The sequence below is a fragment of the Cucumis melo genome, chromosome 2, assembly GCF_025177605.1.
Source record: "Cucumis melo cultivar AY chromosome 2, USDA_Cmelo_AY_1.0, whole genome shotgun sequence".
Classification (NCBI taxonomy): Eukaryota; Viridiplantae; Streptophyta; class Magnoliopsida; order Cucurbitales; family Cucurbitaceae; genus Cucumis; species Cucumis melo.
Genome location: NC_066858.1, coordinates 19719625 through 19785027, shown reverse-complemented (window position 1 = coordinate 19785027; position 65403 = coordinate 19719625). Strand labels below are relative to the sequence as shown.

General features: G+C 33.2%; 2 protein-coding genes and 1 long non-coding RNA gene across 4 annotated transcripts; all 3 read left to right on the top strand.

Moving 5' to 3' along the window:
* The first annotated feature begins 12904 nt into the window (after positions 1 to 12904).
* On the top strand, positions 12905 to 14431 carry LOC127147529 (uncharacterized). Of its 2 annotated transcripts, none has more exons than XR_007818519.1 (4): positions 12905 to 13122; positions 13229 to 13492; positions 13742 to 13791; positions 14196 to 14431. It is a non-coding gene; the product is annotated as an uncharacterized LOC127147529 (long non-coding RNA). The 2 variants fall into 2 exon arrangements; XR_007818520.1 differs by having other exon boundaries at positions 13222 to 13492.
* Positions 14432 to 27659: 13228 nt separating this feature from the next.
* On the top strand, positions 27660 to 28519 carry LOC103503068 (protein MNN4-like). Its single transcript, XM_008467242.1, has 2 exons — positions 27660 to 27743; positions 28139 to 28519. The coding sequence occupies exons 1-2, from the start codon at positions 27660 to 27662 to the stop codon at positions 28517 to 28519; spliced, it is 465 nt and encodes a 154-aa protein (XP_008465464.1).
* A 5944-nt stretch (positions 28520 to 34463) lies between these two features.
* Positions 34464 to 37987, top strand: LOC103503126 (uncharacterized). The gene is made up of 5 exons (XM_008467283.1): positions 34464 to 36955; positions 37054 to 37159; positions 37249 to 37436; positions 37569 to 37873; positions 37983 to 37987. The coding sequence occupies exons 1-5, from the start codon at positions 34464 to 34466 to the stop codon at positions 37985 to 37987; spliced, it is 3096 nt and encodes a 1031-aa protein (XP_008465505.1).
* The last annotated feature ends 27416 nt before the right edge of the window (positions 37988 to 65403 follow it).

Below are 65403 nucleotides of genomic sequence, written 5' to 3'. Positions count from 1 at the left end.
TGATATTTTTTCATCAATTTTTGGCTTAGGTTATTCTTTATTACATATTTTTTTAAACGAAAAAAATAATGTTCTACTAAATTTTGTAGATTTTGCTTATTAGATGGTAAGACGTCTACTATTGTTCATTGATGGATGGATCCTTGTCATATCTATCATTTATTATAGTTAGTAATATATACCTAATATCCTCATTGACTGGAATTGTAATCTTCTTTTTCATTTATTGTTGTATTTAAGTTTAGGCTCCCTTGTAATTTTCAAGACATTGAGTTAATATAAAAAGCAGGTTAACATTTTCTTCTCAAAACCATCCTCTATATATTTCAAACCTGATATCAATGCTACCATGGTTGACACCAATATCCTGACCAAAGAAACCCATAGACCTGAAGATTTGAAGATGGTAACTCCATCGTGGGTGATGCCTGTGGGGCTTCCATATCAGTAAGAAGCCAACGAAGCCATAGTAATTTCGAAGTGGCATTAGCTAGAGCATGATATTTAGACTTTGTACTGAAACGGGAAACAACAGATTGTTTCTTGCTATACCAGGAGATAAGAGCATCACCTAGATAGAAATAATAACCAGTGGTAGACCTTCTATCAATAGGATCACCCGTCCAATCAGCATCAGAGAATCCAAAGAGAACTAGGGAGGACCGGGAGGAGAACTGTAGACCATGACCCAAATTGCCTTTAATATAGTGAAGAATATAAAGAACGACAGTGAAGTGAATAGTACGAGGAGCAGCCATGAATTGACTAACAATGTGAATTGCATACACAATATCTAGACGGGTCACAATTAAGTAAATCAGGCTGGCAACAAGTTGCCGATACAAAGTGGGATCGTCAAGAGGGACACCATCAAAAGGAGTGAGTCGCACATTTGGATCCAAAGGTGTTAGAATGTGGTCTCAGTACAAGATCGACTGAGGAGGTCAAAAGCTTATTTTGCTTGAGATAAATAGTAGCCACTAGACGATGATGAGATCTCAAAACCAAAAAAGTAGCTGAGTGTTCCTAAGTCTTTCATCTCAAAATGGCTACCCAGGTAACATTGCAAATCAGATATGACTTGCGGATCATCATCTGTAATAATCATGGCATCAACATATAAAAGGAGAACAATACCATTGAGATGTTTGATGAGTAAATAAGGTAGAATCGTGAGAGCTGGACGGAACCCAAGTTGGGTAGTAGTGGAACTGAACGTTGCAAACCAAGCTCGAGGAGCCTGTTTGAGAATGTAGAGAGCACGACGAAGGAGACATACTTTATGAGGTGGCCGAGTAGTACTAGGAGGTGGTTTCATATCGACTTCTTCAGATAGGGTTCCATTGAGGAACGCATTTTAAACATGCATTTGAAGAAGGGGCCACTATTTTGCAGCTACGATGGTTAAAAGACTGCAGATAGATGTCATTCGAGCTAATGAAACAAATGTTTCTACATAATCAATGCCATATTTGTAAACTCAAAATTCTCTTTGGATTCTTTGCTATTGTCATATAAAATAAGAAGTTAAATTTGAGTTGTTAAATAAGAAAATGACAAAGCTTTTGGTTCAAGTTGTGTTACTCAATTTGGAATTAAGAAAAAAAGAAATAGAAGCAAAGAAAAAAAACAAAGGTGGAATATGTATATATATGTTTTTTAAAAATGGAATAAAGGAAAGAAAGAGAAAAAGTGGAAGAGAAGAGAAGTTCATTTAGTTTTTCTTTCTCATTCTTCTTCTCCACCGCTAAACACTTCTTCCCCATTTTCTCATCTCCTAGGGTCCTTAAACTTCAGAGAGATGTTGAGGTAGAATCTGAGAAAGAAAAAGAAGAGGAAAGGGCTGTGAATTAAGGTGAAAGAGATGAAGAAAATCATGAAGGGATAGACAACCATGGCAAAAGCTTGATGTTCACAGACATCTTCTAATTTTTGCATTAGTTTGAACTCCTTCAAAAGAATTAAAAGGTGAGGAATAGTTGAATGTCATTGTTTGTGTGTCACCAAAAGTTCGTATAAAGATATCAGACTATATAAGGTTTTGATGCTTTGTTTTGTTTTGTTTGACAGATAAATAGGAAATAAGTCGAGTTTACACACCAAGGAACTAGCCTAAGGCTGTGAGTGACAAAACAGATTTCAAAACAGATTTCTAAAATGTTATCTATGATTATATTTCTATGAATAGTACATGATTTCTATGAATCGTTTCAAGTATAAGTTTAAGCTTAAGTTTTATGATGAAATTTATATATGAGCACATTATTATTGACTTTCTGAAAAGTAGCTGAAACCATATCATTTTAAGCAAGTATTATTTTTAGATTTTCAGTTTTTTACGAACAATCTGAGTAAGCTTGAGCTTTACGAAAGATAAAGATAGCATACATGTTTTAATGATTTTTTAATGTTTCTATTAACTACATGACTGAGATGTTAAGTCCGAGGCTATATGGTACCCTGTGGGCATAGGTTAGCTTCCGTTGTTAACGTTGAGCGTACTCCGTAACAACAATGTTGTCGTGAATGTTGGATGGGTCCCACTACGACAAAGACGATGGGAGTGCTGGGCGAGCTTCATTACATTGTAGAGCTTATAAACGTTGGTTGTACTAGGCGTGTCTTACACAATGTAGATTTGTCATGTTAGTTAAAATTTTTTGATATACTTGATATGCCTTGATTATTTGAGAAAGCTATTCTTATTAGTATACATTTATATTTACAGCTTGATTAAAGAGATTTATATGCATAAAGTTTTTACGTGCTCTTATCTTTAAATTTATAGTTTTAAATTGAGTCACTCACTAAGCTTTATAGCTTACTCTTCCAAAATGTTTTACCAATTTTCAGGTACAGATCAAGCTCTCAGTGCCTGATAGATAGCCTTAGTTTGCTAAAGCTCCTATATCGATTGTCAGTACGTGGTTGGAGTTGTACATAGAGTCTGTTTTGTTATGTTGTATATGTCTGTAAGATATAGATACTCTACAGTTTGTGTAAGCTCTAAGTGTTGCAGTTATATAAACCTTTGTTGGTTATGTTTTTGGTTAAGGTGTCTCCATCAGGTTTTCTTGCTAAATTAGTTATTTCAAGGCTACACTTCATGTATCTCTATGATTGGTCTAGGTTTCGCTGTATTGTGTTGCATGTAAAGTAGTTTATAGACAAGATTAGCATGTTTATCAGGTTCAAGAGTTTAGTAGAGTCGATAGATATTGTTAGAGGAGAGCAATGTCAGTTGACTTCACGTCGTCTTTTGGGCTAAGCTAGTAGGTAGTTAGGGAGGGGGTGTGACAATATTCTTGAGAATAACCTTAGGCAACAAGTTGTGCTTTAAATTGTTCAATAGTGCCATTAGAGTATGTTTTTATTTTAAAAATCCAATGACAGTCAATAGGTTTCTTTCTAGGAGGTAAGTCAACATAGTCCCAAGTATGAGTCTTCTTTAAGGTTTGAAGTTCTTCATTCATTGCTTGTTGCCACAAGGGGTTAGTACTGGCTTCCTTATACGAGGAAAGTTCAATTAAAGACATAATAGTGGAAAACAATGGTAATCTTTGAGATGTGAAGAAGTTTCTCTTACCTGGTGGATCACCGAACATGTGTAGGTTCAGGTTCCTCACAAGGGGCACATGTAAGATCCGGGAGCGCAAAGATAGTGTAAGACTGAGTGAGCTCAGATGTGAGTGGAGGACAAGGTGTAGTGTCGGGTGGTGAATCAGAAGTGGGGAATAAATTAGTAAACGGATCAGTGAAGAATGGGTAAGGACGAGATAGAGAGGCCTGAAATGAAGAAAGACTATAAAACATACGATGTTCCCAAAAGGTGACATGGCGAGAAATACGTAATCGTTGAGAGATGGGATCCCAACAATAAAAACATTTATGTTCAGTGCCATAACCCAAGAAACAACATAGACGAGCACGAGGTTTAAGTTAGGTATGTTCATGAGGATGTAATAACACAAAGCATGCACAACCAAATACTTTGAGATTAGAGTAAGAAGTGGGAGTATCGTATAGTCGTTCAAAGGGACAAACATTGTGTACGACTTGAGAAGGAAGGCAGTTGATGACATAAATAGAGGTGAAGGTAGCCTCTCTCCAAAAATTTTCAGAACAGGAAGCAGAGAGGAGTTGAGCAAGAACAGAGTTTAGAATGTGACAATGTTTGTGTTCTGCTCGTCTATTTTGCTGGGAGGTGTGAGGACATGAGCATTGAATCAAGGCGCCTTGTTGGGCAATGAAAGAAAGAAAGCGAGAGTCCTTATATTCCATTGCACTATCGGTGCGAAGAATTTTGATTGTGCTAGAGAATTGTGTGTGAACCATATTTGCAAAATCAACATAGATTTGATACAAGGAGGAACAATTTTTAAGAAAATAAATCTAAGTAAAACGAGAATAGTCATCAATAAATAAGACAAAATATCGATAACCATTAACATTAGTACATGGAGTAGGACCCCAAATATCAGAGTGAATTAGACCAAAAGATTTATCACATAAAGAAGCAGAATTAATAAAGGACAAAGCAGGTTGTTTCACAAGTTTGTAAATTAAAAAATTAAAAGGACTAAACTTAGAAACATTATTAAAAATACCAGTAGAAGCTAAACTACGAAGTTTAAAAGAGAATGCATGACCTAGGCGAAGATGCCACTGATATATAATGTTATCAGTGACAGGAGCAGAGATGACTGGAAACATAGGAGAGTGCTAGAGAGATGTGAGCTCAAATAATTGTCCCACCTTCCGTCCCGTACCAATCACTTGTCCCGTCTGAGGATTCTGAACCTGATAACCATGAGAAGAAAAGACAATGGTTAGTCCTAGATTACATAATTGGCCAACAGAGACTAGGTTGAATGTGAGATTTGGGACATGATAGGTGTTGGAAAGATTTATGGTGGATGTATTAACAGTGCCAATGTGAGAAGTAGACATGTGATTACCATTAGAAGAGAAAATTAGAGGAAGTGATTGAACATGAATAGGGAGGATAACAGTGAAATGTCAGTAGTCATATGATTACAACAAGTCGAGTCAAGGAGCCAAAAGGTACCTGGGGTGACAGCAAGGGCAGTAGAGTTGGAAGAGATTATCTATTTCAGTAAGTCATGAAGATCAGTTAACTAAAAGCTTAGAGTTGCAGTGATATTAGATGGTGTGGCAGCAACAACAACTGATGAAAAACTAGCTTTAGGAGAAAACTTGAGTTTATGTGAGTGACTAGGAGGACGAGGTGGGCAAGTTGGATAGTTATCCATGATGTGACCTTGTTTGTGACAATACCTGCAATCAATGGTAGGAAAGTTAGCAAACTTATGACCATGAAGTTTACAATTTTTTGTAGAAAGTGGTCTCATGAGCAGGTTGTGGATGCGTAGTTGCAGGACTGATGTTAGAGAACAAAGAGGAGACAATACCAAGTATTTTCTCCTTAAATAAAATTTCCTAAACAACAATGTCGAGAGAAGGCAGGGGGTTACAATGTAACAGAGCAGCACGATTGATTCATACTCTGGTCGAAGATCCATTAAGACTTTTATGAGGCGAATATGGTCAGGACTGATTTTTGCCTAATCTAACTGAGTCTAAATGGGCTAAAGAGTGGTGAGATATTTGTTCATAAATTGTCCCACCTTTTGATTTAGGCTAACAAGTCTAGAATGTAATTGATAATAATGAGCAAGCCCTATAGATTAAAAAAGTGTAGACAGAAAATCCTAAAGTTCTTTTGCAGTATCAAATGCATCAAATTGAGTATGAGTAGCTGGAATAGAAGTGTTACCCAATCAAGTGATGATTTGATGACTTTTGCTATCCCAGTCCTCAAGTCATTCAATGTACTTAACATCCTTTACATCTTCACCATTATTCTAAATGTTGTTTTTACCGTGATTTTCATTGGAGGAGTGGGTTTGACAGATTTGGTGATATCTTCCCTAACTATTCGCCATAACTTTTGAACGATCAAAAAACTTCTCATCTGATAGGCCTAGGTAATGTAGTTCATGCCATTAAGAATAGTGCTAATAAGACTTGCTATTTCATTTTTCTCCATCCTAAAAATAATAGAAATTAGTCCAAACAAGTCAGATACATATTAAACTTTATATTCAAATCTGTAAGCAAAAGGTTCACAACATAAAGATCACAATTCAGAAATCAGAAATTAAAGAAAATGAAAACCAGAGCACAAATCCAGATTTGATAGCAAGTGATCGCAAAAACCAAAGCAATCATAGGTGAAATAACCAACGCAAAGCAAATTGGACGGAATCGGAGCTGTGTAAAGCAAATCAGATAGATTAAACTGAGATAACCTAGGTAAGATAAAACAGAGCAAATCGAGACCGGAATCAAAACAAAATCAGACTGATATGCTGAACGAATATGAGCACTGTTGGATATGGACTTCGATCTGAGTTTCGTGGGATCGAAATTGAACATGTAAGCTGCGGAAGGTGGATCAGAACTTCATCAAAATTAGAACGGAACCAGAACAAACGTCAGATCTGAAACAGGTGGATCGAAACTTTATCGTCGTTGAATCAAAACGGAATGGCGAAGCGCGACTTTCTTCTTCATCAATACAGCGTGCATAACGGATCTGCAGATCTGAGCACGTCGACGACGGAGTTGGAGGCAGTGGATGGCAAAGCTGAGGGCGGTGGCTAGGTCAAAATATTGTCTCTGATATCATACTATTTGTTATTGAATATCAGTGTATTTGCTTAATCACATTTATAATATACAGACATAATTATAGACAAAGTGAATACAAAATAGGAAATGATATTTGTTGGAATAAATGGTTATTGTTCGTGTTTCTTCATGAACGGATGTATCATGAATGGATGCATCACTTCATGAAAACCGATAACTATTTGTGTTTCTTCATGAATAGATGCATCATGAGTGGATGCATCGTTTCATGAAAAGTGTTATAGAAAAAAGGACACGACTTTTTGAATGGCCACGAATAAGTCTATAAATAGGTCATTTTCTATTTGGTTGAAGAAGAGGAAAATTTTCATTATCATGTCTCTTCCAAAAACTATTTTTTTTCCATTATCCACAATCTTCACGTTCGATAGATCTACAAAGTTTTGTTCGTTGATCTTCTAGACGGGGTGTTACGCTTAGAAGAAAGGTAATCTGTTCTATCTTGGGAGACAATTACTCTAAAAACTCAAGCACTAGGATGAGTAAATTTGTCTTAAGAAGACAACGTGAATTCATTGGGCTCAGATCTATATACATATATGTTTTCCTGTTTTGTTGTATTGATAATTTTTCATAACAATATTTGTGTTAAATACAATAATATACTTTATAATTGAATACCCTAATTACGGTAATACTTTCCATAGAAAAATGTAATCTCTAGCAGTGGTTTAGCGTTTGCTCTTCGTTGCTATCAAGTGAGATCTGAAACTTGGAACTTGTCATGTTGGTAATCCTTCTTTTACCAATTTTCTAAATTAGAACACATCCGTCAAGTTGAATAGAGGGAACTTCCTCTTTTGGAAGAACATTATACTTCCTATTTTGAGAAGTCACAAGTTGGAAAGACACATCACTAGAAAAACCTCTGTCCCAGATCATTCCATCTTCATCCCACCTTGTGAGGATGAACCCAAAGGTCTTCTATTACCAGATCTAGAATACGAAATGTGGCTGAACGTAGATCAACTTCCAATCGGATGGCTTTTACAACTCCATGACCCTCGAAGTAGCAGCACAAGTAATGAAATTTGATGAAGCTAAACCGTCGTGGGATGCTATTTAGGAATACTTTGGTATTCAATCTCGTTCTTAAGTGGATTGCAACAGGAAAATGACGCAATAAACAAAGAAATGAAGCATAAAGATGGAAGATTCTTTTGCTGGGATGAAAAAGTATTATGACAGTCTCTTAATAGTCAGCTCTCCCATGGATTTTCGAAGTTTTAATTTCTCCTGTTTATGTTGATCTTGATGAAGAATATAATGTTTAATCTGTGTAATTCGAGGAGAATATCTCACCTAGAACAAGATCCAATATGAACTGAATTTATATAAACAAAGGCAACAGAAATTGCAAGAAATAAAAGAAAATCTAACCCTTCATCAAACCTTTGTCAACTATGTTGCTACTAACAAGAAGAGGAACTCAACAACCAAAATACCTAAGGAAATCTGTAGGGTTTGACCTTTTTTTACGTTTACTCTCACCCTATTTCATCACTTATTCACTAAATCCACCACCATCACACGAGCTCAATGCAACGAAAATCACTTTAAATAGAGCTAAAACGAACCAGAACAAATCGAGGGACATTTTTGGTAAATATTCAAAGCTCAGATTCCACCCAGCACCTCAATGCCGAAGAATGGCACTTGATAATAGTGGCTTGAAATGGATTAAGCACCGTGGCACCTAGACCAAGTGTCCTGGCACTCAAAAGTTCGAAAATCCTTCATGTGCGTGCCTTTTGCCCATCCAACCGTCATTTTGGCTTATTTAACCCCTTTTCTTCATTGTAAACCCAACCTTTGCACTTCATTTGGGTTGTTTCCTATCTTGCTTTTAAATAAAGAGTTCTTGCTTGATTAGCATGAATTAAGCCTTAAATTTAAATGTGCTAAGCACAAAGTTAAAACATGATTGTTTGATGATTTTAGATTGCTTTTTTAGCATAAAGCATCCTATTGAATTGTCTTTGATTGTCAATTAGAAATTTCTCGAAGCAATCTTTCTTTATATAGAGATATTTTCAGTTTAGGAAGTCTCAACGTGATTCCCTTGTTCTTTATTCAACTTTAATCGAGCATGTGAAAATCGCTGAGATTCTTGAAACACCCAATTCTCATCTTTTACTATTCGAAAGAACCTATATTTTTTAGTTATGCTAGAATAAATCTTGAAAAACTACGAAAACATTTTATTATTTTCTTTACTGTTCTTGTCTTGTCGCCAAAATCCACCCATATGATACAATTACTTGGTTCTTGAAATATTTTAACATTTTTTGATCTCTTGATATTTATGCACTATTCACAAAATCCCTTGGGATTTGTCCGCTTCTTACTCTATTATACTAATCTTTGGTAATAATTATTTTCTGTAGTAAATTGTGTACTATCTTTGAAGAGTTTTTAAGTTGTGGAATCATCTTTTACCCAATTTAATCCTGAGATATTGCATGATATTCTTTTTGGTACAACAAATTCATTAGTGCAGTATAGCCAATTCCTGTATCCTTAATTGATATTTAATCCATGGAAAAAATCCTTTCAAAATCACACACTACATCATTCCAACAATAATTCCAATTGAGAAGGAAATTCAAATAGAGGAAGAGGAAGAAATAGGTATTCACCCTATCCACCACCCAACAAACCTACCTATCAAATTGTGGGAAGTATGGGCATGTTGCTGATGTTTGTAACACAAGATATAAAAAAAAAATGAAGAAAAACATCGGTCCTACGGCTCTTATGGCCTATCTTGAGACTATTGAGGATCCTTTTTAGTACCTAGACAGTGGAGCCACTAACCATGTGACTACTGATGTCACACCCCCTCTTAGACCACCTGCTCTAAGTATAGGAAGTGGCGTGAAGCCAACAAATCTTGTCCCTAGCTACTCGACGACACTTGCTGACCCTAACCTTCAATACCATTACTTAAAAACAACATGCAAAAGTCAATAACACAACTCTAAAGAAAGAAACAATAAACAAGTCGAGTGCATCTCATTTATTAACAAATGTTGAGACAAGTCTTACTTAGACTCTTAACCCAAGCAAACTGACATATACGTTACTAACACACGTTTAACCTTCTTTTACATTGACATATTTACTAACATAGACTTTACAAACCTAATCACTAGATTCGCAAACGCAAACAACAAAACTAGCACAACAAACTATGGATAGTAAGTCAAGCTTGAAAAACACGATCTCTTCCTGGAAAGTGGAAAACACTTTGGAAAGGATGAGTTAAAAGCCCAGTGAGTGATGGTTTTGTAAAACATGCTTTTGAAATAGTTATGCTCAAAGTTTAGCTTTTTAACGTAAGCAAACCATTATATAAATAACATGTATGCAAAAAAGTTTGAACTTCATAAATTATTATTTTCAATAAATAATTCTCTATTTTATAAAACGATTATATGTTTATTCTATAAAACTTTATACTACCGTGATTAACATAGTCATGATATTATCATGCCTGAACTTGATCAAAATAGTAGAGAAAAATCGATACTATCTTGCCTAAACGCGATCAAGATAACAGAGTAAAATCAATAATATCCTGCCACGCGCATTGCTTGCCCCTTAGACCTCAACCTTCTTATCTTACTTTGTGCGCAGCAACACCCTTGTGCTTGACCAAACTTGTTCAATTCTCAAAAACTGAGTTTCCGTCCAGAATCATACTTCCCACTTTGGAGGTTAATAGCTAAAAATCTACAACTAAAATGAGAAAATCTAGTGATTTCTTTTCTACAAAGTTGCTCAGAATTGTCTTAAATATCTTACCTTCAAATTTCAGCTTCAGATTTCAAGTAATGCTTTCTGTAGCCCTCAATGTAAACCCGACATTTTCTTTAGATATTTTTGTTTTAAAAAAGAATATTAAAGGAATAAAAGAAAAATGGAAATTAAGTATATAATTTTTTTATATAGTGAATGGTTTTTATAAAAAGAAAAGAAAAAGAGAAATGAAAGGATATAAAAGAAGAAAAAGAATAGAGAAAAGAGATTCTATTTTTCTTTTTCTTCTTCTTCTTCCCTCAACCGGCAAACTTCTCTCATTCTATTCTTCACCATTTTTTTCACTTACCAAATTTCAGAGGGGTTTCAAAGGGTAGAAGGCTGAGAAAGGAAGAAGAAGAAGTTCAAAAGATGTATGTTGAAGAAGACAAGGAGTTTGCAAGACAAACTTCTCTATAGTTTGTTAAGCACATCTTTGGTTTTTTATTGATTTCGAGCTATACAAAAAGAATCAAGAGGTGAGGTTTAAATTTTCTGAAAGCAAATTCATTTTCAAACAAATTTTATGAAAGAAGGCTTGAGCAAATTCTGATGTCCATTGGATGAATTTTGATAGAGAAGATATGGCAAGTTGTTTTCACGCGAAATCAGAAGATCTCTGGTTGTTTTAGTATTTCAGGGTATACTAGTGGAGTTAGGATATCTAGTTGGTATGGTTGGAAAGCTTATTCAATTTACTACAAATTTTATGAAGAAGGCATGAACCAAAAACAACTGAAAAAAAGTAAAATTGTAAGGACAAGTTAAAGGGGTCGTGGTGTACGTGATTGTTGGAGTGGTTCTGTTTCGAGGGATATCTGAGATTATACACAGGGAATCAGATTTACATATCTTGAGGTAAGTTATAGAGGACCACAAAATAAAGATTTTGACATAAAGAACTCTCATTGTGGTTAAGTATTGGAAGAGTTATGATCATTTGAATTTCATGCTGCGAATCTGGAAAATTTTGAGAAATGTGTGGAATATGGTTTTATTTCTTAAAGTTAGACTTCCTAAGCATCATCTTTATTAGTGAGCCATGTCAAGCATTGCATTTGAAGTTTATAATATTTAGGTTTCTAATACTCAGTTTTGGTTCTTTGACAGGCTAAGAGGAAATAGATCAGGTTTACACATCAGAGAACTAGTCTAAGACTGTGAGTGACAAAAACAAGTTTTGAAAATGATTTTTTTTTTTAAAAAAACCTTTTCTTATAACTAAATGTTTAACGTGCTTGACTATGAGTTTATATATAATAAATGATTTCTATGTTTAGCTTTTGAGTATGAGTTTATATATGATAAATGATTTCTATGTTTAGCTTTTGAGTATGAGTTTCAAGCTTAGATTTTATAACGGAAATCACATGATAGCACATAATTAATGAGTTCTGAAAAGCATTTGAAATGACATTTGTTTAAGCAAAACATAGTTTAAGCAAGAATTATTTAAAGATTTTCGATTTTTCCACAAACAAGCTGAGTAAGTTTGAGTTTATGCAAGGTTAAGATAAGCATACATGTTTTAATGTTTTCAGATGCTTTATGATATTTCCATTGACTACATGATCAGGATCTTGAGCATACCGTGTGCACACAAGTTACGTTCTGTTGTTGACGTTGAGTGTACTCTGTGACAATGATGCTGTCGTGAGTGTTGGGCGAGCCCCACTACGACAAAGATGACGAAAGTGCTGGACGGATCCTACTACATCGTAGGACTAATAAACGTTGGTTGTACTAGGCGTGCCCTACACAACGTAATGAAGTCATGTTAGTTAAATAGTTTATAAATTGGAATCTTGCTAGATTTTATAGATATACGTATTGAATGTTTGAAGGAGCTGTTTTATGAAAATATTTACAGTTAACGCTTTGTCTGTTAGATTTATAAGTTTTCAAAGATTATCATGACTTTTGAATTACAATTTTAAAGTATTGTCACCCCCTGGGCTTTATAGCTTACTCTTCCTTAATGTTTTACCAACTTTCCATGTAGAGATCGAGATCTCGGTGCTTGATAGACTGCTTTAATCTACTGAAGTTTCGATATCGATTGCCAATACGTGGTTAGAGTTGTGCATAGAGTCTGTTGTGTTATGATGTATATATCTTTGTATGATATAGATACTCTACAGTTTGTGTAAACCCAATATTTTCTTGGTCTATTTTATTTTATTTTTTTATGTGAAATGAATAAAGAAAATGGAAATGAAGTATATATATATATACATATTATATATATTTAATATTTTTATTAAGTAAAATAAAGAGAAAAGAAAAGAAAGGATAAAAGGAAGAAAAAAGAAGAAGAAAATTTTCATTTTACTTTTCTTCTTCTCTTCCCTCCACTGCCAAGGTTTTCTCCATCCATTTCCATCACTTTCTTCATCATTTCTGTACCAAATTCCAGAGAAATTTTAAAGGGAAGAAGGCTGAGAAAGGAAAAAGAAGAATTTCAAGAAGTTTTGTTGAAGAAAGACAAGGGAATTGCAAGCAAAGCTTCATTCTTGGCATAAATTGATTCACACAGCACACCTCTAATGTTCTGTTTATTCCGAGCTACACAAAAAGAACTAAGAGGTGAGGTTTACATTTACAGAAAGATAATTCATTTTCAAACAAATTTTAAGAAGAAAGTCTTAGCAAATTCGGATGTTCATTGGGTGATTTTTGATGAAGAAAACAGGGCAGCTGGTTTTCACGCGATTTCAGAAAGTCTGGTTTTTCTTCTTTTGCCGAGAGTACCGGTGGAGTTAGGATCTCTATTTGGTATGATTGGAAAGCTTATTCAATTTACTACAACTTTCATGAAGCGTGAACCAAAAAGGACAAAAATAAGTTAAATTGTAGGAACAAGTTAGTTGGGTCGTGTGCACGTGATTATTGAAGTTGTTCTGTTTCGAGGGTTATCTGAGTTTATTCATAGGGAATCAGATTTATATGTCTTGAGGTACGTTTTATAGAACCTCAAAATAAATATTTTGATATAAAGAAATCTCATTTTGGTTAAGTATTGGAAGAGTTATGAGCATTTGAATTTCGTGTTACGAATGTGGAAAATTTCGAGAAGTGTGTTGAGTATGGTTTATTGTTTTTAAGATGGACTTCTTAAGCATTATCCTTAGTGATCCATGTTAAATATAAAATTTGAAGATCGTAATATTTAGGTTTCTAATACTCGGTTCTGGTTGTTTAACAGGCCAAGAGGAAATAGCTCAGATTTACACATCAGGAAACTAGTCCAAGACTGTGAGTGAACCAAAACTAGTTTTTAAAAATATTTTCTTCCTCCTAAATATTTACTATGATCTACATGTTTATTTATAAAGCATTGAAAACCATCTGAAGTCCATGATTATTTTCAAGTATGAGTTTCGAGACTAGAATTCTTACTGAATGTTTATGCTAGCACGAGATTATTGAATATCTAAAATTTATTTGAACCACTGTATTTCAAACAAAGTATGAGTTACCAAGTTTTGTTTTAAGAACTACAACTTTTCACGAATAATCTAAGTAAGTTTAAGCTTTATGAAAGAAAAGGATAGCAGACATGTTTTAATGTTTTCATACGATTTTTCTGATGTTTCTACTAACTACATGACTGAGGTGTTGAGTCCGAGGCTATATGATAACGTGTGCACACTGATTAGATTTCGTTGTTGACGTTGAGTGTACTTCATTACAAAGATGCTGTCGTGAGTGCTGGGTGGGTCCCACTACGACAAAGACGATGGGAGTGCTGGACGGGCCCCACTACATCATAGAGCTTGTAAATGTTGTTGTACTGAGTGTAGGGACACAACGTAGATTTGTCATGTTAGTTAAAATATTTTGATACACTTGATAGACCTTGCTAGATTTCAATGACGTATATACTGAGTATTTAAGGAAGCTATTCTTACGATTATACGTCTATGTTTATGACTTGTATTAACATATTCATAAGTGTAAGCTTTCACGTTCTCTTACTTTTAAATTTCTAGTTTTAAACTGAGTCACTCACTAAGCTTTATAGCTTACCCTTCCAAAATGTTTTACACACTTTCCAGGTAGAGATCGAGTTCCTGATGCCTGACAGACTGCCTTAGTTTGCTGAAGTTTGATATCGATTGCCAATACGTGGTTAGAGTTGTGCATAGAGTCTGTTGTATTATAATGTATATATCTTTGTATGATATAGATACTCCACAGTTTGTGTAAGCTTTAGGAGCTGCAGTTGTATAAACCTTTGTTGGTCATATTTTGGTTAAGGTGTCTCTAGGTTTTAAGGTGTCTCTAGGTTTACTTGTGAAATTAGTTATCTCCGAGATGCATTTCATGCATGTATATGATTAATCTAGGATTCGCTGCGTTGTGTGCATGTATAATAGTTTATATACGAGATTGGCAAGTTCATCATATTAAAGTTTTAAGAAGAGTCGACAAATACAGGTAAAGAAAAGTGTTTTCCGTCGGCTTCACGCCATCTTTCGGTCTAAGCTAGCAGGTAGTTCAGGAGGGGGTGTGATAGTTTGTTAAGGTTTAGAAGTTGCGGTTATGTAATGTTGGTTATGTTTTGGTTAAGGCGTCTTCAGGTTTACTTCCAAAATCAGTTATTTTCGGGCTACACTTCATGTATGTATATGATTAATCTAGGTTCCGCTGTGTTGTGTTGCATGTATAATAGTTTATATACTAGATTAGCAAGTTTATCATGTTAAAGAATTCAGCAGAGTTAACAGATATCGGTAGAGAAAAGCATTTTCGGTCGGCTTCACACCGTCTTTCGATCTAACCTAGCAAGTAGTCTGGGAGGGGTTGTGACACTCAAGAACTCAACATTGCTTAAATTTGCCTGAGAAATGACCTTTGGACGTGCTTTGTGAAGGGATGAAAACCCTATACAGCGGAAAATTACAAAAACCCAATTTTAATTGGAACCTTAAAATTACCAATACATTGGCAAAAAAATTACAAAACTATTTTTATGGTTAAGCATGGTTTGAAGAAAGATACAGAGAAGAAAACTTACACTCGTTGACGACTCTGAATCTACCAATCACCAATTTGGGCACCACCACTTGGAGACTTCCTATTCTCTGATTGAGATGGTGAGATGGTTTGTGGGAACCAAAAATGGAAGAAGATAATTTTTCTCTACGGAGAGAATTTTTTTTTTAGAGAGAATAGAGAGTCTTCTTCTTCGCAGAACTCACCCATTTGATTGTTACGCAAAGTATTCCCACTTCTTCAGACGAAAGAAGTGTGAAGTTGGAGATAATAAATGGGAACGTGGGAAAACCACTCACGTTCCCTATTAACTGAATAATAATTATTAAATTAATATATATATTAAACTAATTAATTAATTTAATTAAATAATTAATTAATTTAATTTAATAATTAATTAATTTAATTTAATAATTAATTAAATCATATTTAATTAATATTTTCATTTAAATCATATTTAAATGAATATCTCTCGCATAACCTATAGTTTTAATTTAATTAATTTAATTAAATCAAATTAAACTAAACTATTAATTAATTCTCCAATTAATTAATTTCTCAATTAAATATCTTATATTTAATTTAATCTATAATTTGAATCATATTCAAATATAAATTTCTCTCATAACCTATAGTTTTAATATGTATCATATATACATTAAATTTTAACTTGTAGTTTTAATATGAATCTAATTCAAATTAAACTAATATTTGAACTTATTCAAATATTTTATTCTCTCGTAATTTAATTTTGAATCATATCCAAAATTAAATTTATATAATAAAGTCTAATAAACTTTATATTATAATGTATCAATATACATTATATTAATTCCAAAAGTAAATTTGAACATTTCAAATTACAACCAATATAAATAAATCTCATTACTCTTTATGAGCTAGGAAGGGGACCTAATGGACCTACAGATCAGAAGCTACAACGATATGAGATTAATTAGCTAAACTCATTAACTACATTAATCAATATTCGTTAACTGTGTGTACACTCCACTAAAGACTCACAGCTGAACTCTTCTCACTGTAGATATATTTCTGTGTCCACGGATATAGACCAATACCAGTAAGTTAGTCCTTCACAAATGTTTGTAACACCAGTTGGGTCAAATTACCGTTTTACCCCTAGGTTACCTCTAGTCCTTAAATACCAGTGCTCCTCTAATGAACAACCTGTTTATGGTCCAACCACTAAACATAAACCTCTCTCATGCCATAAAGAGGGTAGGGCCCTTTGTTCAAGTTCCAGAGACACCATTTAAGGGAACACTTATCTACTTACCCTAAAGGTGGGAAGGAGTGAATTCCATCTTGTGTGATTATGTTCCCAACTCCCCTCTCGGTCTTGTCCCTAAAATGATAAGCATATTGAGTCGGTAATTTGGCCACTCTCACCCGTACAAATCAAAGGACAATCCCTCGCAAACAGGAGTTCATAATACACTCAGAATTAAGACTAAGTCACCTAGGTCATCCTAATGAAATAGAAATCCAACTAGTTAACGGAGTTACATCTAGTGATTATTATTTCGTGGTCCAGTCTTATGCAAACTCATTGCATAAGATACCCTCACTCGCATGTCGCATACATGAACACATTGGATCAATGTGTTTGTATCCAATACAAAGTGAGTCGTATCCATAGTGTTAACAGGATAAGGTACCCAACCTTAACCCTATACTATAGACCCTTTAAGCTGATCTTGAACATTGATCCCCATATGTCTCTACATATTGTTCAAGACTCATCAAACAGCTTAGGATGTTAGTTTATTGGATTTAGGTTATTAAGACAAAACTAATAAGATAATAAATAACACTTATTGAAATTATAATAATAAAACACTTTATTAATGACAGTCAATTGATTATATTTACTATCTACGAGTTTTAGGACATAAAACCCAATACTTTGTCCATAAATTGAACTCCTTTCACAACTCTTTTTAGTTCGTTAGCCCTACCCTAGAAACTAGACTTATTTTGAGAGATTTTGCAATTAAAATTACTCAAATGGCACTAGTGGTTTGGAATAACTTCTCCTCCAAAGTTCACTGAATGCAAAGACGCTGGTGAAAATGGGTTCAGTGGTCTATTCTGATCTCGCCGGGTACCATGTGGAAAGTACTCGATTGATCAGATTAAGTAGTATGGCGCTGCTATGATATGGGCGTAGGGAGATGGGAGAAGGGATATTGTTCACCCTATGTCTTAGATGAGAAAACTCAGATCATGTAGGATAGGTGGATCTTGGGAGGATTCACTGGCACTGAATGAATTATGTTTCCTGTTGACTTACCAAGTCGCGCAAAAGGCCAAGAACTTTCCGAGCCATATAGTCAGAAATCTATTTCCACTCTATCTATAGCTAGAGCTTGTCCGTCCGTCCCATCCAAGGAATAGGGCTGCTCGCCTTTGTTTTCTTGATGTGGGTTGAGTGCATTGCTTTCAGGAGATGATTGCCGATCCTTTAAGTAGAAAGTATGAAGCCTTTCTACAACCCATATAGCGGTTCAAAGGATTTGCTCAAGACTTATCCCTTATAAGGAGTGCAACGAAAGAAATCCACTAAATAAAAGCGACTAATCGATGTTCTTGGCTGGATCGGATCTCAGATTATCAGAGGGGAGCTGAGTTAGAGAGGGAAGACCCAGAAAAAGAGGGGAATGAGAAAGAAAGTCGCCAGGTATCTATGATATAGGCTTTCTCGGATAGGTTCTCATATCATATCTCAACTGTCAAGCCTATTATTTATTCAGTTTCATTCTCCGTTGAGGAAGAGTCTGAGGAAGAGACGACCACCGGTCGAGTTTCTAGAATCAGAGTTAACATCTCGTCGGATCGTCAACAAGAAGATTCAAATAAAGGAGGAAGGGTGAGAATCCCGATAGTAGGAATCATAAACTGGAGGTCCTCAATGAACAAGGTTCAAAGAAAGCTTGTTCAAAGATCCTTGCATGACTTCCAATCATAACCTCCTACTTGCATGAATAACCTCTTGACACCTCCTACTTGTCACTTTACACCTTATCCTTGATTGATTAACCTCTTAACTGTCACAACCTCTCCCTGAGCTCTTTTCCTGAACCTCTAACCTAGCTCCAAAAGAGGGTGTGAGGGCTCACAAGTATTTCCATACTTTGACAACACTCACTAACCAACCAACCAACTTATTTAACTTAACTAGTAGTCCCGACAATAGATGCGTGTTTCTGAGAACCAATAAGAAAAACTAAATGTTTTTGTTAACAACTTGGACTACTAGCTAAACTTCTATGATACATCAGAAAAAATACGAGCATATTAATAATCTTCTCACTAGATTGACTCACAACTTGTAACTTAAACTATAACATGGACATTTTTTCCCTGGAACCTACTTACTAATCCAAGACTAACACTCATTATACCTTAACAACTCTTGTCATACTAATTGTCCTGGCAGTGGTAAGCTCAACACTGGGAACATACAATCCATACTTGAAAAGTGAGAAATCATTTGAAACAATAAGTCGAAAGACATAGTAGGTGACAATTTTTATATAACATGCTTTCTAAAACAGTTATGCATAAATCCTTCGCTCATAGAAACATTCAAGCAGTTGGAAATCATTTCATAAACATGAAACATGAACTTTAAAACATTCGAAAGAACATATAATAAACTTTACTTGATCATTAATGCATAGCCTATTCTTAACATTAGACTTGGGTGTCAATACACCTCATTGTCAAAAGACAAACTTCTCTCAACATAAGAACAATTTTCATTGTATCCTTCTCATAGGCACAACGAAGTGTACCTTTCCTAGTGTTTAAGCATATGTTCGTCAGCTTTCACATCAGTGGCGAAAAAACCAATATGTGCTCAAAAGGCTATAGAGAGTACAGAAAACATACAGATATAGATTCATAAAAACATGCTTAAAAAAAACTTAGCTTGAAACACATGCTTGATTAAAAAGTCTCTTCTAATCTCTTAGTCATAAACATGCTTTTAATATAACATACATTTTGTAAATCAAGCTAAAATTCATGCTTTGCTAGGCCTTTGAGAAATTAGTTAGATAATATAATTTCATATTTCTAAAACATGCTTGACTTTCAAACACTTGAATGCTTTGTAAATCTCACTATAAATCGATAAAGCTTAAATACATATCTCAAAGCATGCTTGAAATATCACTAATAAAACATATTTAGAAACTATTTTAGAAGTTCTTTTTGTCACTCACAAGCTATTTCCTGTGCAATTTCAAATCCAACTTAGAAATCTTAAGAATTTAGGTAAAACATATTGATGCAAGTCACTCACAAACTTGTGATTCAATCCTTGGCAAGAAAATCCTTCAAACTCTTTTTGTCTTGTAAAATTCATATTTAAGCCTAAATTAATCCTTTAACCATAGAAAATGTTCAAACTTTATTAAACAATTCCAAAAACACCAAAACAACTCCCAAATAGTGTCATGACATTGCTACCCACATGGCATGGGCATAGCAACAAGTGTACGAGCACAAAGCATCAGGATGCCTGGCTGTGTGCTTGCCTCGCACGACTCGCATGTCGCGCACCTGACCGTGTTGCTTCGCGTGTGTTCATCTTCGCATAGATCGTCTCACCTTGCGCACGGCTTGAGTGCATATCCATGCTGCTAAACAGTGTTTTGGCTGTGCCACTTGCCTACAATTTGACTGAAATAACATCTTTACCTAAATGATGCACCTTGACAAGCCCTTCACACCTCGATGCTTGACCACTCTCAAGCCTACCTAGAAACTGTGAAAATTCTATAAAAATACTTTAAACTTCCAATGTGCATAACTTTTATTCCAACCATCAAAATGAAAATGTTCCTGATTCAAACTTACTTAGAATTTTCTTAGCTTCTTTATCTCAAAATTTTAGCTTCAAATTCGAAGGGAATTGATTTGTAGCCTCCAACGACTCTACACTACTCAGGTTCCTCCAAAAAATTGACTTTTCTCTCTTTGTTTAACTCAAACTCAATCTTCCTCACCTAGTTTTTGTCTGGTAGCCCTACTCTATAAATTAGACTCAATTTAGTAACTTTACAAATGGTTTGAAGGAAAACGCATAAGTGATTTGTGAGCTCTCCTCATCTGAACTGAGCCTTATATAGTACACTCTACATGCCATCCCTTTTCCACCTCCTACTTGTCGTAAAAATGGGCTTTGCATGTTGCGGACCTGGAATCCACTCCACCATACATTACTAGAACACACAGAGCTTGCTTGGTTGCATGACATTCATCACCAAAATGCCTAGCCTTGACTTAGCTCACTTGGCCTACTCGTGTGGCTCAAAGTAACATCATCATACCACCCAAACCCTATCACCCCATCCTTGGCACATGGAAATCTTGCCTAGCCACACTTGACCGCCCATCTATGCATCTCGCCTAGCCAAGCCTTGGCTTTAGAGGTTAGTTTTGACACCTCTCTGTTGCACACACACCAATGCACCCTTGGCTGCTCACTCACTATCTTTAAAGGTTCTCATGCCTCATCTTGGCTGCTTAGGGTACCATCTCGCTTAGCTTACACTTAGCGATTTTGTTGAACTTTGTGTTACCAGTTATAACACTCACACCATGTCACTTGGTTATCAACCAACATCCAAATAATTTCCTTTCAACTTTTTGACTAATTCATCATTTTTTCTTTCATCGAAATCTTCCAAATCTTAAAGGTCCTTAAATCTAGGGTTTTACAAATTCTTATCCCCTTAAGAAATTTCGTCCTTGAAATTTTAACAACTTCTCCTTACACCAAACTTACTCTTATTCTGAAACACTTATAGTAAGAAACACACAACTTCAAACTTATAATACTTAAAACAAAAAGATTACGTACTTATAATTTTACAACAAACCAATTTGCTTAAACAACACTTGGTCACTTCATCACTCCTTTTTTCTTGATATCACTAGGTCCACCTCCACTTAATGTAGTAATTTTAAGTTGGTTAACTAACTGAGACACTGTTCTCTATTCTTCCTATTGTCTTGAATTTAAGAATGGACAATCTTTCACAAAATGTTCTGGCTTCCTACAATGAAAGCAAATATCTTCTCCTTTAAGACATTGCCTTTGGTGATACTTGTGACACTCTTTACAAAGTTGTCTTTTCAAATCACTGGCTATAGATTCTTGATAAACACTTTTCAGACTCTTTGATCGAAATGACTTTCCTTTATATTTGTCCTTAAAATTCTTTCCTTTGGACACACCTCGAATAAAACTACCCTTTTGATCTCGTTCCTTCTCGTTATCAGTTATTATAGTGATAACTTTCTTTCTGTCTCCTTCAAGTTCTTTTTCCATCAAGCTTTGCTTTACTCTTAAAGCAGTTTCTACTCACTGTGAATTCAGTCCACTTGGAATGGATGTTACAGCAGTATGAATCTCTTTTCGAAGACCCTTATCAAATTGTTTGCACTTATCATTCTCAAATGCAAGTATTGTTTCAGCATAACGCGAAAGTTTCGTATACTTCTTTTCATACTCAGCCACCGAAAATGATTTATGTGCTAACCCTAGAACTCATCTCTCTTAGCTTCATAGAAAGTACTAGGGTAGTACTTATGTTCAAACACTTTTGTAAAAGTTTTCCAATTCATGGTATTTGTATCTCTTCGTCGAACCTTGATTGACTTCGACCATCCTTCCACCTTATTTTGAAGCAGAAAAGTAGCTAACTTAACCCTTCTTTCTTGTGGACAATCCATCACCTCAAAGCACTTCTCTAACAGATTTAGCCATACCTCAACATCAATTGGATCTGTGGATCCTTCAAATACTACAGCACCTAAAGACTTCAATCTCTCAATATTGTGCTTCTTTTTAGATCTTGCTTGAACTGAACTTAAAGATTCTACTAACTTTTGAACCATCTGCTGATAACCTCGCTCTTCCATCCTTGCAAGCTACTGAGGGATACTTGACTCTACCTCAGGTAACTGTTCCTTTTCCATTTTAATGGTAGAATTATGCACCTTTCCTATTTTCTGTCTATGTTTTTTGCTATTGTGGGGCATAACTATAACTCCTACAACACACCAACATCCTAGATATGCTGTAGACATTTCTGACTTTATGCATGAAACTCTAACTTTTCTTTTCTTTCTTACCCTTGACTTACTCCACCTTATCTGAATCACACATTTGGATTTAGGAAAACATCATTTAAACTTATTTTTACATTACTTAAGAACAAAAGTTATATAACTTTTAACTATAACAAAAGAAAGCAAACTTAAGCAAGACTTTTCTTCATTACTCCTCTTTATTTGTTACTAAGTCTTCTTTTGCCTACTGAAGCAACTCCATCTTGAATTGCTTGGATTATTCGTTGTGGCACCGAACTCATCGCTACTTGCTGAATTATTTATAAAACGTAAACAATCATTCTTGTAGTGCCCCAACTGTTGACAATAGTAACATTTGTTTGCATCAATAAGACATCGTCTTCGATGAAACTTTTGACATTTCTTTCAGTACTTTCTTTTCTCTTTCTTAATTAAAACTTCTTTCATCGCTACCTCCTTTTTCTTTCATCCTAAAGTGATGTTTTGAGAAAAATTCCTATGTAAACATTTCTTAAAATTTTCCCAGTTCTACCTTTCTTTACCAGTCAATCCTTTCTTGACTGCTTTCCTCCAATCTTTTGCTTCTCCTTGTAATATAGTTTTTACTAGTTTGACTTTCTGATTTCAAGACAACTGATAATCTTGAAACATTCTATCAATTTACTAACCCACTCATTTATTTCTACTGAACTAGTTGATCTCCTAAACACTTCAACACCTAAGGCTTCTAATTCCCTGCTTGTAAACCTATTTATAAGATCCATAGGGTCTATGAGTTACAAGAATTCCTTTGTTTTTTAAAGAATTTTAGTGTCATCTTTTTTTTTTAAAAAAAAGCTTTACTTAAGCTTTTTAGTCAAGATTATGTCTCGGTTGCTGCTTACATACATTGCGTATTAATCTGACTCTATTTTATGCATGATGCTCGTCCTTGACTCAGTCTAATTATCTAACTTTTACTTCAAAATTCACAGAAAATTGTTGTATTTTAAACATACTCTTTCTAGTTTCCGTGGAGCAAATTGCTCTGAGCTTTAACTCTTGAGTTATCCAAGAAACTCATTGGCTATAGACTTATTACTCTTTCATTTCCCAAGGAAGTATACTTGTTTGAACTCAATACTTTTTACTTTCTCAAGATAACATATTTTCTCTTATACCCAACTGGTTTCAATCTATCTAAAACACAACTTAGACTTTGTTCCCTAAAGACTGAACTCTTGCTCGGGTATCAAATTGTTACATTAACACCTTCTACTTGGCACTTTACACCTCCTACTTGCATGCTTAATATGTTTTATAGATTATTTTGACATCTTTGGCTACCTATTCTTAGCTTAAAATGCTTGGACTTCTCCAAAACGCCTCTGGCCCCTCTTGGTCGCATGCTTTAGAGGTTATTAACACCTTTAAATGCCTGGGACCTCCACCAAAACGCCTAACAACCTTCTATCGCTATATGACCTTGTCCTTAGAGATTATTTGATACTCCTTGCTGCCTATGACAACCTCTTTCGCCTAAAACAAGCTTGGTTGCCTAGCTCAAGCTAACAACTACACACCATACCTTTAGCCAAAATTTTCTCTTCAAGACTATGATGACACATCAACCATGACACCTAAAATAATGACTCATCAATTATGTCACTCGGGCAACAACCAACATTTAGTATATTTTCTCTTATTTCCTTTTCACCAAGGCTACAATGACCAACCAACAATGAATTAAGATGAGCAACCTCTAGGCGCCTAAACACCACACTTATTCTCCTTTCGGGATATAAATGATTGAATGACAAAATGGATGAATGGACCAAACTCCCTTATGCACGTGTTTAGTGAGGTCCTTGGTACTTACCCTCTCGAGCAATGAGCGACGAGCGCTGATTAGATGGTTGAGTTAAGCTCTGCTAAACACGATGAGTCTTATAATTAAAGAATCCTTATCAAGCATATAACATACACTTAAACTACTTAAAATACTTCAATAAGATGAATAGCTAAGAAATGAGAGAAAAATAGTGGATACACATGCATTGAATTGATAATGTAGGCCTTTTGGCCATGAAAATAAGAATATTTATGCAATGCATTACAAAATACACAAATGGAAAGTAAAGAAATGAGTTGAGTCGCAGAATGCATGAAACATTTCTTTACCTTTCATGCATTCCTTAGCTCTTTTACAAGTTAGGGGAATGGTGGGTGAGCTTCTCTTTCTAAGCTCTCACTCAAAAGTTGACCGAAAAAGTGGGGGAAGAAGAACTACTACTACAGATGGTGAAGGACTCTAAAACTCATCCTTTCATCGGCCTCCTTAAGGGATGACCTCCTTAAATACTTGTTCAAGGTGGAGTTGGAAGTACTTATAAGCATACATTAATTATGCTATGCTACACATTTATTCTTCATGTGCTACACATTTGTCCTTGCCTACAATGTCAGCATAAAAAGTAGTCATTTCTTGTCGCATCAGCTCTAATTATCACTCTTATCTTTTAGCAAATCATCCTACGTGATGTGTTGGCATCTCGTCTTACAATGCAAATCTCAAGCTTCTTGTTACTCGTTGAGTTCTTGCACAGGATTCTTTTTACGATTCGCTTCATTTCTTCTTTTCGCCATCCTCCTAGAAAAATACTTAAAAGCATAGTTAATCAGGCATGATGACTTATGTAAGGTACATTCCCTTAACATTATAAATTTGTAGTAAAAGCTATGCATTCTGATCATTTATCTCGTATTTTGACTCTATTGTTTTACCTTGTATTTTGACTCTATTATTTATCTCGTATTTTGAAATATAAGTTAAAGGATAAGTGACATGGCTTGTGTGTCATTAAAAGCTAAGGTGGAAAAGTTAAAGAATAAATTCTGGCTAAGTAAGAGTTAAGCATGGAAGGAAGACTGTTAGACATCCAAGAAGAGCATTGTGAACCTCTAAAAGAAAGTTTGGGCAACAATAGGTTGATTGTGAATGTGGCTGAGAGGTTAGCAAAAGAACCTCTAGGAGTTCATTCTAGGAGACCAAAGTTGGTTGGGAACGTCCAAGGCATCTAAGTGTTTTGAGTTGTTGGTTGCTAGGCAGCCAATTGTAAAAATTAACCTCTAAAGGAGTGGCATTGGATGGCCATTGTGCTATACGAGGAGACTAGTCATACTAGGTAAGATGATGACTAGGCGAGATGGCTTGTAGACAGGCTGAGCTTGGTTGGGCATTGCAGCAAGATTTAGAGGTTAGCATGCGAGGAAAAAAGGAAGTTTAGGTGTGGAGCTAAGTCTTAGGCGAGATGATGAAGGGTGTAAGTCTCATGGCATGTTAGTTTAGTGGTGTCCAGGTGTCCCTAGCATGCAACGTGCATTTTTGTGGCAAGCATGAAGTAGCTTAAGTTAGCTTAAGGTGTTAACAGGTTGACATGCAAAACTCTTATAAAAAGTTACTTTAGATGACGAGAGGAAGCAAACGACTCATGCGTTTTGCTTTTAACCACTTTTAAATGCCTTTTTTATGTGTCTATATTACTGAGTAGGACTCCTGCACAAAATTATGCGTGGATACTAGGGTTTGTGTTGAAGAAAGAGGAAAAGGTAAATATTGGAGAGAAGTTGGATAGTTTTCACTTCCAGAGGGCTACATAATGCAATACTTGGAATATTAAGCGGAAATTTGATGGTAAGGTATATAAGAGAGACATAGCGAGCATATCACATGCAATAATTATGACCAATGATTTACTGCATAGAATTATATATAGACATACACAACACCAAACGAGCTGAGTTTGAATCAACCAAGTTTTTGACGTCGTTGTTGAAGAATTGATTTTTTCTAAATTAGGAATGAGGTTTCACTTTGATTGTAGGCAAAACATTTAATTCTAGTGATGACGCATTTAGGTGAAGATCGTGTGAAGAGGTCCATGGTACCGAAGTAATTTGTGATTGTGTGGAGTAACCCCAGGATTAAGTGCATCTTTCGGTAAATAACAAGAGGAATCTCAATGGATACGTTTAATCGCAAAGGAAGTTGAGAACTTGAACGCCTAAAATCTTGAATATCTAATTTATTGAATTTAGGAACCCTTATGAACGTGTCACAGAAATTGTCCATGTGATAAGATTTAGTAAGACATCATGTCTTAACTAACTACGCGATGAAAGGATCGAAAATGATCATTTGAATATTGTAAAAAATGGTTGGGAGCAGAGACTTATTGTGTGAACTATCGTTATGCAGAGAGTCATGCAACAAATGATCGAGGAAGTTCAAGAGAAAACAAACGGGATGGGATGACTATGTGGAGCATTATGCGATGAGATTACAATTTTCTTCACTAAGAACCTGAATGCAAGGATGCTTTTGTAACATATAAGCTTTCCCTATCTCTATTACAACTTGCATCCGCAATTTTATGTATATTAATTTCTATATAGCATACTTGTGATTATTTGTATACTTGTAATTATTGTTTACTTTTAAGTTTTGTGCCTTTTAGTTTAGCATCCTTAACAAGTTTGGGAAACTTGAGTTATATTGCTAATCGTTAGGCGAGCTAAATAGTGTTGTGTTATGAAACCACTTTGCGAGATGAATTCGTAGCAAAACGCATTAGGCGTTTTGGTCTACTCACAAAGTGTGTTGAGCAAAGAGTTTCATGCATATTGAGTACGGTTTCGGGGAAGGGCAAACATTTCATTTCAAAATTCAAATTTAAGAGTAATATTGTGCCCAAACTTAAACTTCATGTCAGAACGATCATTTCACATTTATAACGTCTGACATTAACCGTGCAATTGACTAAACCCTTAACCACAGTTAAGTGTCTTTAAAAACCCTAAAAAAACCCTAATTCCAACTTTTTCGCCGCATGATTTCTCGTAAAGTTCCTGAGCTTTCCAATCTATTCGTTCATCTTCTCCAACAACCAAGCTCTTACAAGTAAGATTTCTTGTCTAATCTTTCATTTTCAATTCACCCTCCTCATTCTTTATTGACGATGGCCGAAAACAAGAATATTGAGAAAACCACGAAGAAGGAATTAAAAACCAAGGCTAGCAGGGCTCAAGATGATATTGAAAAGGTACGCTCCGATTGACTTGTGTCGAAGCAGGCTCAATTCAACCCCATAACCATTAAAGATGAAGGAACCAGTTGAAGCATTAAAGCCCCATGGTCATCAACAGAATAGAAGTTAAGATGACTCCTAAAAACATAGATTTGATGCTGAAAGTGTTACTGGAAGAAAAGATGAAAGAGAAATATCCTTGCAAGAAAAATATAGGAAGAAGGAGGAGGAGGAGGAAGATAAGGCGAGAAAAGAAGTGTTAGAAAAGGAAGAGGAAGAAATGGAGAAGAAAAGAGAAAAAGAAAGGGAGAAGAAAAGAGAAGAAGAAAGGAAAAGAACAGAGGAGGAAGTTGAAGAGGAAATACACAAGATAAGTGCCCCTCGTCCATTGTGAAAACATAATTTTAAAGGATGGCAAAGAAAGCCCAGGAGAAGATGGGGAAAGTAGAACTGGGCTTCTCAAAATTAAGGTGAAAGCACAAGGCATTAAGGCCTTGGAGGAAGAAAAGAAGGAAATTAAGTTGAGGGAGAAGGAAGAGCTCCTTAACAAAGTGGACAAAGTAGCCCTCTCTGTAGAGAAGCGTAAAGAAGAAAAGACATTTGAAGAGCATTGTGAGGAGTTCAAAAAGGAAATTGAGGAGTTAAGTCCTTTAGAGGACGAAGTGGTGGAGAAATCCTCAAAGAAAAAGAGGATTATGGAAGGACAAGACGATAAGAGGAAAGAAAAGAAAGAGAAAAAGGCTCAGCAAGAAGAGGAAAGCCAAGAAGGAAAGAGGAAAACGTATTCCTAAAATTATGGCAAATATAATGGGAATACATAAGTTTAGATTCAAATCCCAACTATCCCTAAAATCATGCCAAAACACAAACCGGAATTATCCCTAAAATTGGGAATATTCCTAAAATTGTGATCTATCTTTAATGTTGCCAACAAACCGGAATTAATCAAAACCAAAACACAAGATTCACCGAAAGACAATCTTTTTGAAATTTCACCGGAACGTTCATGGCCATTAAAACATAAATTTTAACGAAGAACGAAGCAAAGCATATTATTTTTGAAATTTTAACATCTTTATATTCTAAACTATTTTAGAAAAATAACTAATATTGCCTTTCCAACATTATATTCATAAGATTATGCTATATACATTTTATTTCTTTGCCCTTGTCTACCATATTTTCGTAATATCCGACCATTACATCAAATTAAAACATTATCCCTACAAATGAAACAGGTACTCGTATAATATATGAAACAATAATTTAATTTAATATTCATCCCTCCTATATACAATCTAGTAGTGAATACTTTATTCGATAAACGTGTTCCCTTTGAATTTTTTCCATGGCTTTACAACGAGTGAAGACCGTATTCGATGGTAGATGGATTAAGTCCTGCCGGTATATTCACTATCGCCTCCTTGATGTATATATTCCAGTTTCATCATCGTTTCAAGAATTTGCAAATTGTATCCAACGTAGACTTTTTCCAAATTCAGAAGTTTCTGTCTCTAGGTTGACCATTTACTGGAAAGATTGCAACAATTCGAAACTCATTCGGATTGTTGATGATAAGGATGTGTCTTAGATTATGTTACTTATATCGAAATTTCCCGATAATGATTAGATAAAACTCAACGGATGAGAACTGTCCAGATTCAAATACAGTATATTTAAGGAGATAGAAAAATCAAATAAAATATCACATATTCGATTACAGTGTATTTGTGAACACACCCACTTATGATAATTATTTAACTAAATCAAAAAATTATTATATTCTTTCAAAGATGATGTAATAATTAACTATTAACAAAAATATTAAAAAAGTAACGAAAAATCATTTAAAAGATTCAAATTTCAAATCTCAAGTAAAATTCAAATTCAAATTCCAACCATTCCCTAAAATTATGGCAAATATAATGGAAATACTTAAGTTTAGAATAAAATCTCAACCCTCCCTAAAATCATGCCAAATAAAATATGATCTATCTTTAATTTTGCCAGCTAACCGAAATTAAGGGAAACAAAAATAGAAGATTCACCGGAAGACAATCAACCAGAATTAAGGGAAACGAAAATTTGTACTAAAAGAAGAAAGTGGAAAGCGACGGTGCAGGTGGAAAGCCATATGAAAATTTGAAGAATGTTAGAATCGAAGAAAATTTGAAGAAAATTTTGAGAACTTGGTATTTTTTACCGATACATGCAGAAAACAGAGGAAAAATCCAAAGGTTGAAGAAGGAACAGAAGCGTGAAACGAAACAACTCACCGATACTTTGGGTGGTGCAAACCGATTAAAAAAGGAAGGGCGTGCAAACGGTGGAAAAGCGACGAAAGAGAAATCGATGGTGGAAAAGCGATGGAAAAGAAAGCGGCGGCGGAAAAACGGAAGAGAAAGAGACAGTGGAAAAACGGAAGAGAAAGCTACGGTGGAAAAGCAACGGTGGAAATGCGCCGGAAAGCCTTTAAAAAACGGAAGAACAAATAAGCCGGAAATCTTTACAGAAGATGGTTTATTTTTTGGGAGGAAAAATTAGAAAATTGAAGGGAGTGCATATGTATTAATTATAGGGTATTTGTGATTTTTCTTACTATTGTATTTAGGAGTCTATATTGTAAAGTAGGTAGGGGCATTTAAGGCATAGTTATCCCATTTATTATGTGGAAATTAACTGTTTTGCTATTTTGACAATTTAAAAATAAATTTGCCGTTTATCCAAAGTAAACCTTAGATTTTGCTATTATTCTTGTCACCCCTCATTTTTATCTCATTCACTCTACTCCCAAATTAAATTAACACTACTATAATTTTATCATTTTTCTTATTAATTTTTACTTTTTTTTAAAGTAAAGTCAAATGGTTAGGTACATAACTTGAATAAATTTTTTTCTAATATTAAATTAATAAATCCATTTACATTTAAAATTTATTTAAGAAAACCCATTAAATACAAAAGACCAAACGATGTAGTCATTAATTAAATTTAAAATTATTTAATTTATTGTTATATCTATGAGTTATTTAATCAATTAAAATAAAAATAAAAAGTGAATGGATTGATAGTAATAATTAATTTATTAAAATTAATTTGTTAAAAATTATTTTAATAAATTAATTTATTTTAATAAATTAATTTATTTTAATAAATTGTTTATATATATAAAAAATTAATATATAATAAAACATTATACCTCATAGTTATTTAATCAATTAAAATAAAAATACAAAGTGAAGGTATCGGTAGTAATAATTAATTTATTAAAATCAATTTGTTAAAAATTATTTTAATAAAACAATTTATTAAAATAAATTAACTTATTTTAATAAATTGTTTATATACAAAACAATTAATATATAATAAAACATTATATCTCATAGTTATTTAATCAATTAAAACAAAAATAAAAAGTGAAGGCATTGGTAGTAATAATTAATTTATTAAAATTAATTTGTTAAAAATTATTTTAATAAAACAATTAGTATATAATAAAACATTATATCTATGAGTTATTTAATCAATTAAAATAAAAATAAAAAGTGAAGTCATTGATAGTAATAATTAATTTATTAAAATTAATTTGTTAAAAATTATTTTAATAAAACAATTTATTAAAATAAATTAATTTATAAAATTTCCCTCCTAAATCCTAATTTTCATTTTCCCCCTTCTTTTCCCCGTTTCTCTTCCAAATCCATCTTAAGCTATCTCAATATCTCAAGCCTCCATCTCAATATCTCAAGCCTCCATCCAATCTTATCGCCGCCGTTGGACGCCGACCACCGTAACCCATCATCGCCGTTGAAGCCGCAGCAGCCCCACCGTTGAAGCCGAACGCCGCCGCCGCAGTTCGCCCTCCACGCAGTTCGCCGCCCACACACTCCGCGCCCACGCACTCCGCCGCCCACGCTGTCCGCTGCCCACGCTGTCTGCCGCTCACACGCCCAAAACCACCGCCGCCGTTGAAGCAGCAGTAGATCCGCCGCACCCGACTTGCAACGCACCGCCGCCCAAACGCCCAAAAGCCTCTGTCCGCCGCTGCCCCAACGCTGTCCGCCACCTCCCGCACCCGCCGCCACCTGCACCCGATCTGTTGTAACGCGTCGCCGCCTCACCCATTGTAACGCCGCCGCCGCCGCCACTATTCGTCGGTAAGTCTCTTCATCCATGAACTTTGAGTTTGTTACATCGATTTAGTCTTGGTATTTAACTTTAATTTACTATATGTTTAATACCTAATAATGGATGGTTTAGTCTTTGTATTTAACTTAGAGAAGTTTAATTTATTTGTGGTTTAGTCTTTGTATTTTGTTTAATACCTAATAATGGGTGGTTTAGTCTTTGTATTTGACTTAGAGAAGTTTAATTTACAGTTTGTTTGTATTTAACTTAGAGAATTTTAATTTACAGTTTGTTTAATGGGTGGTTTAGTCTTTGTATTTAACTTAGAGTTGTTTAATTTACTGTTTGTTTAATACCTAATAATGGGTGGTTTAGTCTTTGTATTTAACTTAGAGATGTTTAATTTACTGTTTGTGGTTTAGTCTTTGTATTTTGTTTAATACCTAATAATGGGTGGGTTTAATCTTTGTATTTAACTTAGAGATGTTTAATTTACTGTTTGTTTAATACCTAATAATGGGTAATTTACTGTTTAAATATGTTTAGCTTCTATGGTAGAGATGTTTGTTTGGCTTCTATGATAAAGATGGTATTGATCTACATTTAAAGGGATTGATTTTTGTATGAATGAAATGTGATGTTTGAATGAAATGTTCATTGATTTTTGTAGCTTAATATTATAAATATTAAAGGGATTAGGCCAAAGAATTCAAATTTTTTAGGTTGAATACAAGGAGAAAAGAGCATTCTTCAAAAAAGGGAAAAGAATTATTTGTGGGTTTGAAGACGATATTCTTTTAAATTTGAAAAATGTTAACTCAATAAATTCTAATTGTTGTTGTGCATTCCCTCTCCTTCAAGCAAGTGACATTATAATCATAATCATATTTTAGTTATTACTTTATACCTATATTTGATAATCATAAAGAGTTAGAACTTTATACCTATATTTGATAGTTTAGACATTATAATCATAATCATATTTTAGTTTAGACATTAATCTCATAATCATAAGAATATATAGATTTTGTTATTACTTTCTTTTCTTTTCTTTTATTGGATCTCTATATTTACTATAGGCAAAATGATCTCTATATTTTGTCTTTTGGTTTGAGATCGTAAAGTTTGAACTTAAGTTCGTTTATGTTTGGATCCTTGATTTGAGACTACTCTAAGGCTTGACGAAGAGTAAATTTGCTTGTTAGATTTTACTACTAGAACACTTAAGATAGATTGGGATTTCTTTGTTGATAGGATAGTAAGTTGCATGTACATAAAATATTAGTGATGAAGGTGTTAGTTCTAAACAATATATTTATATTTAAATAATTAATTAAAATCAATAGTAATGAATAATTTAAATTACTATATTAATTAATTAAATTATAACATTTATATTTTGATGGGCTTAATTGAATTTATAAAAAACCTAATTTTGAAACTTTTCTCACAGTTGCCATCGGTATGCAGAAGTTTTCAAAACATTTCTCAATTTTCCTATTCAATTGTCGTTCAATCCGCCGTCGTCAACCGAAAACTTTGTTAATTTTACAATTCTTCTACTGTTCAACCCCCGCCGTCAACGAAAAGTTTTTTTTTAATTCTTTTGTTGTTCAACTCCGTTACTATCAACTAGAATGTTCATGATATTTTTATTCTTCTGTCGTTCAACCGCTCCCTATCGATCGAAAAGTTTCCTAATTGAAAATTGCATTGAATATTCCATTTTTTTTACAATTCTCCCCAACGTACTCTTCACTGATTCAACCCACTTGCCCCCTTTTAAAACTAAAATGACATTATCTTGGTTCTTCCAACAAGATTTTGGTTCGCAAGAAAGCTTCTTGACTTGATGGGGACATTAGATGAAAGAAGTTGTTATTGATATGATAGTTTAAAGAAATTTGTTAATTATGAGTTATTTGGTTTGTCTCGTCAATGTAAATACCCCTAAATAAAGAAAATATCAATATCAAAGCCACTTATGTTTCTTTTCCGATGTTCAACTTTTAATAATTTTCATGTTTTGTTTGTTTGTTTCAAGTTAAACCTTCGTGACTTTAATAATTATCATGTAATTGTAATGAAATGTCTAAATTGGTTCGTCTATGAAAATTTAGGAATTAATTTTGATCGAGAGCAAGTAAGTTGTCTTAGGATCTTTGAGTGACTTTCATAGATAGTTTTTGTTTCTTCTTTTTATCTCATGCATTTTAGTTTTCTTTTTTAAAAAAGAATGAATTGTCTCAACTTTGTATGTATATTTATTTATTATTTTAATGTTTTTGTATTCAATTCAGTTTAGAGAAGATTGAATGTTTTTTTTTATTTTCATTTTTATGTTTTCTTTTACCAATTAAGAGTTTGGTTTGTTTATGTTTTTATATTTTACTTCCTATGTGTAAGTAATCTCGTTAGTATAATATGTTTCATCTCATTGCTTGATATGCTTAGAGTAGCTTGAGTTAATCATGATGCTTACTTTGGTGATGCATTAAATGACTATCCTGCAGTTATGATAGTCACTCAATACTTTGTTATTTGATTTTTTTTCATTTTGTTAAGGTGATTTGTCTAATTATTTTCATATAATTAGGTTATTACACAATGGATATGGCGTGGATGATAAAAGATAGATTATCTATGGAATATGAAGAAGGTGTTGATCGATTTATTGAGTTTGCACAAAAACATTCAAGTGGCAGAACTTCTATGTCATGTCCATGTATTAGGTGTGGAAATTGCAAAACACTTAATACTAATAAAGTTAGAAACCACTTATTAATCAATGGTATTAACCAAAGGTATGACAATTGGATTTGGCATGGCGAAAACCTTACTAAGTATTGTCCAACAAATTTAGTTCTTGATACAGACTACAACTCTAAGAAACAATTTTTGGATGATAATGTTGATGACAATATGGTTGAAATGGTGGAAGAGGCACAACAAAATAGTGTACATGATCCCCAAAAATTTAAAAAGTTACTTACAGATGCTGAAAAACCTTTATATCCAGGCTGTGAAAACTTGACCAAGTTGGGTACACTAGTCAAATTGTATCACTTAAAAGAAAAATTCGAGTGGAGCGATACTAGCTTTACAGAACTGTTGAGTCTGTTGAAAATTATACTACCTGAAAATAACGAATTGCCAGCATCGACGTACGATGCAAAAAAAGTTTTATTTACTTTAGGAATGACGTATGAGAAGATTCATGCGTGTCCTAATGACTGTTGCCTATACAGAAAAGAATTTGCCGATATATCTAATTATCCTCATTGTAATGAGTCGAGGTGGAAGAAGCGTAAAAACTCGTCTGGAGTACAAAAAGGAGTGCCTGCTAAAGTTGTTTGGTATTTTCCACCAATTCCACGATTTCAAAGGATGTTCAATAATCAAATACATTCGAAGAATTTAACATGGCATGCAAACGAAAGATTGGTTGATGGAAATTTACGCCATCCAGCTGACAGTCCATCTTGGAAATTGGTTGATCATTTATGGTCTGATTTTGGAAGTGAGGAAAGAAACTTTCGTCTTGCTTTATCTACTGATGGAATTAATCCTCATAGTGAGATGAATAGTAAATATAGTTGTTGGCCCGTGATATTGACAACATACAATCTCCCACCATGGTTATGTATGAGACGTAAATTTATGATGTTAACAATGTTAATTTCTGGGCCAAAGCAATCGGGGTACAATATAGATGTGTATTTAGCTCCTTTAATAGATGATTTGAAAATACTATGGAATGATGGTGTACTTTGTTATGATGGATATCGAAATGAGGTTTTCACATTAAAAACAGTATTATTGTGGACTATTAATGACTTTCCTGCATATGGTAATCTGGCGGGTTGCACTATCAAAGGATATTGTGCATGTCCCATATGCGACAAAAACACATCTGCTATACATTTAAAATTTGAAAAGAAGATGGTATATCTTGGACATAGAAAATTTTTACCACTTAATCGTCCATTTAAAAAACAGAAAAAGGTTTTCAATAACGAAAAAGAGCTTGGAATAGCTTCCCAACCATTGTCAGAAGAAAGTATTTTTGAAATGTTTATCAATAATGATTTCTCTAACGATGAAAATTCATCGAGTACCAGAAAGAGATCATTAGGCTTTTCAGATAGTTGTTGGAAGAAGAAATCCATATTTTTTGAACTTGAATATTGGAAGAAGCTTCACGTTCGACATTGCTTGGATGTTATGCACATTGAGAAGAATGTATGTATGAACTTGTTGGGTACATTGCTCGACATTCCTGGTAAGTCAAAAGATGGATTACAGTCCCGTCGTGACTTAGAACAATTAGGCATTCGTTCTGAGTTGGTGCTAAAGGTTGTGGGAAATAGAACATACACACCTCCAGCTTGTTATACGTTATCCAAAAGCGAGAAACGCACAATTTGTCAATCATTGTCTAAAATGAAAGTTCTAGAAGGGTATTCCTCAAACATAAAAATTCTAGTGTCAATCGATACTTTAAAACTTACTGGGTTAAAGTCTCATGATTGTCATGTGCTCATGCAACAATTGCTTTCAGTTGCAATTCGTGGTGTACTACCTAAACATGTGAGAAATGCAATCACACGATTCTACTTGTTTTTTAATGCTATATGTAGTAAGGTTGTAGATGTCACACAACTAAGTGTCTTGGAACAAGAGATTGCAGTAATATTGTGTCTGTTTGAGAAATATTTTCCTCCATCATTCTTCACCATAATGATTCATTTAACCATACATCTAGTCAGAGAAGTTCGGTTGTGTGGCCCTGTGTATCTTCGATGGATGTATCCATTTGAACGTTACATGAAAGTCCTTAAAGGATATGTTCGAAATCGAAATAGACTTGAGGGTTCTATTGCTGAAGGGTATATTGTTGAGGAAGCTATAGAATTTTGTACGGAATCTTGTCGAGATAACATGTCAATTGGACTTGGGAAGGCTAAAGAACGAGATCAAAATGATGATATTGGACGACCCTCATCTGCAGCTTCTCACATAAGGCCTGAAAAAGAACAACTAATGCAAGCTCATTTGTATGTGTTAGAGAATATAAATGACGTTCAACCTTACATAAAGTACGTCGACTTTAAATATTTACTTTATTTATTTATTTATTATGTTGTACCTGTTAGGATATATCTAACCATCGTGAGTTGATACAATAACTTTGTAGGAAACATATGGATCATTTGAAAAAAATCTACTCATCAAAGGCAAAACATCTAAAATGGCTACAAGATAAGCACAATCAATGTTTTATTTCTTGGATACGTAGCGAAGTATGTATCTAACGATGTTCAATTATTTTTTTTAGTTACTTTGTTAAAAAATTCTTGCTAATTTATATTTACATGACTATGATTTTTAGGTTGCTACAGAACTTGAGTCACCAAACAACACAATATCTGATACATTGAGATGGATATCACATGGTACTTCACCTAGTGTGATAACTTACTCTAGTTATGTTATGAATGATATTCATTACAATACAGAGCATCGTGATGGTGTTTGTAATGTGCAGAATAGTGGTGTATGTTTAGTAGCGAATACGATGTAGATATCTAGTGCAAAGGATAAACATCCTATAGTGACAAACATGTCGTTTTACGGTGTGATCTAAGTGATTTGGGAGTTAAACTATATTAACTTTAAAATTATAATGTTTAAATGTAACTGGGTTGACAGTGTTAGCGGTGTCAGAATAGATGAGTTGGGGTTTACATTAGTTAATCTTAAACGTATTGGTCATAAGACAGATTCTTTTATCCTAGCATCACAAGCAAAACAAGTATTTTTTCTTGAAGATCCAAGTGACTCTCAATGGCATGTTGTGTTGAATCCTCCCAATCGAGAGTATGAGGATCATATTAATGATGATGAGTTAGGTGATATAAGTTTAAATTGTATCAGTTCTAACAATGTTCCTATGAATGTATTTGAGGAAATAAACGACGAAGATGATCCAAACTACATGCGAACTGATTGTGATGGTATTTGGATACAAAATGAAAATGAATAATAGATGGTAAATTTTGTTATTATTTTACTTATTCTTTATGAATGTTATTGGCTTTATAATAATGTTTATTTTCATGACAGGTTAGGTACTAATGGACTGTTGTAGTGATGACCACCTTTCAGTAGGAGCCGACGAGGATGTAGCCCCAAGTTAATTGTTTTTTAGAGACATCTAGTCAAAGGAGTATGTGTGGTCTTACCACGATGATTCATTTGACACAAATTAGCTCTGATGCAAATCAATTGGTTGTTGACTACAATGAACGTGGTGAATGGATTGGTGAAAATGCAACTCAAATGGTGAGTTACATCGGGACATGCGTTCGAAACAACATTCCAATTACATATGCTTCATGGTTAGACGTGCCATTAGAATTAAAAGATAAAATTTCTGTTTGCATTTAGGTAAGCATCTTTTATTCTTAAATTAATATATTGAGATATGAGATTATTTTTACATATGTTACTTTGTCATTTTCAGAAATCATTTGTAACAAACTCAAAGTCCAAGGAAGATATTTTGAAAAAAGCTGGAAGTGCATTCAGAAATTTCAAAAGTATTTTGAGAAACAATTATATTTTTCCATATATAGACGAACCAGAATGCTTAAAATTTCCTCCACCAAACTACCCTGCTATTGATCTATCTGATTGGGAAACGTTCACTATCCATGAGTGAAGATTTTCTGGTGAGTGCTATGACTTATTTCATGTTTCAATAATTATATATATCAATGCATCATTGACTTGTGTTATGTGGTGATATAGAAACGTAGCAACATGCAAAAAGAGAGACGCAAGAATTACAAATATAACCATAGAACGTCTCGCAAAGGCTACGCAAATTTGAGAGAAGAGTTGGTAAGTTTATATTACTATGCACAATATTATCCTATGTTTATCAAATTTAATGTTTAATTTATGTGTATGCATGTAGAAAAAAAAAGAGAAAATTACCACCATCGGTCGATCGAGCTACCCTTTGGAAACATGCTCGTGTGGGTAAAGATGAAGAATTTATGAATAAAGAAGTCAATGAGATTGTAGGGAAAATAGTAAGTAAATTTGATTACTAGCATTTTATATGTTTGAGGCATATTTACAACTTGTGACAAACAAATTTTTAATTATTTGTTCATATTATAGGATAAACTCCAGAAAGATGTCGATAAAACATATAGTGTTTCAGATGATATTTTAACTCAAGGTTTGGGGACACCTGAACATCGAGGACGTGTGAGAGATGTAGGCAGATTGATTACACCTTCGTTCTTCTTTCACAAACATATTCCATCAGAACCCAGAGAAACTCACATTACTGTTGATGTAGATGCCAATTGGAAAAAATGAGAAATCACAGATTTTATCAGAATACAGTCAAATGGCAAAACAAATGCTTAAGTTAAAGTCTTTGAAGAGAAATAGAGAAACAAGCTTAGATGCACACTCTGGATGCAATAAGAATATTAGTGAGAAACAGTTCATCTCGACGTCCATCCATCACACGAAAAAAATCGATCTAGTAAATACTATGTTAATTTCAATTTTATATATTGTATTTCATGATTTATTATTCAACATTGATGGTAAATTGATATGTGAATGTAATTTTTCAGGGGAAATCATGTAGTCTTGCTGTTGGAAAGGTTGACAATATTGTTGCAACAGGAACTGTCTTCGAAAGAATAAGTACGGACCAAATAGTTTATGGAGTACGACTTGAAGAAGGTGATGTGCGGGTTCTCATTGAACTGGCATGTGATAGTCATTCTCTACTACCCATACCTGTTGTTGGAAGCATCTATTCTGTACACGATGCAATTGGTTCACACGTTCCATGGCCAAGATATCTTATAGTTATAGAAGAACAGAAAAAGGTAAAGTTTAAATTTCAAAATATGCATTTTTGCATTAGCATGTTCTCATTTTAATTTTTGACATTCTTTTGTTAGACATCTAGTAAAAAGTCTCGTGAGTTAGAAGCTTTGAAAGGAACAAAGTCGAAAATGAATGAATTAAAACTGCCAATGACAATAAGGTTCGTGTTGAGGCATGTAGAGAAGGATATGAAAGATGAATATCTTACTATCCCAGTCGACACTCAGGAGATTTTTGGGTATAGCTTCAATGTGAACGTGATGAAAGATAGCATTAAACAGCTTTGCTTGATTGAGGAATTAGCTCTTTCAGTGATATTGAGCTACATGATGTAAGTGCACAACTTCAAAATCTTTATTTTTCTTATTTTTTAAGATGCCTATTTTTAATATTATAAGATTTTTCTTTTAATGTTAGATGCTTATATGAATCTGATCCAAGTATTCTAGAGGAATATTCATTCATGAATCCTGGACAAATTTCAAAAGGTTTGGGTACAAACGAGAATAGAGCTCGACACTTGTGTAATAGATTGGTATCAATCAAGAATAAATTATTGATATGTCCATTTAATTGCGGGTAAGTTAGAATCAAAGTATCATTATTTTTCATATGGTTTTTAATTATAAATATTTTTTACTAAATTGAAACATATGTTTATTATATAGATATCATTGGATATTATTTATTATCTCATTACGGGCAAATACGGTGTATGCATCCGATTCGTTAAGACTTGGTAGTGTTCGAGACGAATTGAAATCTATGGTCAACACGTAAGTATTTAACCGTAATTTCACATTAAGTGTATATTTATTATGTATATTGCAGTTTGTTATATTTTTTTTTTTATTCTTTTTAATTCAGAGGCTTATGAATGTTTTATGCTGAAACAAACACAAGAGCTCGACCTCTTACTTGGGTTTCTGTTAAGGTATGAGTACTTAAATTATAAATAAATGATAATGTGCGTTCAGTTTAAATATTTATTTTTATTTTAACATGTGTTTTGAATATATGTGTGCATATATGTGTGCATATAGTGTGCTCAACAGCCGGGCAGTACAAAATGTGGGTATTACGTAATGAAGTTCATGCAAGACATAGTAAGGCAAAAGAGCATTACAATTACAGATGTGGTATGCATTTTATTGCACCATATTTCTTATAACTATTATTCTTACACTTAGTACAATCTAGTAATTAAATTATATTTATTTCATTTACAGCTGATGAGACAAGCACCTTATGCTCAATCTGAATTGGATATGGAGAGAGTGGAATACTGTGACTTTCTAGGACGCTACATATGATACATGTTTTTATTGCAATGAACGGGTAGTTTTTATATTTATAGTTTAGGTATATCTTGATACGATGTCAATTTCTGTAGGGTTATGTCTTGATCATATTTGTTAGATATTGTTTTCTGTAGAACAACATTGGTTTACAGTTGATTAATGAAAATTAATTAGTTCATTTGATGGATGTTTAGTAATTTTATGAAATATATGTTACTTGTGTGTTTCAATTATATGGTATGATACTATGATGGTATGAATTTCATATTTGTGATTGTTGATAGAGTCCTTTGTCATTTGGAAAAAGGAGGAAAGAATTGGTTTTAGAGAAATTCTATAGGGAAAAAAAAAAGGTATTAGAAAGAATTTCTTGGAGAGAAAACAATTTTTTTGCTTAGAGAATCTCTGTAGAACATTTTTTGAAGATACATATTTCTTCACAAAAGGTGGGTTATTACTTCTTTTCGCTTTATTTTTTATATGTTATTTTCATTTTTATCTATTTACTTATCTTTTTTTTTTTCCCTAAATTTAATCCATAGAGGAAAAACTTAGTTGAAGGTTGCATTAAGTAGGAATTTATTCCCCAGGATCCGCACCTCATACAACAAGTAATTTTCTTCAGGACTGAATCCTTATTTTTGTTCTTCTCTTTTCAAATGTAGAGAGAAAGAAAAAAATGTATAAGGAAAATTTCTTTTTTTCTACCTATTTATTGTTATTCTAAAAAAGTCTTTTAATATTTTTCTTCCCTCTAAAAAAATAGAGAAAAAGAAAAAGTTATAAGAAAAATTATTTTTTTGTTTTTTCTTTCTTTTCTTGCTGTCATCCCCTCTGTTTCCTTTTTATTTTTTTATTTTTTTATTCATTTACTTATATAAGTTTAATTTTATATTATTATTATTATTATTAATATTATTATTATTATATTTATTATATATTTTTTCTTTTTCTTTTTTGTTTTAAGGTGGCGACAACTTTGCCTTCACCTTCTGTTTCTTTTATTTTCTTTTTTATTTATTTATTTATTCTCTTATTAAAGTTTAATTTTGTTTATAATTTTGTTATTATTATTATTATTATTATTTTATATATATATATATATATATATATATATATATATATATATATATATATATATATTCTTTTTAACCTTCTAATTATTTTTTAAAAAAATTTATATATGTATAATTTTTGTTTATTTATTTATTTATTTAATCTTCTATATTTATGATTTTTTTTAAACTTTTTGTTATTTTTATTATTATACCATTATTATATTCCCTTTCGTAATTTTTTTTAACTTACTATCATCCCTATATCCTCTTTTCTTCACTTATTTATTTAATTTCTTTTTTTACATATTTATTTATTCATTATTTCATTTAGTTCCTTTTTCATTTTTCTCTTATTTTATTTATCGTTATTATGTATCTTTCCTTTCTTTTTCTTTTAACTTATTCTCATTATACCATAATGATAATTATTATGTATATGACTTTAAATACATATATGTATGCATTAATATCTCATGTTATTTGCTTAATTTATTGTTGGTGTATTTGATTTGACTTATGATGCATTATTCCTATTTGATGTTCATTAAGAATTTGTTGAAGTTTTTAAAAATATTTTAAACCTTAATTAATGTGATCTTGAAATCTTTCTTAAATCTCTTTTTTTAAACCATTTAGAATTTTTTTTTTTTGCTTTAAAATTATTTATTTTAAAACTCAAAATTAAATAGATATTTCACAAGGTTTTCTAATCAACTTCTTTTTTTGTAATAACCCACAGCGATTTCACTAAAAAAAATCCTACGATGGAATCTAGAAATTTCTGGGAGTCCGTTATTTATAGATTCTTGAGGTGAGGGATCAATATCTTTGGGAGTCCGAGATTTGATCCCAAGAAAAAAAAACAAATTTAATCAATATTTTTAAAAAAAAAACTTTATACGAAGACTAGCCTATGATAGAATTTAAGAAATTGTAATAATTTCTCATTCTTTTAAGGTGAGAATTTTTTCCTCAATATAGTCTAACTAATGGGTAAATCCCACTTATTTTATGGGATCATTGCTCCAAATATTGGAGTGGTGAGCAATGAAATAAGACATGGTTCTTTAAAAACAAATGAATTTTATTCAAGACATTAAATTTGGCCACAATTTTCTAAAACGGGTGTTACGGGGTGCTAACACCTTTCCCGTACACAAATGACTCCTGAACTCAACTCTAATTTTTTCGTAGACCAATTTTTATTTTATTTAAAATGATTCACTTTATTTCGATGTCCAATCACACCGTAAAAAAGATTGGTGGCGACTCCTCTCCTTTTTCGTTTTTCAAATAAAACCCTTTTTAAGGATGTCAGCCGCTCCGCGTCGTCTCTAGTACGTGGCGACAGCTTGGCGATTCCACTGGGGACCTGAGAACCACTGTAACGACCCAACTCTTTATACTAAGCTGAGGTCATTACTAAAAAGAAACAATGACAAGAGACACTTTTTGAAACGAGGGAAGAATAAATTTTCATTAAAAACGGAATATTAAAACACTGAAACATAAACGTGGAAGCAAAACTGAGTCCCCATATGGCATGTCACGGATCCTTCTCTGTCGCTCGCCAGCTTTCCTCTACCTTTACCTTCGCCTGAAATGTTAAACATAGAAAGAGTGAGTATAAACATATACTCAGTAAGTGACCTACTACTAGTCCCGCTAGGTGTCTGTTAACTTCCCATTAGAGTCCTGTAAATGGTACCCAATCTCTGGCACGTTCCCGAACACGTGCAGCATGCGCTCCCATAGGAACGAAAATCTGGTCTTCGGTGTCCCGGGGGAGCACCTAGGACATGCTGATCTGTAGTGAACCCGGGGGTAACACTAAGATAATCGGGATGCGAGGACCCCGTCGAATCACTCGAATCATATCTATATCCATGCTAGACTGGCGTCCCGTCGGACCACACAGTCCTAAATAGGTGGTGATCCCGAAGGACACCCATGCAGGTACGACTCTAATAGACAAAGTTAACAGAACACCCTATCCATAGCATGTAGCATAACATAACATCATGACATGACATGGGTATTAATCTTAACGTTCTTAATCATGTGATTAATATATCATGCATTAACAATCATCAACATCAATCTACCAGTCATTAACATAACATCAGTCATCATCATCAATCATCAACATAATAATCTCGGTCATTATCAATAGGCATCAAATTATGCATTTTAGCTACCATCAATGCAAAATCATAATTACATGCAGTCTCTTAAATTCAATTCGAAGGTCTAGTAGGAGAACCTCTTACCTTGAGATTTTAGCCAAACAAGGTACTCCCTAGTTGACAGTAAAAATTCTCCAATTAACTTGATCCTAATCATAAAAGGAAAACTTAGTATCTTAATTAATGAAATTAGCAATTGGCTAACATCCAAAAATCCTCCCAAATTAATTAACTTTCTAAAAATTGGGTTGAAACCAATTCAACCTTGATTGGGAAAAATCCAAGATTTAGATCTTAAAAAGTTGCCAATTGAACCTTTACAGAAACCCCAAATAGATCCAAAATTAAATTAATAAAATATTAATTTAATTTCTTTGGCTTACCAAGGCTACTCAAATGAAGGTTGGAAAATCCTCTTATCCTTGATGAAAAATTCATCACTTTAAATCCTCAAGCTTCCAAAGAGACCAATCTTAACTTCAATTGATGAGGCGGCGGCGACAACAGAGGGTTATCTTAGAGAAGAAGATGAAGAACCTTTTTTTTTTTTCCTTTACTTTCTAACTTAAGCATTCCAATGCTATTTATAGATCCAAATAATAACAATAATATTTATTATTATTTCCTTTTCCTTTTCCTTTTAAGATATATATAATACCAAAAAATATACATATATCTTTATTCCCATTATCTTTCCTAAATAAATGCCTTAATCTTAGGCTTTTATAACCATTAATAATAGTAATTATTATTATTTTTCTCTCACCAAAATCTACAATAAACACATATATATTTATTTAAACCATTATTCTCTCTTTTAAATAAATATATATATATATTTCGTCCAATCAAATCAAACATCTCTCTCCTCATGGATTATCTTCTTTTCCAAACAAATATAATTATATTTCATCATATAATTAACTTTTCACTTTTCCAAATTAATAATTAAATATATATATATATATATATATATATATATATATATATATATGTATATATCCATATATATATACTCAATTAAATCCAATTCCACCAAAACCAACTTTTTCCTCCAAAATCTCAAATTAACTTAAATCCTCAATTATTTTAATCAATCAAATTTTTTCCAATAAATCACTTATAATTTCCAAAATGAATTATCTTAACCCAACCATAACAACTTCACTCTAGAATCAATATTTATCTTTCTGCAGAATAATTAATTATCTTCCACAATAATTAATTATTATTTACCTTTCTTCCAAAATAAGGAATTATCTTCCACAATAATTAATTATTATTTATCTTTCTCCAAAAATAATTAATTATCTTCCACAATAATTAATTATTATTTATCTTTCTCCAAAAATAATTAATTATCTTCCACAATAATTAATTATTATTTATGTTTCTCCAAAAATAATTATCTTTTCCTTAAATAATTATATTTCAACAAATATAATTATCTTTCCCTTTTACATAATAATTATATATATATTTCCATATATACATATAATTATTGAATCTCCAACAAACTTTCCTCCCCACAATTTAATTAAATAACGTCCATAATTATTTAATTAAATTCAACTTCAACAACACTAAAAATCCACAACTTTACTTAATTCTCTTAACTTACCATTTAAACAAAAACTTAACAAATACCACATGCCAAAACCTCTAATTAATTAAATATTCATCCAAGAAAATATTTAATTAATTTCAATTCCCACCTAAATCAAATAATTCTCATTAAATGGATTCAAAATAACGCCCAATAAATTATCTTAATTTTTGGGGCGTTACATCCACCTCGAGAGTTTGGCCTTTTCTTTTGTCTTGATCTTGTATATTTATTTTATTGTTTTATTTTCTTTTCGTTTTAGTGTGTTGTTTATTATTGTTTCACACACAATCACAAGCCTCCTGCACGGGCTCTACCATATAGAATTAGAAACGAGGATGGAGTAGTGTTGACCTTCGAGGAGCTTATGCTTCCGTGTAGGCACACGAAAAATTCTCACTCAATTTGGTCATATAATCACATGTGACGATTATGATCAAATTGAGGACCTTTTATCTGTTATGACTTATATTCAGCTTCACTCATTATGATTCGCATATCGTGCTAATTCATATGTTTTAGAATGTTAATTTTTCTGTCTTATTATATTATTCTCACACACTATCACAAACTCTCTACCCGTGTTGTACCTGTAGGATTAGATTCAAGAATGTAGTAGTGTTTGACCTTCGAGGAGTTGTTGCTCCCGTGCAGGCACACGAAAATTTCTCACTTAATTTGGTTGTATGATCAAGTGTGGCTATACACCATTTTGAGGGCCTGTGTCAGATAGGATACTAGCATTAACTTCACTAAGTTTGTTTGAGCCATTGCATTATTTGATGGTTTTCTTTCTCACATTTAGCATTTACATCTAGACTCCTCCTAACTGAATCATTATTCTCTTTTTAAAAAGATAAAAATCCAAACTTGCAAAATAGCTCAAGGTTCACCTCATCAACATCCATATTGGACAAAGAAGAAAGGCTCAAATAATGGATGAGCAAACCAATGATCAGGTTCAAGTAGTTTGTCAAGATGTTGAAGGATTGAAAGATCAATTGGCAAAGATCTTGGAACTGCTCACTACTGGAAGAGGAAAGAGTGTTGCGGGGATTTCATCACAAGTGGAAGTAGATCTGAACCAGGTACTAGAGGACATAACTGCATACCCTCTAGGTTTTACTCCTTAAAGGTCATCTAGTCCTCGCATGGTGGATATGACTTATCCTACAAAAAATCCTAACACAACCACCTAACAGGCAGCCCATGTGAGCGATCCCATTACGGAAAGTGGTAAGAAAATTTCAGAAGAGTAGGGTAGTAGAAAAAGACTAGAATTTCTAGAAGAAAGATTGCGCGCCATTGAAGGTGCAGACATGTATTGATGCAGCACAACTATGTTTGATATCAGATGTGGTGATCCCTCCCAAATTCAAGATTCCAGATTTTGAGAAGTACAATGGAACCATGTGCCCAAAAAAGTCATCTTGTTATGTACTGTCAGAAAATGTCAGCTTACGCTCATGATGATAAATTGTTGATTCATTGCTTCCAAGACAGCTTAGTTGGCCTCGCTTCTCGATGGTACATGCAGTTGGATGGTTCACAAGTGCATAGGTGGAAGGATCTTGTCGATTCATTCTTAAAACAATATAAGTACAACATTGATATGACACCCGACCGTATGGATCTTCAAAGGATGGAAAAAAAAAGAATGTTGAAACTTTTAAGAAATATGCACAACGATGGAGAGAGTTAGCTGCACAAGTGCAACCTCCCCTAACCGACAAAGAATTGACAGCCATGTTCATAAACACTCTTCGGGCCCCATACTATGATTGAATGGTTGGAAGTGCTTCGACTAATTTCTCGGACGTCATAACAAATGGGGAGAGGATTGAATTTGGAGAGAAGAATGGAAGGATCACCGATTTTTCTTCAGAGACAAGAAGGATGATGACCCCAAAGAAAAAAGAGGAAGAAATACATGAGTTGAGCTTTTCCTCGGTACTTTCATACATTTTTTTACATAAATATGCTTTAAGGACAAAGCAAAGTTTTTAAGTTGGGGGTGGGTGCTTTTTTTTTTTTTTTTAGTATTGTTCTGAATGCATGAATGAAATGAATGTTGTTTGCTTCAATGAATACTTACAAAAGAAAATGCATGGATTGTTAATGTTTTTGCAAAGTTTCTTATGATGATTGCCTATGATACACCTCTCTTAGCAATTTTTGTTTTGATTTTAAATAGGATAAAGAACCATTTATGAAATTGAGGTTAATTTTTAAACTTTTCATCTCTTTGACTCATGAATTAGAAAAAGAAAACCCCTTTGTCGAGCCATGACGAACCTATAAGTCTTTAGAAAAGGATAGAATGCTTAAATTCGCTTGTTGTAACCTCAAAAGAACGGTCAATCATAGAACCTAATTGATTAAATCCAAGATTAGAATTAGCCAAACCGAAGCTAAGCAAAAAGCTTGCTACCAAAAATAGAATCCCAATAAAAAAAAAAGTAACAAAAGCCATACTTTTAGCAAAATACTTTTATCAAAAAAAAAAAAAAAGAAAGAAAGAGTACGATTAAGTCGAACATTAGGATTTTTTCCGTGATCAGTTAGGATTACCCGATGTTAGTGAGATACGAATCCCTACGGAAAAAGCCTATCATTTGCCTTAGTAAAACCCATACAATTCTATCTTAGAATTTTCTAGCTAGTTTCAATGTTTTGACCGAGGGTCGAGTTTAAGGAGGGATCCTTCCCGCTTCAGAGTAGAAGGAAAACAAGCCTAGGGCATTTTTTAATTCTTTCGAAGCATGTCTAGTGAGTCGAAATAGCAAGACTTAGATGTTGTATCTAAACAATTTCAATAAATGAAATTTATTAAAAATCAACCTCAAATTGACTACTTGCTTCTCTTAAATATTTAATAAAAAATTACTTTGTTGAATTGTTAAGGCATGAGTAACATCCTTTGCATATTTGTTAGAAAACATCATCAAAATTTTTGCATGATTGTTTGAGTTTAATTCTTGCAAAATAATGTTGAATCCCTTGCATGATGAATGACTGAATGTTAGCACATTTTTAATTTTCTTGCTCGGGACGAACAAGTCTTAAGTTGGGAGTAATTGTTTTCCTTTGAAAGCTAAAGTGAAAAGTCTAGTCAAGGTCGGATGGTTGAAATTGAAGAAGGTAGGAGAAGATTCTAACGTTAACTGGAACCCTTTACCAAATCATGAGGGTCCCACCATAAATGTTGTTGACATATTTACGGAAAGATACAAGAATAAGGTGTGTGATGTGTCTACTTCAATGAATACATTTTTCCAAATCCTTCGTGGAGCTGGATATTTGTCACCAAGGTTTAACAATGATGAGGGGGAGAAGTTTGGATGCGTCAACGAGAAGCAGTGTTTATTCCACCCGAGATAGATTACCATTTCATTGAGGATTGTTGTGAGTTCAAGAATAAGATACAAAAGCTGATGAATGTAAAAATTCTTTTGGTAGGACAAATGAGCATGCAAGAAATTGAGATCGATATGATTATTGATGCTTCATCTAATAAGAAAACTTCAAAAGATACCTCAATTACGGTTATCTCCGAGAATACTATTTCGCCTAATCCATTGGTTTATCAGTATCCACCAGAATTTGAGTTGAACAATTGGGAGATCAAGAGGACGCTAAAAGTCTCTAAGGGACCACAAAAGTAATAGCGTTTTATGCACCCACTGATTATGCCTAAGGTCACAGGGTTTCTTTCTTTTTGTAATAAGGGCATCCTTCCTTGTTTTTACAAAGCTTCATTTTTAATACCGTAGTCATTATATACTTCCTTTATTTTTCTCTAAGAAATGAAGAATGTTGATTCTATCTCAAATACTGTGTCTATTCTTCTTGTTTCTCCCTTTTTTTGCTTTTTATGGGTGCAATTTAGTATCCGTAATGGGGCACCAAAGTTGAAGGTGACATCGATGATGTTGTTGATTTTGAGGTTTCAATCTGTAATCTTAAGCAGAATATTGAAGAGGATGAATATGATATATCTCCTGAATTACTAAGATTGATAGAGCAAGAAAAAAGACTATGTCATATCAAAAGACTTTGAAGGTTATCAATTTGGGAACACCAGAAGAAGTGAAAGAAGTGTGAATTGACACTTTAGCTCCAGAGTAGGATCAATCAGATCTGGTGATCCTACTACACGAGTTCCAAGATATTTTGAATGGTCCCATCAAAATATGTCTGGTTTTGATACAGAGATTTGTAACACATCGATTACCACTTAAACTAGAATGTAAACATATACGACAAAAGCTTCGCAAGTTGAGCTAAAGGCATCAAACGACCATCGATTCATTTTGGTAGCCCTAGACTATTTCAAGAAGTGGGTAGAGGTTGCTTCAAGCAAGCCGTTGTCAATGGAAAAAACCTAAATAACAAATTAATGGAGGAGTTGTGCAGTTAGTTCAAGATTAAACATTCTAATTTCACTCCTTATTACCCTAAGATGAATGGGGTAGTGGAAGCAGCAAACAAAAATATCAAAACGATTCTCGAGAAAATGTCTGTTCGCACTTCACATTGCATAGAATATCAGTTCGCACGTCAACAAGGGCAACCCTTTTTTTTTACTGGTGTATGGTTTTGAAGCAATTTTACCTATTGAAGTTAAGGTGTCATCCCTTGGGGTAATCGAAGAGGTAGAACTAGATGAAGCAAAGTGGGCTCAAGTAAGGTACGAGCAATTGAATTTCATAGAAGAAAAGAGATTGACTGCTCTATGTAGAGGACAGAGTTGTACGAAAATAAAATTGCACGAGTTTATGACAAGAAAGTTTGACATTGTCGCTTTCAAAAGGGAGTTTTAGTGTTTAAAAGGATCCTACCTTTTCAAAAGGATCATAAAGGAAAATAGACTCCTTATTACGAGGAACGGTATGTAGTAAAAAGAGCTTTCTCAGGAGGAGCTTTGATATGGACGGAGATGACTTGCCTAACCCGATAAGTGCAGACTATGTGAAGAAATACTATGCATAGAGCGACGATTAGCTTTTGGTTCTAGCATTTTCTTATCAAGTCAGTAATATTTCAAGGATATGGGCTTGTACTTGAGGTTTCAATACTCATGAACGTTATTGGGCTATTACGCATGTTTTTTTTTTTTTTTTTCTTTCTTGAGAAAAGTAAACAATGATTCATTTTCTTTTATACACATAATTAACATGTTCATGCATACATGGCGTTTCACATTGTCTGCATTTCCATAGGTGGCATGGTATACATTATTGATATGATAATTTAATATATGACCTCTTGCTTGATTATTCATTCTTTTGTCATGAGGCGCTTGTTTTATCCCTGGCCCTTGGCACCATGTTGCTGCGATGGCGCTTGTTTTATCCCTGACCTCCAGCTTATTTATTCTTTTGTCATGAGGCGCTTGTTTTATTCCTGGCCCTTGACATCATGTTGCTGCGATGGCGCTCGTTTTATCCCTGGCCTCCAGCTTATTTACTCTTTTGTCATGAGGCGCTTGTTTTATCCCTGGCCCTTGACACCATGTCGCTGCGATGGCGCTTGTTTTATCCTGGCCTCTAGCTTATTTACTCTTTTGTCATGAGGCGCTTGTTTTATCCCTGGCCCTTGACACCATGTTACTGAGATGGCGCTTGTTTTATCCCTGGCGTCCAGTTTATTTATTCATTTGTCATGAGGCGTTTGTTTTATCCCTGGCCCTTGACACCATGTTACTGAGATGACGCTTGTTTTATCCCTAGGCTCCAGTTTGTTTATTCATTTGTCATGAGGCGTTTGTTTTATCCCTAACCCTTGACACCATGTTGCTAGATTGCGTTTGGTTTATCCCTGGCCTCCAGTTTATTCATTCTTTTGTCATGAGGCACTTGTTTTATCCCTGGCCCTTGACGCTGTTAATTTATTTAAAATATCTTAGTTTGATGAGTTAGTGGCTACACCTTCGTTCACCTTCTAATTCTATAAAGATGCACGAAGGGGGGCATGCTGTAGCCACCTAATTTTATCCTACATTTTTTTATTATTCTTTAAATTATTAATTGTAGTAATGGTTAACATATTTTACTCATTTATTTTGTTAAAAAAAGAAAAAGGTAAAATCTTTTTGTAATAATATGAAATCTTATGTTTTTTTAATCTCTTTATTCAAATGGAAAATAAAGTTGAGAATATCTATTATTTACAAAAAATTCAAATCATTTTGACTTATCACTTTATGAAAAAAGCAAATTAATTTATGTATACAAAATCTCTTTTGATTTATAATGTTAGGAAAAGAAAATTAATTTAATTTATACAAAATTCTTTTAATACCATATTTGATTTATCTTTATCACTTTAGGAAAAAAAAAACAAATTTATTTTGGACAAAATATTTCAATATCATATTTTTACTATTTTAGAAAAAAGAAAATTAATAAAATTATATAATATCTAATTTGATTTTATACTTATTAAATTTTTCTAATTTGTGGCACACCTCGGTCTATAAATAGAGTCCTTTGTCATTTGGAAAAAGGAGGGAATAATTGGTTTTAAAGAAATTCTCTGGAAAAAAAAAAAGGTATTAGAAAGAATTTCTTGGAGAGAAAACAATTTTTTTGCTTGGAGAATCTCTGTAGAACATTTTTTGAAGATACATATTTCTTCACAAAAGGTGGGTTATTACTTCTTTTCACTTTATTTTTTTATACGTTATTTTCATTTTTATCTATTTACTTGTCTTTTTTTTTTCCCTAAATTTAATCAATAGAGGAAAAACTTAGTTGAAGGTTGCATTAGGTAGGGATTTATTCCCAATGATTCGCACCTCATACAACAAGTAATTTTCTTCGGAATTGAATCCTTATTTTTGTTCTTCTCTTTTCAAATGTAGAGAGAAAGGAAAAAATGTACAAGAAATTTCTTTTTTTTCTACCTATTTATTATTATGCTAAAAAAGTCTTTTAATATTTTTCTTCCCTCTAAAAAAATAGAGAAAAAGAAAAAGTTATAAGAAAAATTATTTCTTTGTTTTTTCTTTCTTTTCTTGCCGTCATCCCCTCTGTTTTCTTTTTTATTTTTTTACTTTTTTATTCATTTACTTATATAAGTTTAAGTTTATATTATTATTATTATTATTATTATTATTATTATTATTATTATATATTTTCTTTTTTTTTTTTGTTTTAAGGTGGCAGCAACTTTGCCTTCACCTTCTGTTTCTTTTATTTTCTTATTTATTTATTCTCTTATTAAAGTTTAATTTTGTTTATAATTTTATTATTATTATTATTATTATTATTATTATTATTATTATTATTATTATTATTATTATTATTATTATATATATATATATATATATATATATATATATTCTTTTTAACCTTCTGTTTATTTTTTTTATAAATTTTATATATGTATAATTTTTGTTTATTTATTTATTTATTTAGTCTTCTATATTTATGATTCTTTTTAAACTTTTTGTTATTTTTATTATTATATCATTATTATATTCCCTTTCATAATTTTTTTAACTTACTATCATCTCTATATCCTCTTTCCTTCACTTATTTATTTAATTTCTTTTTTTACATATTTATTTATTATTTCATTTAGTTCCTTTTTTATTTTTTTCTCTTATTTTATTTATCGTTATTATGTATCTTTCCTTTTTTTTTCTTTTAACTTATTCTCATTACTACCATAATGATAATTATTATGTATATGACTTAAAATACATATATGTATGCATTGATATCTCATGTTATTTGCCTAATTTATTGTTGGTGTATTTGATTTGACTTATGATGCATTATCCCTATTTGATGTTCATTAAGAATTTGTTGAAGTTTTTAAAAAAAATGTTAACCTTAATTAATGTGATCTTGAAATCTTTCTTAAATCTCCATTTTTAAACCATTTAGAATCTTTTTTTTTTTTTTTTTTTGCTTCAAAATTATTTATTTTAAAACTCAAAATTACATATATATTTCACAAGGTTTTCTAATCAACTTTTTTTTTGTAATAACCCACATCGATTTCACTAAAAAAAAAATCCTACGATGGAATCTAGAAATTTCTGGGAGACCGTTATTTGTAGATTCTTGAGGTGAGGGATCAATATCTTTGGGAGTCCGAGATTTGATCCCAAGAAAAAAAACAAATTTAATCAATATTTTTTTAAAAAAAACTTTATTCGAAGACTAGCCTATGATAGAATTTGAGAAATTGTAATAATTTCTCATTCTCTTAAGGTGAGATTTTTTTTCCTCAATATAGTCTAACTAATGGGTAAATCCCACTTATTTTATGGGATCATTGCTCCAAATATTGGAGTGGTGAGCAATGAAATAAGACATGGTTCTTTAAAAACAAATGAATTTTATTCAAGACATTAAATTTGGCCACCGTTTTCTAAAACGGGTGTTACGGGGTGCTAACACCTTACCCGTACACAAATGACTCCCAAACTCAACTATAATTTTTTCGTAGACCAATTTTTATTTTATTTAAAATGATTCACTTTATTTCGGTGTCCAATCACACCATAAAAAAGATTGGTGACGACTCCTCTCTTTTTTCGTTTTTAAAATAAAACCCTTTTTAAGGATGTCGGTCGCTCCGCGTCGTCTCGGGTACGTTGCGACATATAGTTTAGGTATATCTTGATACGATGTCAATTTCTGTAGGGTTATGTCTTGATCATATTTGTTAGATATTGTTTTTTGTAGAACAACATTGGTTTACAGTTGATTAATGAAAATTAATTAGTTCATTTGATGGATGTTTAGTAATTTTATGAAATATATGTTACTTGTGTGTTTCAATTATATGGTATGATGGTATGAATTTCATATTTGTGATTGTTGATATTTTTCATTAGTTTTTTGAAGTTGGGAAGTTAGAAGTTTCGAATTTTTGGAATTCTGGAGTTGTGTGAGTTGTGTGAGTTCTGCAGGTTATGTAGTTGACACGCAGATTTGAAGAAGTTGTTTGAATTAGGTTTGTAGTTGTATATAATGGATTTTACATAAGTTGTGAAATTAGAAGTTTCAAGTTGTTGGAGTTCTGTAGTTGTGTGGGTTATGCAGTTTTGGAGTTGTGGTGGAGGGTTATGTAGTTTACACGAATTTGCAGGAGTTAGTTGAATTAGTTTGTAGCTGTATGTAATGAATTTTGCATATTTTCAGTTTTTGGTGTTTTCAGTTTTTTATATTGTTTGAGGTCGATCAGGTCACATATATGGACGAGTCGTAATGACCCTTTTTTTTTTCTAAAGTTGTTATAGTTGACGGACTAAAAACGTCAATAATAAAGTTTTGTTGACGAAAAAAATCCGTCAATAGAATGGCTATCTTGATGGACTGATCCACTTTCTTGATGGGCAAAAGACGTCAACGTAACCTTTCTTAATGGCCAATCCCATCAAGAATAGGTTTTTGATGACATATTTTGACCATCAAATAAACTGACTTTCTTGATGGCCTTTTTAGTTTTCTTAATGGACAAAACACATCAAAGTCTTCTTTCTTGATGGCCAATACCATCAAGAAAGGGTTTTTTATGGCATGTTTTGACCATCAAGAAAACGAATTTCTTGATGGACTTTTTATATGGAAAAAAACATCAAAGTCTGCTTTCTTTATGGTCAATACCATCAAGAAATAGTTTTTTATGGCATGTTTTGGCCATCAAGAAATGATTTTCTTGATAGGCTTTTCAATTTCCTTGATAGGCAAAAAACATTGAAGTTCCCTTTCTTGATGGCCAATACTATCAAGAAAGAACTTTTGATGACATATTTCAACTAGTTTTCTTGATAGGCTTTTCAATTTCCTTGATAGGCAAAAAACATCGAAGTTCCCTTTTCTTGATGGCCAATACTATCAAGAAAGAACTTTTGATGACATATTTCAACCATCAAGAAAACTAGTTTTCTTGATGGTCGAACTTTCTTGATGTCTGCCTACATGATGGGCAAAGACCATCAAGGTAGATAATTTTTGACGTGCTTTACACATCGAAAAAGACCAAATATATAGTAGTGTCCTTTATGCGGAGGAGTTAGGAAAACATTTCATGATTGAAAAGGAACTCTTACCATTTAAAGATATTCTCAATATTGTTCTTCCCTACAACAGACTTGCTAGAGCAAAAATTATAACTTATAAGATGATGTGTTACATTTGCAAGAGCACATTCAAGTGGTTAACAAGATTTTGACAGAATAAATGGTAACTAAATATTGTTGAAATAAAGAGTTATTTGGTTTAATATTTGGTTGAGAATGTCTTAAGTGAAAGGATAGTTAACTGCACTATAGTGCTATTATTCCAAATCATTGAAGTATCATTGCAAAATCAAATGAGGAAAGAGTTCATTAATTTTTGCTAAAAACTTGTTTTAGATTAAATGAATTTTTGTAAAGTAAAGTTGTCTAATATAAATAATTTATTTTGAATCAGCGATCAGCAATGACTAGTGCTTTAAATACCTTTCTTAGTACTGAAGTGTTAAACAAAGAAAAACATATAAACTGGAAGTCATTAATGGATATAAAGTTAATGATTAGTGGTTTCGCCTTCTACCAAAAACTCTTTTAATCAAAACGCGGGTCTTACGCGGCAAGTCAAATGTTGGATGTCGTTTGCTATCTAGGTGAGAAATAAAACAAAACAATTGAAGATTAGACTAAATGGGTCTAGTGAGTGGGGTTTTTCACCAATACATGTAATAAATAAATTCTCAACATAACGCGTTGCAAAGTTCTTTTCGTAAAACCACACAATACAAATAAGTATGAGTTTTAGTAGAAATATGAGTTCAGATTAGAAGATCATTTCACTGTGTTAGGCGATTTACACATTCTAATTTCATTGGTAAGATAAATCTCATAGAAATCATTTCCTCGTAAAATCATTTCGTCATAATTCATATCACATAATAAAAATACTTTTGCCTTACGTGTTTTAAATAAAATAAGGCAAAAATCACCTCGCATACCAAATTCCATCTTTTGTACCCTTCTCAGCTCAATTGTCAACACACTCTCATCGTGGAGTTGCGGCTGTGCGGCGTAATCTCAACACATACAATAGATTTCTATCAATTACATTATGCATAACGCATCTTCCAATGCTAGATCACAAAGCAAGTATAAGGCATCCCATACTAGATTACAAAGCAAGTATGAGGCATCCTATTCTACATCACACAGCAAGAATAGGGCATCTTATCCTAAGTCACACAAACAAGAATAGGACATCCCACACGAGATCACAAAGCAAGTGTGAGGTATCTCATCGCATAGGGTACTAAAAGCATTTTGCAAAAAACCATTCAAATTAAATTTCAAATCTGATTCATTTGTAAGCCAAATCCATTTTAAAAATTTAACAAACATATTAGAAATCAATGAACTCAAGAATTTAAAAGAGAAATATATAAGGATTCACTCTTAGTTGCATAGTACGAGAGGAAGTATACCAAGTAATCCAACACTAATACTATAGTAGCATCTGAGATTGATAGATGCAAGAGGTTTGAGAAAGGGTTACGGAGAGAATTCATACTTTGATAACAACAATAGCAACGTGGACTGACTTTTCACAGTTAGTTAAGACTATCTAGCGGGTCAAGTAAAGCCTGACAAAGGAGAAGTTGGAGATGAAGCCGGGTCGAGCTGTTTTACTCCTGGAGTATCTAGGAGAAGCGATTTCAAAGTCTGATCCAACAGACAGTCATCTCAACGGGATTGTGTATGGAGTGCCTATCTGAGCTCGAGTTAGAGAGTTTCTGTCACACCCCTTGCCAGACCACCTCCTCTCAGCCCAAGAGACGGTGTGAAGACAATAAATATTGTTCTCCTTTTAACGAAACCTATTGACTCTACTTAAAACTAAAATTAAGCTTGCATAAAACATACAACAGAGGAAATAACAAGCTTTATAATAACAAAAAGTATAACCCAACTTACAACAACCATAACAAGTCTGATATAGACATAAACACAATAACCACATACCAAAGTTCATACAACTCATAGTCTATCTTTGTACAGCCCACAACTATCACAACTAAACCAATACTTCATATACATACTAGAAAATACAACTAAAACAACATATACTAGTATGAAACTCAAGATACTTTAGCAGATAGGTAGATGAAGTGAGGCATCAGGTCCACCATCTCCAACTAGAAAGTAAGAAAATATTTTTGGAAAGAATGAGCTAAAGCTCAATGAGTAATTAGTTTTTAAATCAAACATGCATAACAAATCAATGAGTAATAAACAGCTTTAACAAATATATTTTAAGCTAAGAAAAACAAATATATAGTTCACAAACATAAACAACTGTCTTAAACATTTCTCTTTCATTTGCTACACCTTGAATTCCTGTACTTTATGAGATGAAAGTCCAGGCATCAGTAGTGCCCTATCTCATAATGGCTATTATGAGATGAAAAATCTAGGCTTATGTTAGGTCCTCATCTCTATCTAGTCACAATGACGAAAACTCTAGTGTATCTACTGAATACCCTTATCACAGGACCTCTGTGAATAGGAAAAACTCCCCTGTAGGATTTCCACAAGTAACTAGATAACTCAAAACAATCTCATGCTTTAAATAATTATCTCAAACTTAAACAACATATTATAAATATCTCTTTTATTCAAAAAGTCTTGAATTTGTAAAACAAGCTTTGCTTTAAACAACATTTAACTTAAATACTTTCATAAACACAACATTCATATGGCTACTCATAATTCAATGTATAAAGAAACATTCTCTGTAAACTCATGAATCAAAGTCATGCCTTTCAAACATTTCTAAACTCAAAACACATGCTTTGGACGTCAACTATCTAAATCATATATATTCCTCAAATACGTTAATGCTTGTTTGTTTGTATATATTTACATTTTTATTATTAACAATGCTTCATCGATATGTCATGTTGGGCTCTAAATGAGCGACTTAGTAAGTGATCCTAATAGGGTGATGCGATAAAAGATGCATGTCCTACCTACTACACTTGTTAATTTCCTAATATGCATGCAGTACAAGTTTTCCTCTCTATCACCCAAGTGTAAGCGAAGAGAGGTTTCCTGGTAAGTCCATGGTCGAATTCAGGAAATTGGTGTTCTAATCGATTCTATCGCGTAGCTAATCTTATGTGGTTTACTTTATACAAGGTAGATATGCATTGTATGTTTATACAGTGGAGATATGCATGGTATGTTATCCTAACTATATATACTAAGGTGCAATTGGCAGTGCAAGATGAATATGGTGATAGAGTGTAATGAATTATGAACTCATGTATCAAACATGGTATAAAGAATATTGAACTAATTAATCGCAATGTGTTGTGCATTAATAACTCAATGCGATACAAAGCATCTATTAACTTCAGAATTAAGGCTAGCATCCTCTCGGCGCCTTCGCCATACTTGCTAACATTTCGCAATCTAAATACTTAAAGTTAGGCTATGATTTGTATATAATCTCTATGTATGCATGATAAGAAATTCATTATAATTTAAGGCGAGCATCCTTTCGGTGCCTTCGCCATACACGTTAACATCTCTGTAACTTATGTGAAGGATTAATTCGACGATGAGATTACATTGCTACAATCTCTTCGTCATTCGCTTAGTTAAATACGAGTTTTCACTTGTTAAGTGATTACTGTCAATGCGATTGCTTTTTCTCTCGATAGAACAAAGCATTGATGTCCCCGCTTAGCTAAATAGAACTTATAAAACATACATCCAGATTCTCTATTATTAATAACACATTACATTGTTCGAAAACTAATTAAATGCATTGAAGGTGAATAGTAAAAGAGAAATGGAAGAATTGTAGGAGAAATGTATTAATCTTATAAATAAAACTTTAGGCCTTTCGTACATAGAATTAACATTACAAATCAATACAAGAAATACAACAAAATGGAATGAAAATAAATGAATTGAGCCTCAGAACATGATTTTCCATATTCCTTGGCTCTAATTTTTGCTTGTTGTGATGAGGGAGAATTGTAAAGGAAGTCTCTCTCTCTCTTAATCTAGACTCTCACCTAGAACATTAAGAAAGAAGGGATAAAGGGGAGAATGAGCATGCTTTCTAAGATCTAATTTTTGCACCTTGTCTCTAAAGTAATTGCCTCTATTTATAGTCGAGGGGTGATGTGACAGGACATTTCACACCTCATTAATTCTTCTGATAACTACATTGATGCAGTTAATTCCTTTTGTCCTTTTTCTGACATTCGCGCCAACCAATTTTGTCTGCTAGTGCTTCAGATCGCCTAGCTTGTTGTGATCGTCATCTTACTGGTTGTACGCGTCTCATTGCCTGACGTTTTATCGTCAAGTTGTACTTATTTTTGCCTAAAACTTCTGCGATAAGACAACTAAAATGCAATAAATAGGGATAAAGTTCTTTTGTATTCCACGATACACAAGTTAATCAATTCTTCTACTTTTCTCGATGTTTTCTTTCAATTTTATGCGTTAAGGTTTCATGATTTTACATAAAAAAAACTGCAATAACTTGTATTTCTACAAGTTATCAGTTAACTGAAAGCATGATTAAGCATAATCTTAGTAAATCTTGTTAAAAATCACTTCTAAATTCATTTAGTCACTCACAGATGGTAGCTAATCCTTGGCTTATTTGCCCAATCTTCTCTTACCCTAAAATTAGAGAATTTAAACTTATTTTAAGCCTCTAAAATCAAAAAACATCAAAACTCAACTCAAAAATCTCAAAAACACTAAAATTGCTCAAAACTAATGTTAAGACACGACTGGCCTCTGGACATGGACGGCAAGCAACACGTGCGTGCGCATAGGTCCTCAAGATGGTCACGTGCTTGCCTCGCACTCAGCATGTTGGGTACCTTTGGCCGCGTGACATAGCTTCGCACCTCTTCTCGCATGCAACTGAACTTCTTTGCGCGCATGACCTGCCGCATCGCCTTGACGCAAACCCCACAACACCTGATTCTGCTCTGGCCATGCGACATGAAAGATCCAAGCCAGATAACCTCTTATCTTTGAAACAAGTGCACGCTTAGATCCTCATAACCTTATGCTTCGACCACCCTCAACCTTGTCCTGAAACTGCAAATGTTCTCCAGAAAACCTCTTTCCACTTCAATCATTCATAACTTTTAATCTAGCCATCGAAATGAAAATTTTCCTTCTTCAAACTTTCTTAGAATTGTCTTAACTAGCTTACCTCAAAAATTCTACGTCAAATTCAAAGGGATGTGATTACAGGCTTCAAAAAATCCTCACTGATTAGAAACTTATGAATTATAACTTTCCCTCCTTTGAACTTGATCAACACCTTCCTCACATCTCCTTTGTCGGACAATCTCACCTTACCAATTAGACTCTTTTAATAAAATTTTGCAACTAATTTAAGAGAAAATGCACGAAGGAATTTAGAGGACTACTCAAATGAACTGACCTTAATATAAAGCTCTCTGCATGGCAACCTTACCACCTCTTACTTGATGCAATTTAATTCTTTGTATGTTGTAGATGCTTGTCCTTCACTCAAACATCTTTCTTGAACACCTAAGATTCTTCCTAACACCTAACAACTTGACTTCTCTCCCAAAGTCTCTTAACAAGACCATGTCGCCTAGCTAACCTTAGAAGCTTTGGCCACAAGCCCTCCTCGCATGCTCTTGGCCGCATGGATCACCACGTGTGTACCTCCTTAGCTTGTCATAATGCGTAGCATTCCTTGTCCTCGACGCCAAGCCTCCTCGCCTAGTTGTGATTTGGCCATCTAAAACATGCCTTAGGAGGTGCTTCCGTGCAACTTATGCAAAGCCTTACCTTGACGCCTAGACACGCTCTTAGAGGTTCTCTACATTCCTTAATTGCCTATCATGTCCAAAACACCTAGTCTTCAACACTTAAACTTTTCTTCAACCATTCCTTTAACAAGATAACTTAAGCAATAAAACAACAGCTCAAAGCTAAACTTTAGCTTTCCTTAAAACTTAGAAAATCTTAAGAAAAATGAGGTTTAGGGTTTACAGTTTCTAATTAGTCAATAAAATTCACAATAGTATCCCATTCAAGACAAAAGTTGATAGCTGGCACAACGAGGAGGACTTCGTGCAACAGCTGTGGTAGGATTCACAAAGGTTAGTGCTTGGTAGGAGCAAATATGTGCTATCACTAAAGGCAACCAAGCCATTTCAGGAGGGATTCCCTCAATTGAGATCAAGGCTGCAAGAAGAGCAGAGTCGCAGTCAATGAGGTCTTAGCTACTTGCTCTTTTGAGTAGTTAACTGTCAATATCTAATTCATTCTTTCAAATAGAAGTAGGCATTGAATGTCTCTTTGACTAAACAAGATAAGTAATGAGAACATCCGTGTTTTCTATGAACTACTACTTTATGTCATTCGTAACATAAAGGTTCAAGCATGTGATAAGTAAGAGATGGGCGAATGAAAGTGAAATATCATTGTATTCATAATAAAAGTTTTAGGCCTCTCAGTTATAGAGTCTAAACTATCAATACAACTGAAATACAAATTACTAATGTAAAGGAAAAGAAATGAGTCAAGCTGCAAACCATAATTTATTATGTTCTTTGGCTCCATATTATGCCTAATACAAAATTGAGGGTAAATAGAATATGAATTCTTTACAACTCTCACTCTAAGTTTGGATTTCTTTTACTAGAGTTCACACACACACCTGAAATGAAAAGAGATGCTTTCAAATTTATATGCGTTTTTATGATGGTACTGCACATGATATAATGCGTCATTAATTCCCTGACTTCTAAGCACTATCACGTAGTACAGAAGATGTCATTTTGTCCTTTTTGTTGACAATCTCACCAACTCTTCTTGTCTTCTAACTATTCATATCGCCTGGTATCTTTTCATTGGTGGCTTAGTTGGATGACACGAGCAATGACTGCCTAAGATGATCCATTCACTTCGTTTTTTTTGCTTCTTTGTACCGAAAACATGCATTAAGACAATAAAAAAAATGTGATAAACAGGTGTTTTATCTTTTATGACTCGCAAATCACATTGATCTTATTTCAGTATACTTTGTTACACGTTGTTCCCTATTATATCGCAATTTTGCTTTATTATTCTACTTAACAGGCTACAATAACTTGTATTTCTACAAGAGTTATCAGTTATGCAGGTTTTGATTGGTAGAAAACTATGCGATAAAGTAGGGTCAAGAAGTTGTTCTCTAATCCTTTAACAAATACATATACCATTCATGCATCCAGTTACTAATTAAGGCAAACATCCTTTCAGCATCTAAATACCACAAATACTCTATTTCTAATGTAAAAGATGCATCTAAATACCACAAATACTCTATTTCTAATGTAAAAGATGCATCTAAATACCACAAATACTCTATTTCTAATGTAAAAGATGCATAAGGGTATGCAATAAGTTTACGCTTATCTCTAAATTATGTTCTATCCTGGTTTAACGTGGTTTCAGTCACTTACTCTTTTAAGCAGTTAGCTACCCTTACTTGAATTACTCTTTCGATGCATTCAAACTATTCTAGTTTTACACAAGTCAAACAAAACGAAAGATGTCAATATTTATCCTACTGGATTGAGTTCGACTTCCTAAACCATTGACAAATTTAGCAACTAGTGTGACAAATGGAGACCAGAGATGCACAAGTAATGGAATTTGTAGTGATCATATTGATGTTAAGAATTGGGTACGATGTCAATTTTCTGATACAATCACTAAGTGTAAATAATGCAGACAACAAAACCAAAACAATGATAAATATTTAAACTATGGATCACAATTGCTTATTCTCCAAGGTTATTCAATGACTGCAAAGCTTCTAGACTTGTGGATGAATGGAGTACGACGATAATTTGAGAATTTGAGCATAATATCCGCTTCTAAGAATGTCTGTGTTCATTTTTCTCGATCTTCAATGATGATCTATAGGCTTCCAACGCTAATTGTCCACTAAGCATGTTCCGTGTTATTCAGCAATTACTTTTATACTCGTAGGTCTCGGCCACGTTCCTGAAGAGATGCACTGCATTTGATTCTCAGCACCTAGCTCTTTTAAGCGATGGACTATCTTTGTGTGCTTTAAACGCGTCGTGGGTTCCCATTATGCTTTAAGTGGTTTCACCTCTTTACATTATGTAATATTTCTTGACAGCATTACCTTGAATTATGCGTTGAGAATACTTAGTAGTTGCTTTTAGCCCATTTACTTCATCTTTTTTACAAGTTCTGCAATTAAAAACATAAAAGTTTCATAGTTTCCTAATTTCAATGTTTTGTAAACATCTAAACGCATAGTAAACACGATGCATAATTGCTAAATCTATTTGATGCATTTCTTATTACTTTTCCTTAATTTCTACGCGTTATCAATTTTCATTTTTGTTTTGAAATAAAGGAATCCACACTTCTGCCAATAATAAATTCAAAAAAAAATTAAAAAAAAAATACTATTTATAAGCTTAATTTTGAAAAATGAAAAACAAAATATTTTCAAACCGAAAAGGTTTGTTAATTTTATTTCCCGAGTTGTATTTATCCCTTGAGTAGTGCATTTCAATTTCAAGTAACATCGATTATTCAATTTATGGACCCAATTTGATTATTTAATGAACTTTTACGAGCATCAAATTATTGCTCTACGTACGCTAAAGCTAAACTTTTTTCTTATTATTTAAGAATTCTGGGCTCCATTTTAATCTAATACCAAGCCCGTTTTTTTTATTACTAACTTTTGGTCGCCTATTAATTAAGAAAAAGAAGGTGTTTACGAAACATTTCAATGTATGTAATAAATTTGAATTGGGTAGTTTCAAGGTCTTTTGAAATAATTTTGTTTGAAATACATTTAATTCAAAAATATAATTTTAAAAACTGAACTGCTTGACAACCACATAAATAGTTTTTAAAGCAATGAAATTCTCGTAGCATAAACGTTTGAACGTCGTGCAAATGAAATTCAACTTGGGAAAAAACACAAAATACAAAGAATACAAAATAAGATTAAATCTCAAATCTATTAACATGCTTTTCTAAGGAGGAGAACAACTAACATTTATATATTCTTCTTTTTTCATGTAATATGAAGAACATCCCTACTAGAGTCTTTCTCGTTATTCTCAAGGTGAGAATAACAAAGAGGTGTGGAGTTATGTGATTTTATTTTTGTGGTGAGAAAAATCTTTCCTTTTTTAGAGAGATCTTGAAAACCGAAGAAGTAGAATTTGTCCCACTCTCTCTATATCTTAGCCAACTTAAGAATGATGAAGGGAGAAGTTATCGAATAACTTCGTTCCTCCACTAATATTTGAGTTATTTCCTTGATTAAATTTATAAACCATATTATTTCTTATATAATATAAATGTTATATTATATCATATATGATATTACTTATGATTTAATTTTCTCATATGATTTATATAATTTACGTAAATGTAACAAA

What these genes read in the sequence shown, in the direction of transcription:
- LOC103503126 (XM_008467283.1), top strand. Translation starts at nt 34,464, where the DNA reads ATGGATATGGCGTGGATGATAAAAGATAGATTATCTATGGAATATGAA. An exon ending in GACGTTCAACCTTACATAAA is followed by an intron (nt 36,956 to 37,053) that starts GTACGTCGACTT and finishes ATAACTTTGTAG; the next exon opens with GAAACATATGGATCATTTGA. An exon ending in TTTCTTGGATACGTAGCGAA is followed by an intron (nt 37,160 to 37,248) that starts GTATGTATCTAA and finishes TATGATTTTTAG; the next exon opens with GTTGCTACAGAACTTGAGTC.
- LOC103503068 (XM_008467242.1), top strand. Translation starts at nt 27,660, where the DNA reads ATGGCCGAAAACAAGAATATTGAGAAAACCACGAAGAAGGAATTAAAA. An exon ending in CTCAAGATGATATTGAAAAG is followed by an intron (nt 27,744 to 28,138) that starts GTACGCTCCGAT and finishes ATAATTTTAAAG; the next exon opens with GATGGCAAAGAAAGCCCAGG.